General features: G+C 43.4%; 1 protein-coding gene and 2 pseudogenes across 1 annotated transcript; 2 read left to right on the top strand and 1 right to left on the bottom strand.

The window, feature by feature from the left end:
- Positions 1-35,111: 35,111 nt before the first annotated feature.
- Positions 35,112-48,415, bottom strand: LOC115315524 (annotated as a pseudogene).
- Positions 48,416-48,820: 405 nt separating this feature from the next.
- LOC121838175 lies at positions 48,821-51,125 on the top strand. The gene is made up of 3 exons (XM_042294262.1): positions 48,821-49,215; positions 50,506-51,053; positions 51,107-51,125. Exons 1-3 carry the CDS (start codon positions 48,856-48,858, stop codon positions 51,123-51,125), a joined length of 927 nt encoding a protein of 308 aa, XP_042150196.1. The 5' UTR covers positions 48,821-48,855.
- Positions 51,126-51,131: 6 nt separating this feature from the next.
- On the top strand, positions 51,132-51,854 carry LOC120847097 (annotated as a pseudogene).
- The last annotated feature ends 20,235 nt before the right edge of the window (positions 51,855-72,089 follow it).

Below are 72,089 nucleotides of genomic sequence, written 5' to 3'. Positions count from 1 at the left end.
ATGATACGTGTGTTTACGACATCCGGACTACCAACGACGTTCACAGAACGTCGAGAAACCTTTCCAAATTACGTTCCCTAGCCGTCGTGGGAAAACGTTGTGGTCCCCCCCCCCCCCCCCCAAAAAAAAAAAAAGTAGTAATTTTTCAATATTATTGCGAAGGCAAGTTGCTATCAAGCAAGTACGAAGAAAGTAACTAAAACACAGGTTTGGCACGAACTGTTTATTTGAGCATGTTCAGACACGATATGCAATACGGAGCGCCTCCAAGAGACGTCCCTAGATGTGCCAGCCTCAAACATATAAAATAACAAACAAATTCACGTAAATAAATGAACAAGAGACGATGTCACGGGGCGCGGAATGTTCCACCGCTTACCTCGTTCGGCTTCTGATTAATGCGCTGACGCGCGTGGTTTAGCCGTCCTATTGCGCGTAGCTGGTACTCTCACTGCGTGCGCGGGAATGGTTTCAGAAGGGGGATCCCTTCCGCTGGGCGTTCTTGATTGGGATCGACGGAGGCGTCTGAAGGATCTTGATCGGAGACTGGACTTGACGCGCCGTTATGTGCACTGCCACTTGTTTTCTGGGGGGCGTCATTCATATCCTCACAGGCACCTTGATCCGAGCAGTAGTACGATTCAACATGTGAAGCGTTATGGCCTTGAAAAAGATCCTCGAGGCGTGACTGAATACGACGGCGTTTTTGGCGATCACCGACTTCTTCATGGGGGCGACTTGAACGACTCATCCAATCGCAGCACTTATACTGTATGCAGACTCAAAAAAAAAAAAAAATCATGGCGACATAGCAGCCTGCTTCGTAGACCCGTAGACGTGACGGCCGGTGCTAGTGACTGGCTTTCGGAAAAAGCTGGGCCGGGTTCGAAGAACAGAACAATCGGTGAAATATTTTGAGAACGACTGAGAAAATACGCGCGCCTGGAACTTAGGCTTGTCAATTGTCCGTCGTCGCTATCTTCACCCACTTTTCTCTCTCGCCCTCTTCTTGCTGAGTTTCCCGACGCATCGCATGGGGCTCTATGGAGATGCCACTGGCCCCTCCTCTGCCTACCTTTCCCCCTCTCTCTCGCGCCGTGTTGACGCCGGCCCTGGTTTTTCTTTTTTTCTTTTCGTTTTTGTTTTTGTTGACATTTAGGTGCAGGCTGGACTTGAACGCTTCTTGGACCGTCATCTGGGCCATCTGGCATCATGTGTGCCAATCTACACAAACTGTTGACAGGATCTACCGGATTTCGTCATTGCCGGGCATTTTATTTTTTGAAGTAGTGTTCAAAAATGCGCAAGTGTGCAGTGAAATTGTGCTCCGATTTTGTGTGTGCCGGGGTGCAATTTTCGTTTGGGTACGTCATCAGTGCCAAAGAAAGCAAGATCTGTTTTGACAGTCACGTAACAAGACTGCGCACCGATCTACTGAAAGCGCTAATGTGCTGGAAGTTGGTGTTGGGGATGAACTGTGATGTTGATGCGAATTTTGTGGTTGCACGCAAGTGATCATAGGTAACAAAACACGAGGAGAAATTTCCGAACCTTAAAACAATCCCAGGTGGTCGCGGAGCAATATGAATGCTCCTAGGAAATGATGCATGCCTGAAATCACCTGGAGAGGGGCTAGTGTGGCGACGCTCCCGTGGCGCGTCCCAGGACCAACGCAAGACGACAACGCGAGTGCAAAAAACAAGAATGGCACAATTCGTTCCGGACGCCATGGGGTTCACTTCCATGGGCTTGACTTCGCAAATTAAAACCGTAATAGTACTTTGAACAAACCAAAAATATAACAAGCACATGTAAAAGGAATGATATTCCCAGCATGCCTTCATATTTTTTTTTTCCTTCAGTGTACATTGAGTTTTGTATATGCTCTGCCTAGTGTAATCCCATGCGCAATTAATATTATCTTGAAATGAATAAATTAATGCTTAAATAATTTTCTCAAACTCTCAAAAATTAAGTTTTGCTTGCGGCTCTTGAGCAGTGTCACTTTGAACACAGCTGTAATTAAGCTTTTAACAGTGAACGCGTACTATACGTGATTCTGCGGCTGGAGATGGAACTGTAAAAGCTAAAAAAACACCAAACAAAGGTTGTGGCATGACATCGCCAAGGCGTAAATGACAAGGCAAAAGTGAGACGTAATTTAGATATCTCGTCAACGTTGAACAAAACGTGAGTGGTCGACGTTGCCAGTACGTCCTGTATGACGTTTACGACAGTTAGGTCTGAACGCGACGTCGCTGGAACGTCACTGACGGGACATTAATGTAACGTCACTGTTGACTTTATTTTAACGTCGAAGAAACGTGAGTGTTCGACGCTGCTAAAACGTCTTGTCTTGGCGACAATGACGACGTAGAAGTTGAAACATGACGTCGCCAGCACGTCACGGACAGGACGATAATGGAACGTCATTTATGAACTTCACTTCAACGTCAAAGAAACGTGAGCGTTGGACGTTGCCTGAACGTCGTGCATCGACGTCGTGGGAACGTTGGCGACGTTTGAGTTGGAATACAACGTCGTCACAACGTCACTGATTGGACTCTAATGGAACGTTATATAAGGACGTCACCTCAACATCGAAAAAACGTGATCGAAGTCACGCGGGACGTCACGGACGTCAGGAACCTTTTCTCGACGTTTCCACGACGTTTTGTGCTGCCTGGGTCTTTACACTAAAGGACGCTTGACTTTTTTTTTTGTGCATAAATATTTTAGGAAAAGTAAGGTTTGTACGGTTTTTACTAATTTTTCACAATTTTTTATTGTTTATAGTTTATTTTCTTTGTAGATCAAATGGCAAATTCCAGTGGTCGTTATGAAGCGAGCAGGGATCAGTAGACCAGATCTGAGATGGATCACGCGATCCGACCGGATTCACCCCGCCGCCGGTTCCCCAAAAAACATGACCACTCCTACGGGATCGGCGGATGCTCTGTCGTCATTCACCTTTCCGGGAATCCCCTTCCCGCGGTCCCAGATCTCGAAGCACATGTTTTCGCAATCACGGCGCTAATAGCACGTGTTTAACGCACGACCCGAAAAGCCCATTTACCTCTTCATCGGAATATTCGTGAACGACATCTCAGTACGTCTCCATTTACGGCCTCCACTGCTGAGGTCCTGAAATGCAGTCGAATTCGTGCTGGTCATACAGGCAATCCTCGTCGCTGCTACTTGAGCCGCTATTGTCGAAGGAGCAGGTCGAGCAACTTCACGACGAACTGTCATCAAGCAGCAGCAGTAGGGCGGTACCTTGCGAGCGTTCATTACAAAATCTTTCGAGAGAAGATGCCCACCGGGAAAGGAAGTCACGTGTGCGCGCCGAGCGCTGGCCAGACTGACTTCCAGTCGAATCAGCCGAAAACGGCGGAGCGGCTTTTCTCGGATCCTGATCGAGATCTGGAGTGGAATCTGATCTAAAAGCGACAAGTGGAACACGTACATCTACACCCCAATTTCCCAGGGAAATGCGCGCGCTCCAGAAAAGTCAATCCCCGCGCGCTTCAAAACCTCCGATGTAGTTTGCCATATGTACTCCTCTGTCTCTCGCTTTTTTTCTTTTTCAAGGCATTTAGCCTCGATGCCTTCAAAGGAAGAGCGAGTCCTCTCAGTGAAGCGAAAGATCACCGTTTTGTTTTTTTGGAAGTTCTTCTTAACCCAAGAATCCTTAATTATGAATCCATACAGACCCCAAAAAGCAGACATGTATTCCATGCGGACATCGGAAGCAAACAGACAAACCATTTTATACCAGGGACTCAAACCGTAACCGTAACCGAAACCGAAAACCGTTTAGGAACGAAATTTTTTCTGTAACCGTAACCGGAACGAAACCGTTATTTGATATTTATAAAAACCGTAACCGGAACCGGAACCGTAAATTATTCACCGGTAACCGGTTTTAACCAATATTAACCGAAAAATAAACTATTAGTTTTTCTGAAGTATGACCTGGAGGAGGGATCTTAAATTGTTGTGGCCATTTGACAGAGTTACTGTCAGCGAGTGGTGCATCTGGTTACATATTTCCATTCAATCTGACTTTAGGATTAAGAATACTCAGATTGAATTAGTGGTCGAGCTTATAATTAAAAAAATTCTATATTTCTAAATCTGCCACACTCCTACATCGCTACATGTATTCAGTACGTGTCGCTTTCCGTGTGTTAACTAATAAGTTCGAATTCTCAGATGTCCATCCAACTCGGTTCTATCAAAACCACCGATGTTCCTGACATGCAGTAGCCAGTATAAAGAAACGAGGTAAATCGGCCATCATGCAGAGCTGGCGGAAAAGAAAACCTGGGCCCGTTTGCTCGAAGCGCTGACCGCGGCTAAAGTTAGCAGCAGTACCTGGGAGAGGGAGTTTGAAATCACGTGACTGGGGGCTGGGATGCCGGGAAGCATGGCGGCGCCCCGGTGCGTGAGCGCCGCTCGCTTTGTAACTAATATGTCGTTGTAGCTGCACTATCGGGCGCGTTAGTCAGCAACGAATGGTGCAGGAGGCTTTCGCTTTGCCTTACCTCGCTTAAATCGCAAAGCACGAGCAATGACTTCGCGGCATTTGTTGCATAGTCTTTCGATTCTGGCCTTTCTAAGCCTAAATGAACGCGATAAGTGTCGGCATGGCAACGTCTTTGGAAAGCGGATTGCCTTGACTAAATCGACCGGATATTAATAGTACACAAAAGAAGACCAGCGTCCCGCCCCGACAGACCTTTTTCTAAATTACCCAAGCATCGAGAAGAACGCTGGAAGTGTAATTCTATGGTCCGCGCTCGCTGTCCTTCCTCTTATAAAAGATTCGAAGTAAATAATCATTATAAGACTTGGACGAACGCGCGTGCAAGGCAAAATTTGTTTTAGACTTTTTCCTTTAGAACGATAGGCCCGTAGCTCACAAGTTTCGAGCAGCGCTGCAGGCGAGCAAAATAGAATATTTGGCTCGCGTTTCGAACATGCATCAATACACTTCCCCACTAGAGTTTTTTCTACTCAGTTCCATTCTAAGTTCCAGCGTAGCAGAGGCTACAAGAGCGAGCTGCGAGCTTTCCGCGTCCCTGCCAAGCACGCGCGCTCGTGGAGTGCGAGCATCGTTCAGGATGACGCGCTTTTCCGAATAGCTTCGGCTTCACTATCACGTAAAGTGAAATATACGTGCTCGCGGAAGCTGTGAAAGAAAGCAAATATGAAAGGAATGTTTAATGGAACGCTGCGGCCGCAAGCAGCATAATTCTGTTCTTTTTTTTTAACTTTTTTTAGTCGTTTTGTTACCGCACATCTACAGATGCTGACAGCGGCTTGTATTCGAACGTGGCACGTGCAAAATCGAACGTTACAGCGCCACACGGATGATGCAGCCAGTAAAACTTGGTCGCGTCTTGCGTAAGTCTTCCGGACGCGCTCGCGCCCCCTGCCCAGAGCAACGGGTATATTACTACTGCAATACGCCAGCACGCGCAATGCCTGCAACTACACTCGTAGCATGCACCTCGGTGCTTGGGAAATTTGTGTGGTATCAATACAAGGCCGATTGAGTCAAGGCAATCCACTTTCCAAAGACGTTTCCATGCATGCCGACAATTATCGTGTTCATTTAGGCTTAAGAATGGCCAGAATCGAAATACTATCTAAAAATGCGGCGAGGTCATTGCTCATGCTTTGCGATTTAAGTGAGGTAAGGCAAAGCGAAAGCCTCCTGCACCATTAGTTACTGACTAACGCGCGCGATATTGCAGCTACAACGACATATTAGTTCCGAAGCGAGCGGCGCTCACTTTGCGGGGCACCGCCATGTTTTCCCGCATCCCTACCGATCCCTGTCACATGATCTCAGAATCCCTCTTTTAGGTACTGCGGCTAACTTTAGCCGCGGTTAGCGCTTCGAGCAAACGGGCCCTAAAGCCCCTGTATCCTGGGAAAAGTGGCGCCTTCATTGTTGTGGAAACGCGCGAGACACGTTCAGCGCGACTTCTGGAAAGAACATGGCGTCTGAAATCTAGCTCAGTGCTGCGCTGTGCCGCCATGACCTTCCCAAGGGATGCACGTTGCACGTGCCTCGTGCATCGACGCACTTTGCCCTACTTTTGAAACATGAAGGGGCTTTAATGGGCCCTGCTGTTCATTAATAATATTTATGTTGTTCATTTAGTGTGAAACGTGTCGCGAGTGACGATTTTGAAACAACACAGAAAGAAAAAAAAAAGTCAGGGGTTTGACATTGGCGTTTTGTATTATATATACAATATATACATATATATATATATGCTCGGGCTGAGAGTGGTGGAAGGAGCGAGGAAACGTCAGAAGGGTGTCCGAGTTTTTTTCTTTTCCTTCCCGCGCCGGGACCCTTCTTCAAACCGAGTGGCACCCGCCGCCTAAAGCCCCTTCATGTTTCAAAAGTAGCGCAATGTTCGTCGATGCACAAAGCACGTGCAACGTGCAGCCCTTGGGAAGATCATGGCGGCACAGCGCAACACTTAGCTATTTCAGACGGCATGAATTTCCCAGAAGTAGCGCGTCGCACGTGCCTCGAGCATTTAACAACAATGAACGGCGCCACTTTTCCCAGGATAGAGGGGCTTTACCGTCGCCGGCACTGCCACGCCTCTCAGCTTCTCAACATGACAAAAAAAAAAGCCAAGGAGAAGGATGCCTCCTCGTCAAACGCGCCAACGCGCCACCCTCGTCCAACAGACATGGGATGCAATTTCTGCCTCCTTCGCCTGAACCTTGGGAGCTGCCCTGCTTCCAATCGTCGATGGCCTGACCAATCTCGCCCCACACGGCCAGCAGTCTCAACAGTCTCTCTGGCAAAACTGTGAACGCGAGCTATTCGAACGTCGGCACGGTGAGCTCGAACATCCACAGACGCGCCGAGAGATCGCTTCCAGCATCGCCGGAGGCCTCCCCCTGCCACCGCCGGAGGTATGGCTTCTACCAGAATCATTTCTACCAGAGCCACCAGCGCAATCCAACTACCTCTGATAGAGCCCCCACCACCCATGCCGGAGCGAGGGTCCGTCATGCCTACGACATTCTGAGCGACCTCGCCCACGACACCATAAGTTTTTCCACGAGAGATGTCCATGAGATCAGGCATCTCCCCCGCCATCGGTTCTACTGGGATGACATGCTCCCCAAACACCAGCACCTCATTTTCGATAGACTGGAACTCTTCCACGTCGTCGCGAGAGGGAACTGTAGGACGGCAGTCCTATCCCAGACGTCGAGGATTCGAGTCTGAGGTTTTCAGAGAGCTCCCCGACCAGCTACCCAACCAGCCTCGACGCGGACGCCACACGCCTCGTGCTCCCGCGCACACCAGCTACCGCCCAGACACCAAGTCGAAGAGGCCCCCCTAATCGTGAGTCCGGCAGCTACGCTGAGTCTTTGAAACCCACCAGTGCCGTCATCGACGGCACAGTCGTCTCCTCGACGCTCCTGTGCGTTTTTCCTGTCGAGGACATTCTCGCCCATGCTCTTTGCGAGGCTGGCGTCTCGGCCGACCGTGCCCGAGCTTGATCTTGGATCGAAGAAAACGACCCAATGGATTCCGACTCGACAACCACCGCCACCGAGCGAATCGTGGAGTGGCTCAGCAGGACCGACAGTCATTGAGCCCCACGTCGATGACGGCTCCTTCGACACGAACGATGGCAAGGAGGAAAACCACACCAACACAAAGGAACACACTACAGACAAACAAAGCGTCGTCGAAGGCTCTCAGTGGGACCTGGGTAGCACTGCCTACAAGTCAAAAGCGACGGGACCTACACCGCCAGTCCACTCGACCCAGCAGGCACCTGAAGTCGACTGGGCAGTGTTTAGTGAGGCAAGTAGTTTTCACGGGCCGCCCGACTACGGCGGACTTTCCATTCGCTGCACGAAGGCTTCTTGCCTCACGGCCCGCCCAGCCCAGCTCTCAATTTTATTACTTCATTCCACTTAGCAGTATTTTACTAGTGGATGGCTGTAGTTCTGTTCCTTCCTTCAGTGAAGCGAAGACTCGCCTGCATGTATGAGGTTGAAATCAACTGTAGCGACGAGAAAGTGCGAATGGTTCTTCCAGCATCAAGTGGGAACTTTCTTAGGGTAATTGTTTATATATGGTGCCAAACAACAGAGTAGCGGTGTTTATTTTAATTTTTATTACATAGAACGCAATGATCCCCGAGTACTAGAAGTAACATGTATGCTGGGGCATCAAACTAAATAATGTAAGTAGATGTAGTGAACAAGAGTTGGAGCTAGGAACGTGTGCAACTTCTCAACAATTAGAAGTATTAAGACGTTTCAAGGTTCTTTGTATTTCACGTTATTGGTTATCTGAGACTACTTTAAACAGTTTTTTCTAAAATGGCTGTCTAGCATTTCAATTAGACAAATTATTGGAAAAACCGAAATAAACCGGTTTTTATGAACGTGTAACCGGTAACCGAAACCGTAAAAATTAAAACCGTAAAAAACCGAAACGAAACCGTTATCAACAGGAAGCGGTAACCGTAACCGTAACCGAAACGTTATATTTTTCGGTTTGAGTCCCTGTTTTATACACACCTGAGGCCAAGGAAAAGTATGTGCGAGTTATTGTTATTCCCTTTTACTCTTCAAACGTGTGTGCACGCGTAATGCATATTTATATATAATCATGTTAATTGCCCATTGTCGGCATGAACGGCTAATACGTAGGAATTATTATATCTGTTATATATACCTCTTAGGCGAGACGAATCACTTGAAAAGGATATTCTGCACTTTTCAATGACCGATGAAAGAACGTATTCACTCTTGGTCTATAACAGCCAGACTTAGGACGTAATCCGTTACAAGTAACGGATTACTTGTAGTTCTTTATTTTTTCGATAAATTTAGTAATTGGCACATTACTTTTTCGCGGCAAAAATGTGGGATGCAATTTTGTTACAAATGTTGGTAACATATGACTTTAATTACTCGTTACTTTTTTTAAAATGATCATAATACAAAAAATGGAGCAATATGAGCAGGTAATTCAGCAGCATAAACATCGAGAAAACAAGAATAACTGAAAGGAAAACACAATTTCTTCCATGATCGGTCATTAGAACCTCTAGAAAAATGTGCAAGACATACAAATATGCGAAAAATTAAGTTAAAAAAGACAGCGCATGAAGCCAATAAATTTTTCAGTGCTGCATGTAATTATACCCCGTTCATACATAAGCTCACACTGTGTCAAATCTACAGGCACGAGACAGCAGCTTTGAGACGTTGAGTTCACGCTTGGAAGGCCCGTTTTAAAAGAGAGCTTTCGAAGCTGGTTACTTACCTCCGAAGAGGTAGACGCTGCTACTGAGCATGCGCACCGCTTGCTTTGTCTGCAGAATTAAAGATATTATTTCCGGTCGCCGTAAGCTAAAGGAATAGTAGGAGTGGTTGCACCTTTCGCTGCCTTGTTATCTCACAAGTGAACGGAGTGCACCTACTTCCTTTCACTCAAGCCGGGGTCACACTGCTCATCCACCATATAGAAGACAGCCTGCAAACACGAGTCACCGCAATACCTGTGGGTCGAATGCCGCGCCAATTCCTCTTCTTGAACGCATTGCCAAGTGGCATTCGAAGCACGGAGCTCGAGGTGACTCGCGTCCAAGTCTGTATGAAAACTGTCTCTTGAATGATGGATAATCAGTGTGACCCCGGCTTTAAATATATTATCTTATTTTTGCAAGGACTAGCATAATGCAGGCATATGCGAAATAGGAAGTAGTGTTGCAGAACAATAACAAAAAAACGTCTAAATTGTTCTATTCTTTTTTTTTAATGGTACGCGAAAAGTGACGCGGCAGTAATTTGTAACTTAATAAGTACAGTAATCCGTTACTTTTGAGCGGGGATAATTCGTAACTGGAAGCTATTTCATTTGATGCTCGGTAATTTGTAATTGTAATTTATTACTTTTTTTTAAGTAACGGGCGCAAGTCTGATCTTTTAGTAATTTAATTGTTCTATCTGAAGAGCATTGTCAGTTAAAATATGCAAACAAAATGGATTTGTGTATTACTCAGCAGTAATAAATCTTTTAAAGGCATTAAAGTTTGACATTGATTTCATAGGATTTTAACTGAAACAGTGACATCACAAGAAAAAGTTGCACTATTTATTTGATTATTCCTTACTGCTCATCCTCAAGACATAAATGCAGACCAAGATAACAATGACACACCAAAGCGTCACGCAGTGTCTTTAATGCCACTAATGATAGCAGATCCTGAAACTGTCGCCTGATAATTTTAGTTTGGATAAATAATGAATTATTGCAGACGCTTACCAAGGAAAAAACAAAACACAATAAATGAAACTGAGAGCGATAGATAATGTCCGCATCGCTCCGTGTGGGTACCAAATACTTAAGTAACCCTTAACACATCAGACTTCCTACATTTAGAAGTAGCATCATGACTTTGTCCCTCACTACATCATTCTCAAGCACCCTTATCTCTGAGGCAGGATCTAACTTAGTTGCTCTACTCCAGGTTCGTCCGGAAGAGATGTGGACACACCTCGGATGTTGATGAATATGACAGGCTCTCGGGAACTTGAGCTAATGGCGCAATTTCCGGAAACTGCGAGGAACGCCACCAGATGCCCGACTGCCTTCACCTATGTGTCACTATCTCCCCCCCCCCCCTCCCCGCCCCGCCCACACAACTTATTATATAAGGTGTAGGGTGTTGCCGTTACTTTTGCTTAGCTTTTTGCAGTAGGGGTTTCCCATTCGCCACAACCGTCGATAGGTTGCAGAGTATATGCAAGACAGTAGAGGAGCTTTCGATAACTCCTGCCCCCTTCACAATATCATATGTTTACTGTTTTCGGGGCATACAGACGTACCAGTTGTAGCAGAATGAACCGTCATTTTAGTACTTACGCTCCTTATAAGGAATAGGAACTAAGTGTGTTCAAACACACTTTCTGGCAGGTTTCAAGGCTGGTTTCATATATATAAGTTGCACTCGATAGCTGACTTTCTACTTCATTAGAAGGTAAAAAAATTTAATGAGGACGAGAGTCTGAAACATTTGGCTTCATGAAACAAGTCTTGATAATGCAGTGTTTGTATTTTTAGTAAAAAAAATATTATATTGTCGTCCGGATCAAATGCACCTCTACCGTAGAGACGCTAAAAATAATTGTCATTACATGTGAGGCTCTCTTGAAATGTTATTTTATACTCGCACCGGAACGGAAAGTAACAAAAAACAGCAAAAATGCGAGCACGAATTTTGTGTAATTATATTTACGATTCCCCCCGGTTTTTAATTTCAATATTTGTGAGCAAAAAATACCTGCTACACAGAAGTTAAATTTTATGTGTTAAAAATGCTTTTCAAAATTTTAACTTTTCACTCGTTTAAACATTTTGACGATAAGATTTATTAAACTGAATGCACGCTTTGCCGAGATATATTTGGAAGATTATATTTGTTTTATCTTTACTTTTGAAATAAATCTTTAGAATGAAATATTATTTCTAGGCTCAAGACGTGATGCATTGTTTTCTGCGCGCATCTTCTAAAATTCATTCGAAGGATTCTAGATGTCCTGGCTAAAGCACACCTTAAACAGAGCGAAAAGGGTGTAATATCAAATATAGAAAGTTCAGGAGTAGCCAGTCTTGTACACGTTACTAAAAAAAAGTCATCGATTAAAATTACTATTACTCTTGGCTAAAAGTATTCGATTAGATTACTTGATTACTCGACGGCAAAAGTAATTGGACATTACTTAAAGAAGTAATCGTTACTTTTCCGATTACTTTATTGTGGGAAGACACATCTTTAGCGCTCGTAGCAATGAACTACTTCCAACCTATGTTTCACATATTTCGTTTGAAGACGTTTAATGATTTGGGCGCTCCCCAGTGTGTGTGTGTGTGTGGGGGGGGGGGGGGGGGGGCGGGGGATGGGGGAACGGAGGGGGTTCTAGATGCTTAAGCAAGGGTTGTCGCTCAAAATTCGCTTCGCTCATTTTATTATTCACATGTGGATGAGCTCGCATGTTATACAAAAGAGCAGCAGCTCCAGGATTTGAAACGGATTATGTGTAGTATCCATTAGCGGAAGAGATCGCCCCGACCACTTCTTAACTCTAAACATTGCTTGTCACAAAGACCACGTAGGGGAAATGGGGATATATTTTAACTGCCATTGTTATATTTTGCATGCGCTTTAGGCATGCTTCGGTTCTGGTTCTCCTACGGGCTGCGAGTAGGTACCCTAAGCAGGATTTTTTTATTTTTTTATTTCTGTGTGTGTGTGCGTGAGGGGGTTAGTTTGAACGAAGGACTCACAAAGCTACATTCTGCTTCCTTAACCTTCGCCCTGAATGGCCTTTGTCACACACTGTGGCTTCCCTGGCGCTTCCCACTCCCAGTCCCAGCTCGAAAAAAAAGAAAAAACGGACATTCCACAGAAACTGTACAGAAAAGAGATTGACCTCGTTTCCTACAGCTCCGCAAAAATCTTTCTTTTTTCCGTTTGAAAAAGAAAGCAAATTTTATTTTTGTCATTTCATAAAAGAAAAGCGTGTGCCCGGGGGGGTCCCGTGGACAAATTGTAACGGTTACAAGTAATTTTATTACTCCAAAAAGTAATCAGATTACTCTTGTGATGACAGCCTAATAAACGTAATCAACTGATTACAAAATTACTTCAAAAAGTAATCGATTACAAGTAATTTGATTACTTGTAGTGCGTACGGTACAACTCTGGGAGTAGCACAGTGATTCGGGTACGCTAATAACCTGAAACGAAGGTACAGAGACCACGGAGCATTATCATGAAGACTTGAAACCTGCTGTAAAGCAACAATCCTGGGTTCCGTCGCAAGGCGTAGTTTCCATACGCTCGATCTAGAACCACATGACGAAGCATATATACAGCAAATTTGGAAAGCGTCACGTAGCTAAATCTAAATACCGGAGGTTCCTGGAGGCCAACCCTCAATATGCAGTAAGGGGAAAATAACTGATTATAAATGCATTAATTCAAACGTGATATGTGTTTTGGAGGGGGGCTTGAATGAGGGTTCTTGCGGGATTACCGAGTGGAAACTAGGGATCGTTTTCTCACAGAATAATTCCGAAGTGCGTTGAAGAAGGATAGCTAGTGAGCGAGTTCTGTTGAACTGGACTTGTGAGACGAACATGTCCTCGACTTGTGAGACGAACATGTGCTCTGTATTCGTCTCTCCGCAGAATTTTCAGTAGTCCTAATTAAACCAGGATTTCTCAACATTGCATTTCATTGAGGGACTAAATTTTGAATGTTTCCGGGTTTTTTTTATTTTTTTTTAAACAATATGAATAGAGGAGAAAATAAAAATTGTTTGAGGACAAGCAAGTTGAAAAATCCAGAGAATCATATTTGTTTAGTTCAGCTTTATTTTCTCAAAGGTAACCCAATTCAGCACTTTACATGACGGGGAAGGTAACGACAACATAAAGTACACAGCACTGGAAGTCAGAAGAAATGATAAATTAAAATAACTAAACCACACACTTCACTATAAGGTATTGTATAGGTGACGATATATATTTTTTCTTCAGTTTCACGGAAAATATACAGAAAATCGAGACTGAACTTTGAATGGATGGTCATGGCGCTTGGATATACAGGATAGGTCGTGGAGACGTAGTCTGCGAAACTCAGTTTCTAAATAGTAAACATCGAAAATTGTGCATATCTCGGTAGAAGTGTTTAATATCCGTGAAACTCAAGGTATACGGGTATTTAAAAGTGACGATAAGTTATACATTATTTTGAACAGATTAGAGCATGTTGAGAAGATATGCATGTTCGATGATGAGGACGCCATATGATATTAGCATGTTTTGGTTTCAACCTGGCAGATGTTTTTTATGCTGTTAGTTTTAAGATCTTTGACGAGAGAAAACACGGTGCTTAATATATATAGTCTAGGGATTATCATGCACTCGGCACGGTGTTATTGATGTTATCGTTTCTTGTGAGGTCATATGCAAATGCGTCTCCGAGTTACTGAGCCTAGATAATCAACTCTTTCCCTTAGCAAAAAGAGGCCGTACTTCAAACGAAGTTGAAATATATTTAGTACGAATATTCATTTTGTATTTATTCTGTATTATTTTGGCCGCATTCGAAATACGCGCGTAAGGTATTCAAAATACATTATAAATATGAATCAAAAAATATTTTAAATATACCAAAAAATATTATCCCTTCACACTCAAGATGTCATTTGTGCATTAAAAACCAGTTACACAATTTTTTTTTATTTTCCATTTTCTCAGCAGATGGTGTCCCTGCGGTATTTGAACGCACTACTAAATACATCTCACAAAGCTACATTAGAAACGAACACAAACACAAACACTATGACGCACTGAACAGCTCATTCACAGTCCCGTTCACTGCTCTAGAGCCTGTGGGTCGCCTGTCAATTCCCGATCAGGCCTAGTTCTACTCGCTCCGAGGAAGTCACACAAAGAGCGCTATCATAGAAACACTTTATAAATACTCAAATTGTGCCGTCGATGCTGTGGAAGGCCACGGTTGCCCTGGGGTCCGGGTCTTGCCTGGGCTCGTTCAGCACCGCCTCTTTCGTTCGTCACGGCCCTTCGAACTCTGTCCACGCGCACCTCCCACGAGCGTCCCTTTCTCCTCTTCCTCGCCGCTCACGGGGCCGTCCATCCACGTTCAGCGTGGCTCGTTGTCTCCCACAAGCCTTATATAGCCTACATATTGAAGGTAATCATTTTTTCAGTGACCACCTCTGCGCTTATTAATGTTCCAAGTATTCGATCTTCTCCTCGGGAGTCTGTCAAAGGGGAAACTGTGTTTTGAAGTTCGTGGACGATATCCCTTAATAAAAGGCATTGATACAACTAATCACAATTCGGCGAAGTCCTTAAAACAATATCCACACAAACGGCTCATAAAATACATGTTATTGCTTCTCTGCGTAGCACCACTCAGGACGAAGCGAATCAAGGCAGTATCTTCACTTTAAAATAATGTAAACGACTTTATTTTCGTGAGGACCTAATTCTCGCAAAGTTCGCGAATCGCCTACATTTCCGAGAAATAAGTCCCGTGAACAATTCCGGCAAAATGTAAAAACATTAAAATCTATAATGAGATCCCAGCGCGTCGCGAAAATTGGAATTTGCGAATTATTCCAAAACTCCAACTTTGACCTAAATCGCGAAATATTGAGCCCGCGAAAAAAAAAATATTTTACAGTAGTTGTTTTGCTTTTCCATTTCAGTAGTTGATTATTTGATATGGTAGTTAATATCACTATATTAAAGTCACTATTCGCATCACGTACAATGGTGAGTATACACGTTCAGTGAACTAACATTGTGCTAACAAAACCACGCCAAACGTATCTGTTCACAGCACCTGCTGAAGCTTTCCAGCATCAGCAAATGTTGTGGTTGTAGTTCCCGAACCCCGTTTGTGATTGGTGTGTAAGGAACTGATCAGGTGTGTTCTTGATAGAAAAAAGGAAACAATAACATAAACTGGGCTGATTTATCAGTGCGATGCTCCGCAATTCAGTTGACAAACTAATCAAATGTTGTATTTAGGCGCTTCAGTGTACTCCATATCTGCTTGAAGGGAACTTCAAGAAGGGGAGCTTTTCAATATTTTGGTAGTTTAAGTCAAACTACCAAAGTATTGCAGTCAAAGGGTACTTAGAGTATAACACAACAGTATTTACGATTTTCAGGTATTTTAAGAGTATTGTGCACGTATTTTTGATTGCTCCATTTTTCGGGGGTTGGAGTATATTTTGCATGAATTAAATAAATATTTCAAGAAATATATGTGAAAGGTATTCTGTGCCTATTAATTTCGTATTTACATATTTCAAAACGCATGAAGGGAACTTCAAATGCAGTTTCAATAAAGGTATTTTAAAATGATTTTCAGAAGTATATTTTAGTACTAAGTAAAAAAAAAAAGAAGTTTATATGTTCGGTCTATTTTTCGTGTACTTAAAATTATGAACTGTATTTCAAATACACTCAAATTAGAATGTGGTATATTTCAAACGTATTAGTTTTCGCTAAGGGTTCACATAAATACAATACCAAAGATAGAATGCTCGAAGTGCTGATGTCGTCGTAGAGACAGTTGCGCTACATTTTCTCCTTCCTCTGCGACCCATGTGATGTGAGTCAGGGGAGAGACAGGCAAGGTAGCGGAACTCGCCTTCCTGAGTTCGAGCCTTCGCCGCTCTGAGAAGGGGACCTCCGCGTGTGCAGAACTTTTTTTTTGAGAAAGGCCAAACTGAAAGCGAGTAGATGATCTGCCTAAAGGAACCGCTAATGTCTCGGTTTTAGATGACTGTTTAGGTAGCGAGAAGTACCACCTCTAATCTGGGATTCTTTGCGCGCACAATGCATTAGCTTTACAGGTAAATTTGCTAGTGAAATTTAAGCAGTAACGAGTAAAGCGCGCACCGTCTCTTCCTTTTTGCCGTGGTGATTAATTCATTAATGTAAATTATACAATTTTTTTTTGAAAATCTTTCTAAATAAATATTAAGGGCAGTAGGAGCAAAAGAAAGTTGACGGGAGGTAATCGTATAGCAGGACGTTATATTGTCGATAATGATCGAAAATGTTGAACTCGGTTTTATGAACTTTCCAATTACTTTTCAAACGTAGCATAACTCCATGAAAACCGTTTGCTAAGGCGCATATGCGATCTACCAACACAAACTTACTTATTTGCCTAAGATACGGCAATAATAAATTAATGTGTATCTTTAGTATAATTTTATATTTAAATTATGCGCTAGCGCGCGGTTTCTTAATAATTTATTGTACTTACACTAGGCATGAGCACCGCGTATGTGGGAAAAACATACTTGTGTGCGGCGAAGCGTCAACTCCTTCACAATGATGACAGCAGCCCCACCGTAATGGCGTAACTCTTGAGCGGGCAAACAGAATTCCTAGAGAATTTTCATAATAAAAAGAATGAGACGGTTTAAATTCGCAGTTTGTTCACAAATTGCATATTGAGTTTTGGCGCTTGAAGACAATATAAAAAGCCAGAAATCATCAGTCGTTTTCAACAATTTACAAGCTTCTGCAAGTGAAGATTTAAAAAAATAAATACATCGGTCAGTCATCCGTCACTTTATTACAATTTTTACGTCAATGTACTGATTTGTTGCAGCAAACTTTTTTCAGCGCTGTTGACATATTGACTTAAGCGTAGACACCATCTCATATTGTTTGTAGTGACGTTTGCTGAATCATGTCATGTGCTCTCAATCTCGCGAAAAGCTGCAGTGTGAAAGTTGCATGCTTTTTTATTGTAATGCGTTGTTCTTATTCGCAGAACAACGACAGAAAAATGCGTATCACCTAGCAAAAATGACGGATGATTTCCCTGCAGACGCAAATACTGCTCGAATAAGCAGGCTCAGTTTAGCGTATTTCGAAATAAATAGCGCGAAGGTCAAGAACAAACTGACGGTACGAGCGCTAACTCACAACTGTCGTTTTAATAATCACACAGAAGACGAGAAAGATGTAGCGTTTCTCTCTCGTCCTTCTTTTCGGTATGAAAATTCCCAAAATGATATCGTCTTGATGGAAGAGGAAGTTACGTTGAGGGAACTGAGAAATAACAATAAAGGAAGAGGGCGTTACGATAAAAAACTGGAAATTAGCAGAAAGAACGGAAGAAGTTGTCCACAGTCAACCAAAGAAACCACCTTAAGTAGGAAAGTTAAGGTAGTTAAGTTCTTTTTCAGTTAATGCCACTGATGGTGCACTGACACATAAGTTCTCCTTTTCTTTTATGACCATTGCCTCATATATGTGACCAACTGTTCGTAGCTGTAAAAGAATATATCGAAGAAAATGGTACAGTGCCCTTCCGAAACAAATCTGGCGTAAATCTTGAGTCATTCTTGGAGTTAGTGACATTCTACCTACCATCCACAGTCGTCTCATTCAACGGGAATACTTATCTGCAAAAGAAAGGAATTTGCATTGGATCACGTGTGGCACCAGTGTTATGCGACATCTTTTTATCCAAATGCGATCGGGCCATCGCCCAGCGGGTATCCAACAGCCAGGTGTCAAGAATATACAGATATGTGGACGATTATCTCGTGCTGCTAAAGAACAGACCTGATGTAAATAACGAGCAACAAATCAACAATATACGTTCAATCTTCACTGAAAACGCACAAGGACTCAACCTTACACACGAGCTACCGACTGGCGACAGCCTTCAATTTCTTGATCTACAGATGATATACCAACAAAACCACACGTGCTGGATGTACACGCCACGCTCAAGAAAACAATTACTCCAATATGAGTCCTCCCATGCAAAACTCATTAAAATGGCTATAATCAAAAAACTCTCTTAGCACAGCCCTTAAAAAGTGATGTGACCACACGGCAAGACAGATCTTTGAGACACAGATAAACCGACTCAAGACCTCTGGTTATCCAAGTACCACCTTGTACGATGCAGTAGAAAAAATGATCAACATCCACAGACAGAAAGAAAAAGCCAAGAACAAAGGACAACGCTCGGCTGTAATACCCTACATTCACCGGGTTTCACACAACATGAAAAAGGTGGCTGCCAGGTGTGACATCCCTGTCGTTTTTTCAGCACCAGACAAGCTAAAAAAGCTTTGTCCTGTGATAAATTCCCCCCAAGACCGCCGCAAAGAATGCGGCCAGAAGCACAAGCAAACATATATACCTTGCCAAAGCCAGGTTATATATGAAATACCTTTCACCTGTGGCAGAGTATATGTTGGTCAATCTGGCTGGTGTGTGAACACCAGGTTACGTGAACACGCTGCGTCACTCAAATCAACACCATCGGGGCATCTTGCAGTGCACGTAAGAGACTGTCACTGCAACCCGAAACTTACAGAGACAAGGATCCTTCGAAGGTACCGTGAGAAGACATCAAGGGAAATATATGAGGCAATGCCCATAAAAGAAAAGGAGAACTCATGTGTCAGTGCACCATCAGTGGCATTAACTGAAAAGAACTTAACTACCTTAACTTTCCTACTTAAGGTGGTTTCTTTGGTTCACGGTGGACAACTTCTTCCTTTCTTTCTGCTAATTTCCAGTTTTTTAACGTAACGCCCTCTTCCTTTATTGTTATTTCTCAGTTCCCTCACCGTAACTTCCTCTTCCATCAAGACGATTTCATTTCGGGAATTTTCATACCGAAAAGAAAGACGAGAGAGAAACGCTACCTCTTTCTCGTCTTCTGTGTGATTATTAAAGCGACAGTTGTGAGTTAGCGCTTGTACCGTCAGTTTGTTCTTGACCTTCGCGCTATTTATTTTGAAATATGCATATACAACTAGCCCACCTTAATATTTTAGTTCAGTTTAGCGCTGTGACACTACGCGACGATTTGACTTAGAGCTTATGTCCTTATGTTTGAGCAGACGAGTTTTTACGCTTAGCTTGGATTGCCGTGTACCCTCACCGGGGCTGTCAGAAAAGTCTGGTTTCTGCTACGAAGAGCAATTTTGCAGAGTGCGCCGTTCTTTCGCGTTTATTTATTGTACAAGTTTCACCGCTCTCCGAAAGTTTCAGAGCATTCAAAAGTTTCAAAATATATTGTGGCTCACATTCTAAAAAATATGAGGATTACAAGTTATAAATATAGTTTCGCGAAAACTTTGTCTTTCTTTGGAGTATAATGAAACCCCATGATGGGAGAAAATTTATTAGTTGGTGTCACAGGATATGTTTTTTAATTAAATTATTGTGTCACTATTTAAATATGGTAAGACAAAACGCCATACATTACAGTTTAGAAACTACAAACCTAAACACTAATAAAATGTCTTTTAAGTTTCTTGCAAACATGTACCTGCTACAAATTTTTCTTTATCAGGCATGACGCTCTTTTGGTAGTTATGTTGATTAAGTTGATCCTCTCTTATTAAACCTCCTTCACTAAGTTCTTAAAAATTTAGACACCTAACTTTGCTACCTAGTTATGTCTAAATTTAGAGCACTTTTAATTTTGGGGAGCTCATAAATAGAAATACCAAGCTGGATGGAATTTGCTGCAAAGCATTTCCCGCCTGAAGTAATCATCTCAAAAGCAAAGAAACCGTTGGTGTGCTTATAGTAACTGACAAGGTGAGAAGAGCAGCGCGTTTCTTTCAAACGCCAGACCTCCAGCACGCGCTCCTTGCCTTCCGCCGTGCTTTGACTGGGCAATCATGCTCGAGGCTTACGAGATATCAAGGCGTTCTCAAAGGCAGGTAGCCTGTCCTGAAGGCGAGACAGCTGAAACTCGTCCCTGCCGTTCTAATTCTGTCAGTGACTATAGTGGTAAACAGGGGCCGTGGTCACATTATGTTGAAACGCAGAATCTATATTTGAAAACAGCAAATGACTGGTAATACAAGGTACACTACTTTCAAATATCGTATATTCTAAATATGCTTGTATCAGTATATTATGATAAAAAAACAATGTCTGAGTATAAAAAATACCTTTAGTCAGATCAGCTATATCTGATAATTATCCCACTTGGGTGCTCTGTATGACAATCCGGCGTTTTATACGCCCCCTATAAGGTTATATAATCTAAAAAAAAACATTTCCAGCCTGCGCTGAGCGATGCACGAAATGCGGAGCCGAACTCTTCAAGAACGCGCTGTATGGAGGCCGAAACCTCCACCTATCTGACGACTTTTAATGAGTGCCACCTTTCCCCTCGCCTTCCAAAAGTTCCGAAGTCTCTTCCGGCCTTGCGTCGGTAAGAGAGGAATTGGGTAGAAATAAAGCGAGATAGAAAGGAATCTAAATTGGAGAACAGTGAGCGTGACCACTAGAGTACATTTCCATACCTGATGGCACCGAGGGGTTTCGTTAGAGGATTCATTCCAGACCAAGAGTCAATGGTGCCGAGAAGCAAAGGATTTTCACGTACTGATGACGTCATTCGCTTAACTTGTTTGTTGTTATTTACGTGCTCGGATTTAATTTTTATAGACATTTAGGTTAAAATGAAAGGTCGGGCACGTCCGGCAATTACATTTGAGTAATTTGTTATGTTATTTTTACCGGACATATTCAGGAGCTCTTCACTTCTACAATAGTAGGTTTCATTTTATTTAGAAAAAAATAAAAATGAAATTTGAAGGAAGAAATATAAAACAATGATTAAAAGCTATTGTCTACTTGCTAAAGATTATCGATTTAAAAAACAAATTGCGTTATATTATCCTAGAGCGTCTGGATCCAAACACGACAAACTTTTGGAGTTAATCTATCAACGATAAGTGTACATCATGTCCTCGGCCTCAGTAAAATAAGAGTTTGATATTGACGCAAAATAGGGCATATAAAACTCGCTTTATGGTAGCAATTACCTTTTTGAGGGGAATGTAAATACATGTAAGCCTTTTTTTGGGCCATTAAAAACAAATGACATTTCAAACCATCCGTTTTGGCCACAAAGGATTGCCATTGCCTTATAGCAGACTGAACACGCTTACGCCTTTAGTTTACAAGGGGCATCAGGTGCGTGTAGAATGCACGTCGAAACGGCACCTTAACGAGAACGAAAGGGACAGGGCTAATCATAACTGAATGTAAAATTAAGGCTGCGAATTTACTATCGTGTCAGTTACCCCTCTAAGTGCAGCCTGCGCTTCGCCCCATGAGGAAAGTAATCGCGAAGGTGCGAATCGATGTCGTAGTCAATTAGGAGCTCTCTTTCTGAAATGGCACTATATATCTTCTGGAATCGTCCCTCTTTACGTTGCATTTTTATGGTAACGACTGTTAACATTAAATCTGCAAACGCCACTGATTGTTCCTTGTTTCTTTTTGGCTTGCGTAACCTTTTGCTATGGTCTCACCGAGTCACCTAGAAAAACTAAACCAATTTGAGAAGGTGACTTGATTCTTCTGTCAAATGAAACAAAATATATATACAGAAAAAAATCACGAGAAATACAAGGCTCTTCACGTGCCTTGTTTGGCTTCGTAGGCTGTCAACAACAAAAAAACAATAAATTGCTCACGCAAAAGCTCAGAAATTCAAGAGGTAAAGTAAAAATATTCCTTACAATTTTCAAGAAAAAACTCTCATCCAGTTGCCTTCTGAGGATATACAATATTGATCATTTCCAAAGCCGAAGCCCCACGAACCGCAATAACTTCGGTTCTCAGCATGGCGGATCCTTAGATACTAAACCCACGCTTTTTTCGTTTTTATGTTTTTTATTTCTTCACGAAGGACACAATTATAAAAGAAAAACAACAAACTCATTTCTACTTATGACGTAACTTAAATTAAGGTTTGTGATACTTCTTGGTTTATGTGCTGATGTGTATTAGAAGAAGAATTGCTCCTAAATTGTTTTTGTTCTTTCAACAAAAACATTTTACCGTCGAACCTCAAGAGAGTTTGGTGAATTAAATCCAAATGGCCGGGACACGAAAGAAAATATAGATATAGTTGATATTGAGTGTATTAGCTCTCTGAAACATCATAAATGAAGGCCATGCTCAGGCAAGTCGGCTGGAAATGTATCAGGCGGATAATGCTTGCGTTTAGTATGAAAAAACAAAAAAAGATAACAAATTTTTAAAACAAGAACGTGGGTGGCGTTGTTTCGTCAGCTTTTTCAAATAACCAGTTCATATCCGGTTTTTCAAGTAAAATGCATTAGTCTTAGGCGAGTGGAAATTTACATAAATACAAATCCTCGCGTGACGATGGATCAAATTGAAGGAAGAGTAAGCTCGCACTAAATGTTGTGATACGTGATAATACTTCAGAGGGAACGCAAAAGAAAGGGCATACTTAACGTAGCTCCGCATGTATTCTGTAGGCGGACACTCGTGTTATTTCGCGTGTTTTCTTTTTTTTTGACATGTCAATGTCTCCAGAAAAAAATATAGAATTTAGGTCGGTCCTATAATAAGCGCGATATTGTTTGTATATTCCGAAATAAGCTCACTGAATCCCGGCAGATAATACAATACTAAGTAAAACTTTTGAAATTCAATAACTCATCTCAGGTAAACAAACGGATAAATTCAATTAGATATTACTTCAGGATTAGAACAAAACGTATCTTGTTCAAGGGGTCCCTACATAATTTAAACTAGATAGGCCGCCACAATAAAACAATATCCTAATTAAGACATAATTATTCCCCTACATGCTTTCACAAACAAAATATTAAAAAAACTGAAGTGAAAATAAAGACCAAGATGCCCGATATTTGTGACGCGAGACAGGGTTGACGAAAGCATATATCACTATTGCGTCAGATCGCTATTCACCGTAACTTCAGCCTTAAGGCGAAAGCCATCCTTTTAAAACATGGTGAAAAGCTTGCGCCTCCCCCCACCCCACGGGAAATGGACGGAGAACAAATGGGCTTGGGTCATCTGTACTTTCAAGCACACGTACGGCGTTGATGGTGCTCGTTCTCTTGGGCTCTATATAAAGCAACACTGATCTCGGCTTAGGACCGAAAAAATGTTCAGCGCTCGCAGTATCGCCTGGACAGTTGATAGGGGACGGACCCTAACGGGGAAGTGTTGCAATCCCATTTTCGTTCGCGAAAGTTGGGCTTTTGAAACCAATATGTTGCAACATTTTCTAGCGTGAGTTTGTGTGTCGCAGGTATTTTGTGTCTTAGACCGTGCTTAGCAGAGTGAAAAGTGGTTGGGACGAGGATGATTCGTCACATGTTGATTTGTTAGAGGCCGACTGGCAACAAGATGATATGTTCACAGGAGAACGTTCTTCATTGGGTGACTTGTATAACAGACAGTTGGTCACATTGGAAGTGCAGGGAACCATAACAATAATCTACAAACCGTAATTTTCTGTAATTATGGTTGTTTCCTGACAACTGCGGAACTTAAATTTAAAAAAAAAACAGATGTTTTAAATTCATGTAGTGCAGGAACGTGTGCATATTTGTCCGAGTTGCTGTAACATAAACAAATCATTAAAATATTGTCAATGCTAAATGTATAAAAGTTTTCGGCACCCACCTGTATTCTAGACGACTCCTCAGTATACTGATTTCGATTGAGTTCCCCGCGAGGGGACGGTTGCTCGGACGTGCAATAATCCGAATCGTAGCCGAATCAGTTATAATGTCTGCACTGCATAGAGATAGTTTGCGGCAAAACCAATAATCTATGCCTTATTTCCAATATTGCATGTTTACGAAAGCCCACCATCGCGATCACCTCAATCCGTGGGAATGAAGTACGACTTCGAGAACAGTTCTCCGTTCGCTGTAGCATTCCCCGTTCGGGATTAAACCTGGAGTTCCACCGTTTGTTTTAATTTCTTCGCTTCCTATCACCCATGCTGAAATTGTCTGGTTGGCCCATATAGATTAAAACATGTGCTCTAGGGGACGAAGTATTGTGCGACTGCTTGCCCGCTGTGACGAATCACCTTCTGGCCAATGTTCTGCTATGATGAACGGGCCTGTTACCAGAGTCCCAGGGACGAATCGCCATGTGACGAATGAACCGTATCCCAAATTCGTTGGAGCTTGAGTCATGCTCAAAGACATACGACAGAGATTGTTGTTTTTTTGGAACGTATGTTGAACAACACTATTCACGATTCCATGTGAAACTGAACCTTCACGCTCAGTTTTCAAAGGTTCAGTTTCTGCACTATGGACGCTATCAGTTATCGTGAGGGTTGTAAGATCGACGAACTACTACCCTGTCTCACCGTAAAGCTCTCTTTTACTCTTCTATTTTATATTCATATTGAACAGATTTTATAAGCGTGTGTATATCAGATCCATGACAGCAGAACGCAGGTAAGTTGGGCTGGTTGGGAGCACACAGCGCGACGCAGGAGATAACCGTTCTATTTTTGCCTCTTAGAATTGAAGGGATGACATAGTTGCCGCCTCGAAGAAAGTAAGCCTGCAGAGAGATCAAGACAGTATGAAACAGGGGAATTCGCATTCTTATCGGAGCTAAACAATTGATATTCTTCACGTTTGTCGTCGTCGTTGAAAGGGAGCGCGCTTGATAAGATCTAGAAGTCGGCTAAGGCACACGGAAACAACGGCGGGAGCGGAATCTGGGAATGCGTTCGGGGAAGCTATAGTGGGTGCGGCCGCCGTCCCTTGCTGCTATGCACGTATATAAATATCCACCGTTACATCTCGAGGGAAGGAAGCGTGAGCTTGCGTTCTCCGAGATCTTGTTTTTGTTTAAACCCAGAGCCATGTACAGAGAAAGTTTCGTCAATGGGAGGCGCTGGCAGGGCCAGGGTGTGCGCCAGTCTCGGAAAGAGAGCTTGATATGATCTTTTGACCAACCAGAAGGCTAAATGTATCCGCTAGCGCTAATGGAGAGAGACAATTTTAATCATAGGTATATGGTTTAATAGGCGCGTAAGAAATAAATGTAGTAACCCTTCATGGTTGAAAATAGAGTGCACGTGATGCTTCGATTATGATCACGCAGAAAGATGTAAGAAACAAATGTGCCGCTCGAACTCTGTTTTTTTCGGACAGAGCGTGACCACTCGGGCGGCGGATGCCCCGCCTGCTGCGCCTGGCGTACGGATTATGTCGATCGTTCCGCTAATCGTGCTCTTCCACCATGCTTTTGAATGACCGTGAGTTAAACATCACGTGCACCATATTTTTAGTCACCGAGAGTAACTCCGACACGCGTATTAATGTCAAATCTCGTGACCACCGCCAGGGTATTATTTCCGGCTTCTGGTTGGCCCCATTCGAATTTGTGAGGACGCACTGGAACACGTCCAGCACGCCTTTTGTTAATGGTGCCTCCTCATTTGTCTACTATACTTTCCAATGAATTGCCAAAGCCTCTACATATACGGCTCTGTTTATGTCGACGTAGTATCTCTAATTTTAGTCACTGGCAAAAAGAGAACGCCAGGTCATGTCTTTCCAACGCTTGGCCTCCAGCTCGCTAAGAATACCTTCCACTCTTCTTTGGCTGCTTGAACACGCTAAAGATGCAGGAGACAACGAAGCGTTGTCAATGATAGGAAGCTGGCGCTGGAGGCGGGACAACTGGAACCCCTCCCTGCCATCAAAACTTCATCAGCTTGCCCACGCCCTGCGCAGACACTTTTTTTGTTTACGTAAAGTGCTGGATAACACGTAGAGTTTAATATTATTGAGTACCCCCCCCCCCCCTTTTTAATGATGCTTGTAAGGAACATGCAAAGTCGAGTTCGCATTCTGAACAGCGTTGGCCCGTTTGTTATTGTGATAATTTTCTAAACGTATAATTGACATTTCTTTAATACTGTGCTCGCATGAGAGACTGCATATTCTCTTTCTCTGTTTACGCTTTGAATTTAACAGCGCCGATTAATTTTGATGAGGAAAAAAAGTAATGCCAACAATTCAGTCATGCTTAGTGGTGTATGACAGCGCTTTGACGTAGCGTTTTCTTATAAACAAAAATAGAATGTCGTAACGGTAAAAAAAGAAAAAACAACTACATCTTTTTATGCACATTTGGCCGGTTATAAAATTTAAGTCGAATACATTAAAATCCCGGGACTAATGTGGTCATCAGCTGAGTTTAGCAAGTAAATTTATTCCACCGTACATAAATGCCCTAAGAGTGCAAGAACAAAAATTGAAAGAACTGTATGTACATATTAAATAGAAAAACAAAACATACCACCATCGTGCTACCGAGGCAGAGGTCCAGCACAGTGATAGTATAAAATATTCAAAGGATTAAAAATTGTGGCGCAGTGCTTTTTATTTATGCAAAAATTGAACGAGGCTTTCAATATACAAAGAAGCGTAAAATAAAGGTAATTAAATGCCGAAAAAACGGCCGTTATTGATCACCAACCCCAACAATATTGGAGCGCGTAATTAATTCAAGGCTGCTTTGTGGTGATTATGCAACTAGGTGCAGATTTATTCAACTAAATTGCAATCCTGAACGCATCAAAGAAGATGCCACTCAACCCCCCCCCCCCCCCTTTTCTTGAAGAAAACCAAATAATGCTGAGCCTAATTGCAGAATCATTACACTTTAATGGCTCTAGAGCCTGACACAGGTTGCGTGTGCTGTCTCAGCAACGTGATTACTTTATTATTTCATTTGAATCGCAGAAAATACATTATTACATTGTAAATATTTGCGGCTTCAAATCTTCCTAAGCAATAAGGTGCATCGCTAAACAAATGTGATATTCTTACCTTGAGATTGTATACAAAACAGTAACTAATTCATACAGCGCTTCTCTGGATTGTTCCTCAACAGTTTCTGAAGCCGTTCCTAAGAAATTCTTATTTTACGGTAATTTAGCGGGGAGTCACGCAGATTAGATAATAATAGTAAGTAATAATAAAAGCTTTTAATAATAAATTTAATAAATAAGAATAATAAACGTAGATATATGTCGTGGGCCTACATCATGAAGATTATCAGAAAACATAACAAAGATTCCGAAAACTTTCTCTCATTCCCCTAGAGTCTTTTGTTTTCTGCTCCCCTCTTTGCTGCTCTCAAATTCTGGTTTACGAGTAACAGATTCGATACAATTAAACATGTTTAATCGCTCAACACATACTAAGCGCTCTTGTGGAATTCACCGTGAAATATGTCATGATTCTGACCTGTCTGCACTTCAGTCTGATATTAACTCTGTCTCCCGTTAGTGTGAAATATGGCTAATGAAATGAAACACTAGTAAAAGTAAACAGATGAGACTGTCCCGCAAACCTAACAGCAGTCCCTGTTACCCCCTAGATGGCAACCTTTTGGAGCAAAACGCAACGTACAAGTACCTTGGTGTTAACTAAACAAATATCCTTTCATAGAAACCCCATATTTTGTATGTTACTACCTGCGCTAACTGCATGTTGGGCTACTTAAGACGCAACTTTTCATTGGCACCTATTTCACTAAAATTGACCCTCTACAAAACATTACTCAGGCCTAAATTAGTACATGCATCCTCCATCTGGAATTCCGGTCATGATACACTAATCACTGCTTTGGAATTCATTGAGAATAGGTCATCTCGTTTCATTCTTTTCAAGTACCGTCGTACTGCTAGTGTCGCTTCCATAAAAAAAAGTTTATGTTTACCACTTCTCTCCTTCCGACGTAAAATTTCACGCCTATGTCTATTTCATAAAATGTATTTTGATAATCCTTTCCTACGCAATCAGATGATTACTCCCCCTTTTCACATCTAATCCCGTCTTGAACATCAGCATGGAGTTCCAAGTTCGTTTACCAAACATTTCAATCTTCTTTTTTACCCAGCACAGCCGAGGAATGGAGCCACCTTTTCGGTTTGATTGCTACTATTACTGATACTAACCTGTTTAAAAAATTCCAACACTAATTTAGCGGTGACCCATGACCTGTTTTTTTTTTGTTTGTTGTATATATAATATTGTTGACTTGTTACTATATTACTATTTTTGTTTTATGTATGTGCTCTCCCCCTCTGTAATGACTTCGGGCCCTGAGGATACTTTAAATAAACCACAAGCTGTAGTGAAATTATTTGAGACCTCCGGAACTAATTTTTATTTTGTTTTTTAGATAAAAATGCTTTGATTTTTAAACATTTTTCCATGAATGTTTAATAAGTAAAATTTGCTCGTCGTCTTAAAATAATATATCTTTAATGTTATTCGAGAGATTCAGGTGGAAGGCACATCAGGAGAGTAAACCGCTCGTCATAAAATACGTCGAAGAGGAACTTTATTAAAGTGAGAGAATGAAGAAACCTAACGACGCGTATAGAGTGGCATCCAGGTCGTTAGCACTTCTGGTAACGGAAACGTGAAAGACCAGAAAGATAGAACCTTTATCTTCTTCCGATCATTAAGCAGATAAGGTTGACAAATTACAGCCCCGCGCTAAATGAACACTCACAGCTAGCCTAAAAGGTCGGGTAGACCTTCGCTAGAAGCGATATCATTCTTCATGTTCATGGGTTTTCAAACATTCCTTTTCTTTTTTGGTATTCGATAATGAATAGCTGTTTTAAAGGAACTTCTCCACACAACGTTCATTTTATTTTATTTATTTTGTTGCGCTATTCTCGAGTTTCGCTAAGCTTTTTTTTGTAAGGTCCAAGGAAAATATTCTCTTTTGCGCGTCGTAGAATGCTAAGGAGGTTTTGTGGCCTGCTCTCTTCAGAGCGTTCGGCCCACTCGTCAGCAAGACCGACCCTTTTGAATAAAGCGGCACGCTCTTCCTATCCGAAGGACGGAGGCTATCAATAGTGTAAACCGGTTTTTAAACATTTTCTCAACAATGATTTTTTTTTTTTTTTTGGGGGGGGGGGGGGGGTGTGGGAAGGGGGTAGCACACTGTAAGCACGTTTTATGCTGCCCGCATGAGTGCAAAAGTAATTACGGAGAAAAGAGACGTTAGACACTTATGATATGTTTTTTTTTTCACTTTATTTGTTTTTTACTTGCGGAGAGTGAACATAATTGATTCTTATTCAGAATAGCTCTGTTTGCAAAGAGCACAACATATTTAACAGAAGCAGGCGATTGATAGTTTGTTTGACAGCATCAGTTGTTCGATCACTTTCCCTGCAAAATCCGGCGGCGTCCGTACGCAAAAGCACACATGATTCCGGGGTACACGCTGCCTTATTGTCACCGTGCTATCACTTTCTCCCCATCGCAGTCAACCCTCGTACACCCACATCATCCATGGTACCTACCGCCACCTGTCTACCTCTTACTCCCCCAACCCCTCCCCCCCCCCCCCCCCTCCCCGCCCCACCCTGCCGCCGCCCACACAGCAGCCGCTTCGAAACCGCCGCCGCTGCCGGCGCTTAGGTGTTCTGGAAGGTTTCCCTGCGCGTCTACAAAATACTCTCTCAAATAATGTGTAGGACTTCATATGTTCGCATTTTAGAGCCACAGTATTCCCCCTGATCGCGGTTGACAACTTTAAAGGAGAAGGCTCCAAGGCCGCGTCTTTTAGCGACGACAGCTTCAATCTCACACTCGTCACTGACGTACGTCAACCCACCACCAGGAACGGACGTGAATCAATCTCGTCTTTGCAAGCGGGGTGAGCATTTGAGACTGCAGAAACATTCTGGCTTATTACACCGGTCCGAATACCGTCATATCGCGATTGCCAAAAAATGCAGTATTACAAAAGAAAAACCCAATATTTCGGTCGAAGAAAGGAATGAACCGAAACAACGTTCGAAAAGTGCTTTTCAACCAGAAAGCAGTGCTCCGTGTCATTTTCCGCCAGAAGAGCGGAAAATGACAGCTTTTATAAGGTGAGCTCAGTAAGAGCACACCTTATAAAAGCTGTCGTCAAAAGCAAGGCATCTTCTAATGCACGTCTCCAACAGGCGTTCTACTAAAAGTAATGCTCATAAAACGTGTGTGTGTGTGTGTATCTTTTTTTTTTCCTTTTGGTTTGTAACAATGAGGTATGAACCAATACTCACTTTGTTGTGTCGCAGCCCTTCTGGGTTGAATAAAGATTATTATTATTGCGAAAGCCTCAACTGCTTCAAGGAGTGAAGCCGGTGATGCCGGCGAAAACAGCAACTTTATGCCCATTGGCTGGGCGTTGTCTGTAGCAACGAAACGACACCTAAATTCCCTTTGGCTGGAAAAGTATTTCCCATGGAGGTTACTATAAACAAAACAAATTAATGTATTTGAGACGAAAATTTTTGTACATTTAGGTCTGGGTGGAAATCGAATCCGGGCCTCCGGGGTGCGAGACGAGCACCGTTCTCCCTCGCCACGGCGGCTCCGCGGTTACGGCATGCCTAAAACTGTACTTATGCGCTCGTCGTGATTTTGCATTTTCACACGGGATCAGTCTTAAGTGTCTCTGCCGAATTTTTATTACCATATGTCTCAAAGAGCATCATTTTACAGCGGGACAGCTGATGTTCTCAATCACAACATCCTTTGTGTGGCTGTGTACAATTATTTTGTTCAATGCATCTTTCGATATCTGAGGAGCACCTACAGAACACAAAAAAGAAAGCCATTCAATGTAAGGAAAAATATTGTACACGACTTATTTTTCGTGGGCTCGATATTTTGCGATTTCGGTCAAAGCTGAAGTTTTGGAATAATAAGGGGTCCAAATTAAGATATCAATATAGATTGCAATGCGTTTACATTTTACCGAAATTGTTCGCGGGACCAATTTTTCGCGAATTGTGGGCGATGTACGAAATTCGCGAAAATTAGGTCAGTAGAGTAAATTTTTGCGCTATTTTGTTTTGGAACTTGGAATACATTTTAGCGTTCAAAACACAAGGACACAAAGACGCACTGTGGTGTCTGATTCTCGTCTTTGTATCTATGTGTTTTGAGGGCTAAAATGTACTCCAAGAAAATGAGGTCCTCGCCAAAGTTAAGTCGTTTGCACTAGTTTAAAAGCACGCGCAACAAAAAGCTTCACGATAACGACATTCAAATTTTTGGTCTACTTGCGGAAAAATAATTGTCATCCTCGTTGGAGCGCTTCCCTGTGGTCATGTCTTCTCCATCCCAGTTGAATTCGATGCAATGCTTGCGAACTTGTTCTGGCCCAGCTAATATTTCAAATTTTAGCTTTGAGAACACGAACTTTTACAAAGTAAACTCTCTGTAAAATAGAGATAGCGACTGCACTGGTTCTTAGATACATCAGAAAGCTATCTTGAAAGCACCTTTTTTTTGGACGGGGAGGAGGGGGAGAAGGTAAGGGAAGAGGGAAGGGAGGGGGGGGGGGGGGGGGCGGGAACGTCTCTTTTTGAAGCCGTTTTCCGGTTTGGGGGTTCTATAACTTGGAGCGCGAATGAGAGTAAACACATTTATTTATCACCAAACCAGGTCTTCGAAACAATTTTGCTTATAAAGTTAAATGAGAATTCTGGTTGGATAATTTTCAATAGTAAAAGCCATGTCGTGAAATTAAAACAAATGGGGCATAACAGAAACACAAGGATTAAAATCAGATATTGTCGAAACTATTTTCTTCTCGGGTTCCCAACGTACAGTGTGAACCAACTTGCTCCGGTAATTACTATGCTTTGATGAATAACGTCGATTACTAAAAATGTTTGTCCTTTGTTGCTTGGTGCATAAAATCCCAAGCTACCAAATTCCGAGTCCCGAGCCAATAGTTCTCACAGCGTGCAGCTACAACCGCACATCTAGATCCACCCCGAACACGCATCCCTCCCGTTTTTTTTTCTTATGCTAAGTACCCAAGAAGCAAAATACGACTGCAAATTGCAGTGCAAAACTAAGACCCAGCCCTTTTGTGTCACCCGAGCTATATTGGTACCCTCCACAGTCTTTCTACTTGCGTCGGCGCGGTTTTGCACTTGTTATGGTTGAAGGTAATTTGAGGTCCGCCTCTTCAATCCTGCTTGGAGAGCCCTTTTCCTTCACTCATTCACTAAACAAAAATGTCTGCTGCTGACAGTTTCATAAGTCGCTCTCACTTCTTCTCATCTACATTTTCGTTTCTTCAGAGTTTCGCCGCGTAGAAAGTGCAGTCATTAACCCTTGTGAATATGCAATGCCTTGCCTGCATGAGGGGCACCTAAATCTTCTCAAGTTTGTCTCCTTCAAAAACTGCGTTTTCCTTTCAATGTCTACGACTTCCCTACGGAAGTCTGTTTCATCATTTGTAGTCAGAAATAGGGTAAATCCTAAGTGACATCACTCAGTCGAGTGTTCGTAACGTGTCTAAAAGCCGAATTACCCTTTTTCTTCTGTCAATTCCTTACCTATAGTCTTTTATATCTAAACAAAGATAGCCTTATATATCTAAACATGATAGCCTGGGGGAATACTTATATTAAGTAACCTCACGCAGGAATATCAGGCACGAATGAAGAGTTTGTCAAGCAGTACGTGGCAGTCGGGCATAAGTAGATACCACAAAATCTGACGAAGATAAGCATTCATCTAATGATATCATGCATAGTGATTGATGCAACAAGACACGTCCCGAAAAAAAAAAAAGATTAGATAACAGCCATTTGTTTAATGCGCAGGATTTATAAGAGGTTCGAATACTTGGAAGGATGAAACACCGAGGACGGGGACAGAAACACGACTTCTTGAAGAACTCCTTTTCCCGTCCCCGTACTCGATGTTTTACCATTTGAAATATTTGTATCTATTCACCAACACGCTCGTTTTTAATTATGGTAAGATGTTTACTCGCAACCAAGTGGATGAACTAATGCTCGGGGGGCTTGAACTCCAGTCTACACTGCAACAAAATTTATGAGCAATGAACTTAAATATTTTATTAAAATTTTTCTATGATTGTTTTTTATACAGCAGCATTGCTTGTTTCCTATAAAGGCTACACACCGCTGACTAAATGCCTATGAACCTGATAGCGGGTAACTAAGAATTAAATATTCTGCAATTTATATCAAACACAGGGGATTTTTTGCCTTGTTTATTTGTATTTATACTTGTATAGCTGCTTATGAGATGGAGTTTTCTTAACAACTCTATATATGCCTGGTTCGACAATGGCGAAAAATCTTGATATGGGTCCCGGAATTGATTTAGATTTTTCTCCAGCGACGAGTCGATTACGCCACCCGGCTCCAAACTCAACTTTTGCGCCCGCCAAATATCTATCGCGAACCCGCAAATGCAAACGCGCCATAAGACCGGGCCCGGACGATATTAAAAGCAAATTGGCTAATCAAATAGCGCAAAAAGCGCAACGTCATGGCATGATTTTTGCGCTTGATAGCACGAGCCGGTGGAGGAGCGCAACAAAAAGACGGTGAATACCGCCTGATCTTCTGTGCCGCACGAAGCACGCCATGAAGTTGCGACTTTTCCGCTGTTTGATTTGTCCTTCAGCTCAAAACATTGGCGGAGCTCGCAAAACAACTCGCTGACACTTATCATGCGCCATTATCAGGGCCTTGCTTTTGTTTTCACAGCGGCAGCGCGACCGGCTAGTGGGCATGCTTCATTCGCTCAAGCCACGTTGAAGAGCGCTACAAAACAAGGCGCCTGAGCACGCAGTCATGTGTGCTTCTTTTTTTAGGGGCGAAGCTTCTTAGGGCATAGCCTTGTCCGTCCGGCGTCCTTGCTCACATCGATCTTGCTGGTGCTCGAGCTCGTGAGCTCACGTGCTCACGCGCTCACGTGCTCACGTGCTCACGGAGAGCAAAGAAAAAATGAAAAAACAATGCTGGCGCAGTCGGCAGGATTGGAACCTGTGCGGGGAGGCCCTAATGGATTTCTAGTCTATCGCCTTAACCACTCGGCCACGACTGCGGGACGAGAAGCTTCCATAGAAGCCCACATGTCGAAAAAGTGGCGATCCATGGGGCTGCTTTAGCGCCATCTATGAGTCGTGCGGATACCCCTTACAAAAATCTGTAGTTAAATTCTTTTGAATTTCTGTTGAAAAATTTCTGGAATCCTATTGAATTTCTTTTTAAACTCTTTTTAATTTTTTCAGAGTTTATTTTGACGTCTTATTGAATTCCTAGTTAAAATTGGCCACTTAAATTTTTTAGAATTCCTTCTTACATAAATTTTGTTGAATTCCTTTTGACTGAACTTCTGTTGAATTATTTCAACAGAATTTCTGTTGAATTCCTTTTGACTGAACTTCTGTTGAATTATTTCAACAGAATTTCTGTTGAATTCTTTTTGACGGAATTTCTGTTGAATTCCTTTTGACGGAATTTCTGTTGAATTCTTTTTGACAGAACTTCTGTTGAATTCTTTTTGACGGAACTTCTGTTGAAATATTTTAACAAAATTTCTGTTGAATTCTTTTTTAACGTAATTTTTGTTTCGTTCGCAGTATAAACTTATTTTTAATTATTTTATAAATTTTCAAAAAATTCTTAAAAGTATTTTTAGAACTTTTTTTGACATATATTTTGATAATCTGAAACAAACTATTTTAGTTGCAAATTAATTAGGCTTTAGACAGTTGAAAAGCTAGCTGTGCTAGCTAAAGCCATCTTGCTTTGTGCAGCATTGGGGTTGCTAAGGCACTAAACAGTAAATGAAATGATCCAAATGACTTTATTTCACACACTTTCACACGCCCCGCGCCAGCATTGAGGAGAGGCTGTTTGTGAGTGCAGTCAATTGCACATCAAATTCCATGCAGGTGTACCCTGAAAAGAAAGGAATATGCATTACTTAAGACATAACATCAGCTTCATTAGCAGCTTTCAATCTACTTTGCAGTCAAACAAACTGACGGTGACCGATGAACAAATGAGCGCTTGGAACAAGCAGGCGCAATTCTTACCATCTGGCTATAGGTGAAAAAGCCTCGGTTAAATATTGTCCAACCGTTCAACTACAGTCGATACCAATGAGCAAAATCGAACCCCAGATGAGTTTTGACATGCGGAGATAACAGCATCAATGCACAAGATGTGTCTGCTGCCCCTTGAAGAACACAAAGGCAGACTACTAGAGTGAACAATCCATACAGAACTGAAAGAACAAAGAGGAAATAGGGTGCAGTCCGAGGAGAGAAATGCTAAGATAGAGTATACGGCGACCAAGCCGTCTGCTTCTCGCAGAGAGGGTACAGGAGATGTCAACAGTGACGTCACGCCGCCGCGCTGATATGAGGATGCTAACCTGGGGAAACATAGCTCTGTTGTCTGCTGGCAGTAGTAGTGGCTGCCCTGCCTTGGCTGTCCAAGATCCACCTATTCTGTATGAACTAGGACTCGCCCTTAGTAAAATGGGAGAGGAAATAGCTCCAAGGTTACTTTGGTCCAACCAAAGGGGATTGCCCTTTACACGCCCTCGCAGGGGGTTCCAAGATGGGTCTTCGGCACAGCTGTGTCAACAACACCCAAAGTGGGGCAGGCTACGGCAGCTCTCTCCCTCGGTGTGGGTAAGCTGTCCCTATGATTTCATCTGCATATTAGCTTCGTGAATCCCATCACATTAAATGAGTTGTGCAAAGAGAAGCAGCAAACGGCGGAGAACTGAAGGTGTGGTGGCTGGAAACAACATGGCAGTGTGAATATTGCAGCTTGTGTTGCAGGTCGAAGCGAGGCCTACACTCAGTCGCCTCTTGTTCAATCATGTTTCTCTATCCGGCTAAGGGACACTCGAAAAAACAGTTAGCCTACTCAATGTGTACATGCAGTGCAAACGTATGAAGAAGCAGCGACAGAGCAGTAGGAGCATTGATCTGCACAGAAAAGTGGCACCGATCAAAGGGTCGAATTGTTTCCAGCCGCCATATCTCCAGTCCCCAGTCTTTTACTGCTTCTCTTTAAGCAACTCATTTGACGTGTGGGGATTCCCGGAGTAATATGCAGCTAAAAACAAAGGAGTGACAACTTACCCGTGCTTAACTTAACCTTTGAGCTATTTCTTCTGTTTGATGAAGGGCGAGTCCTGGTTCATACAGAATTGGTGGACCTCTGACAGCCAAGGCAGAGCAGCCACTGCTACGACCAGCAGACAACAGAGCGATGTTAACCCATGTTAGCATCCTCATATCAGGTGTGGCGTCGTGATGTCACTCCTTGACACCTCTACCCTCTCCGCATAAGCAGACGACTTCCTCACCGTATAGAGATACAGCTCCTCTACTAATGACAAGCATTTGTAGTAGCGTCCCCTGTGCCAGGGGCTGAAGCTTTGCCGCATCGTACTGGTGCGCCCTGAGTAGTCACTGGCAGTGCGGAAATGTCAGAATCAGTTCAATGAGCTCAGAAATTTGACATACTATTCAAGTTCAATCCCCAATTTCACTGTCAGAAGTTAATAGCACCAGTAGAGAGCACTAGCAGGCATTATGAGGTTGCTTCCTCATAGCTGAAGTCATGCTGTGTTGCACAAGATTAAAAGACATGAAGTAACCATTGATATATACATACCATATTTATTTGAACATACAGGGTGAATCAAGGAGATGCCAGGCTCTTATAATCGACCGCAAAATTCGGTTCCTTAACCTATCGGGCTACGACTTTGTTCGGCATTGCCCACAGATGGTGCATTTTTTTTGTGTGAAATTTGCAAAGAGCGAACTTATCTGAGGAAAGAGTAAAGAAAGAAAAAGGCTTAGCTCCTATGGAAACGCAGCGACGCCACCGGTCTTCAAACAACACGGCACTGTTTCGCACGGGAGACAAGAGATGGCACAAGCGGTCGCGACGCCAACTGCCGCCAACGAACGAGCATACGACGCCGAGAGCCGGCGTCTTTAGGAGACAAGGAACTGCAGTTCCTTGTTGTTAACGCGCCTGTTTTTGTGACTGTCGCCGCCTGCGGAACGGGCGCCGCTTTTGAGTCGAAAAGATTGTCTGCTAAAGACGACAGCTCTCGGCGCCGTATGCTCGTTTGTTGCGCCATCTCTTGGCTCCCGTGTAAAACGGCGCCGTGTTGTTTGAAGACCGGTGGCGTTCCTGCGTTTCCAAAGGAGCTAAGCCTTTTTCTTTCTTTACTTTTTCCTCAGGTAAGTTCGTTCTTTGCAAATTTTACAAAAAAAATGCACCATCTGTGGGCAATGCTGCACAAAGTTGTAGCATGATAGGTTAATAAACCGAATTTTGCGGTCGATTTAAAGGGCCTGGCGTCTCCTTAAATCACCCTGTAGGTAGACTTTCTTTTTCCGGGAAATGCTACCCAAAAATATGGGTAGACTTATAATCAAGATCCAGAGCGGCTCGACTAGGTGCCTTGGGAGTGTCAATGCGATGCAGAGTAGTGCCACCTCTCCGCTAGGAAGAGAGGTCACATACAAAACTATCTGCTGCCGCACCGTTTCATTCATTTGTTTTGCTTCCTTCTTCGGCAGCTGGCGCTATTTCTCAGCGGCGTTTTGCATTTGCTGTCGAGTTACGACGACGCTGGACTGGATGAGTTAGACTGTAGACATTGAGCTTCGCGTGATACTGTTTGCTGAGGGTTTGACAACAGTAAGAAGCTGATTAGAGCATGGCAGAACCAGTGGGACGCCATTTTACCTATTGCGAACCCCGACCCAAACACACCAGCGAACCATTGAAGGAAGAGTAATTTTCTGAATGTTCCGATTATGATGGAGCTTATGGCACAGAGTATTGAGATTTAGCCGAGCATGCGGCTAATAATGGTGTGCTGTGTTCAATGTTTCCTCTGCTCTTCTCTTAAAAGTTTGTTTGTTATTTGCTATTCTTGTCAAATTCAATTTTTAGGAGCTTGCCCTTTATTCATACTGGACTTATTTTCGAGTAAATACGGTACATATACTAGCAGGTTAGCGGACAATCCTCACAAAATAAAAATTCACGACAAGATGGAAACAGAACATACCTAGTATGGCCTTTACGATGGTCGGGTCCAGGGCTTCTTTTGCATCAATGTCCTTGTGCGCATTACTTCAACGCCCATGGAGGGACTTTTCCTTCCATGAGTCATTTGGAAAAAGTACCTTTACAAGGCTTCGAGCGAATTTACAGCCAGAAGACTTGGCGGCCTTGCGGAGCACTTGTAGCGTCGACGACTCCACCAGTACACCACATCCAATGTCGGTCTGGTGAAGAAGAGAGAAAGGAAATTATTAAAGTAACACATCAGCCTAGGATGACAAAGGTGCGCAAGCTTTTCACGCACATGACCCATAAAAATTTCTGAATGCCATCCGACATACTTTATAGTGTCAACAAATGTCGACGCTTCATTCGTCTATTTCATTTCGGACACTGTCTTGCGTGTTTTCTACTATATTCATTTTTTGGAAAACGGGTAAGGTCAGCAGAACAGACTCCACTGACCCGCATAAATAAACTACACACTGCAGAAAGCTGAAAGCCTGTGTGAATCTCACGCTAGTGCTGGTGATAGATTGCGAAAGGTTAAAGCAGCACACTACCTGGAACAAGTTAAAAAAAAGAGACAAGGCTTTCAGTTACATTTGAATATTTGGAAACTAGCAGAAGGGCACTGTGGGCTTTGCCCTTTACGACATTAGAAAATAAGATATATTAGAGTACAAACAATCTTTAAGAAAATAGGTTATTAGAGTCTATGATTAATACTAGATCGTCGAAAGACAATATGCCTATATTAAGTCCTCTAGTTTTCACAACTTATTGAATCGATCACACGATTCCTTTGGAAGCTTCTTAAAATTATTCTAAATTAACCATGTTGAGTTACAAAAGCCAGCCATTGCGAACCGTAATGTGCAAACATGGCTTGTATCTGTCGCAAATTCTCTATTTTGTAACCTACCGCAAAAGTCACGCTGGACTCTGCGACTATACTCAGTGTCATGAAGCGTCAAGATTTTCCGGACCTTTATTCATGCACTCAAAACGCGGTTTTCTTTTTGTGAACAAGCTAGTGATATAAGCTTCTTCCCAACCCCACACGTTACCTGTGGAATTGGCCAGTAAAATGCGCAGTAGTGCAAGCAAATTTAAGCTAGCGCAAGAGCGACGCAGCATAACACGGAGCGGAGATATTTGCTACACAGCCACCGTTTGTTTTGACGGACGCGCGTATAGTTCAATCGCCTCACCAATAGGTTGTAACTTGGGACCCTTTCTGTTGTAGCCTTTACTGTATTAGTTCTACAAACAGGAAAGGAGCATTGGCCAGGAAACGAGCGTAGCTTCCGCTGCATAAATGGCAGGCTTTCGACACCACCATGTAAGACAGAAGTGTGTTGTGTGTAAGCCACATATAAGCACAATTGCACCGGCTCCAATTGCAGGGGAATTTTTGTTCGGTGGAGCCCTTTACATCAACAAGACAACTATGAAGATGGAACAAACAGGATATCCTGGCATGAAGAATGTAGCAATGCAGTAATTAACACTCATACTGCAAAGTTACGAGAGACTAAAGCTTACCATGGCTGCCGGTACTAGAGCTGCTGCAGCTGCCTGACCAGCTTGCCGCACCTGGTCGGCTTCTTGTGCCCGTAGCATGCGATGAAGCCGCTTTACCATCCCCGTGGCATCTGAAATGATATCAGACATGACTGGAATAGGACATTCTTTAGTTCATAAATCCTAGACATAATGCACCAATCTTATGGGCCGTGGTGCAGGATTTTGTTACGCGGGTAATGTTTGCAAGAAACACATTTTTTTCACTTCCATGTCACCTTTATGATGCCTTCATGTGCAGCAGACTTTGCATGTCTATCCGCATCACATTGTGAATACACTGCAAGACTGTGGAAGTAATATGTATACAGTGTGCAAGTGTACCAAAATGTGTCCTCTGGCACACATAAGAATGTCATGAGCACAGAAAAAAAAAAATAAACGTCAATCAGCAAGCAACATAAAGGATGTGCAGGGAGCCCCCGTGATGAAGAGCCAGAAAAGATTTGCTTGCCGTCATTAATAGAGACGGTAGGGAGTGCAAGGGGGTAACTAACAGCATTTCAGCACATTGGGTGTAACGCACAAGGTGCAGAAAGAGCTAACCCGTATACAATGTGTGGTATCCTTTACTCCTGGGATTGTGAAGCTCTCAAAACCTAATAAAGATCTAAGAAGAATAAGGTACTCAGAGCACAACTTGTTAAAGTATATGTTATCCTCATTTGTTAAAGTGCAATTATTATCACCACTGCATCTTATTTTAAAGAAACAGTAGCAACACTTCAATTACACGAGACCGTGCAATTGAATTTTCCCAGAGGACTACATTCCAAAGCATTCCCTAGAGCTAAAATTTGAGCTCTCTGTACAGCTAACCCAATACACCAACAAAGCAAAAAGAAAAAAAAAAGCATAAAAGCCCTAGACAGCCAGTGGTCTAGGGCTGGCCAGAAGGTGACAGACGTGTTGATCGTTTTCAGGAGTATTTTACAGTGAGTAAGTACCCCATAGCCTATCGTTAGTGAAAGGGGAATTTCCACATCCTCCACCTTCCTGGTTTTGTCATGCTCCAGACACTAGGCCTAGAAAAGAAGGCCAAGCCGGGCCTTGGTTGTCCTACAGCCAAGGAAAGCGAACGAGTGAGATCTTGGTCATGCAACCACTCAAAATGAACTTTGATGTGCACAAAGAGCACATTCAAAGCGGTGACGAATGCCCGCGTAAAGTAATTGGTCAATGTTGTTTATACAGCGTAAGTTTAGTCTGCCTGGGTTTGGCAACATTGTTGAACACTGTAAATGAGCAATTTAGCCAGTGCGGTACAACTGCTAGCCTAGGGTCTTTAACATGCATCACGCAGTACTGATTACACGAACGCGTGCCGGTACGATGCTCATCCAGATCCAAACAGGCAGGAGTGGGGATCGAACCCAGGATCCCTGGGTTCTGCATCACGAGCTTTTGCTCCACATGCTCCAAACTGAGATGCACTAGCCCTCTCAGCCACTGTTCCCCTGAATGCCTGTGGAGAGCGCATACAACTCGGATGAAGGACAAATCTAATGTCATCAGAAGCACTTCATGTTCAGTTGCAAAGCTTCTACTCTGTAGCTGAGCCAGACAATTTGCGGCATGATTCACGCACAGGTAGTCAATCACTAAAAAAATTCAAGCATACGAAAAAATTACTTTTTTTCGTATGCTTGATTTTTTTGAGTGACTGGTATGTGAATCATGTTTTACCAACTAGCTTAACCTGCAGTATTAACTAATTTATGTTTGTGTAGGCGTTGTAGAAACTAATTTGTGGTGCGCACCGTCAGGGCAATGTGAGCCCTAAAAGCGGTTGGCTAAGCACTGAGTGTGACTAGGCTCTGCCAGGCTCCACCAGATAGCCACATGAGACACTTCCGCAGATAGCCACACGAGACACTTTCGTTACTTTGAGGCTCGTCAAAGGCTCATTCCATAAATTCTGCGGCTCGTGCAACAACTGAGCACGAAGCTCTAGTGACGTTAGAGGGCTCCTATCGCTCGCCGCTCGCACCAGGCCACCATATTGCAGTCACTGAATCCAGTGCCAAGAGAAGGATCTGAAGCGGACCTAGGGATTTTAGTGCCCCGAGAACTTTCAGTGGCTATAATTAGATAAAAGAAAATAAAAATGAAAGACAGTTATGCTTCTCTGTAATGCGAAATTAGAGCGAGCTTTTGGGGTCTTTTGATTTTGCAATATACCATGGCAAAGGATTCGAGAGAGAAATATATATGTTTACAAATATAGACCACTCTTTTTGAGGGTGGACAAGAGAGGAGGTTGAGGGTACGGTGGGGGCGTTATTTGGTGGCGGTAGTGATGCCAACACCGACACCGCTATATGCAAGAATGGGCACCTAGGAGCTGTGCTATAAAAAATTAAGGAACTGGGTGTTTGGTGCAGAGATAGTGCGTATCAGTCGTAGTATGCTACAGTGCTCCCTACGTTTGCTCAGCTGGATTAGCACAGACGTAGTGAGCACCAAAGATGCTGTGTGTGGCCCGTTGTCTGCTACTGGAGCTTACTGCACCTGTGCTAAGGTCCCCTCAACCCAGCAAGCATAATGGCATGCAATGCCTTGTGTCAGTGTTCCCCTTCCCCTCAACAGTGGACAGCACTGTACAGAGCGGCCGACTTTTGGAGGGAATACACGACAGCATGGCTGACACTCCACGCCATGATGGTTGCTGAGGCGAGGGGCAGTCTGGTGCAGGCACAACAAGCTCCAGTAGCAGGCAACAGGCCGCACGCAGCGCCCCTGGCACTCACTGCGTCTGCGCTGAGCAGCTGTGGGGTCTGGCAGCCGGCGCTGCACGGAGTGCTGGCCACACGCTGGCTACTTGTTTGCATGTTCCTCTAACAGAGGTTCGTACTATACATACCAATCACTGCTTCAAGCTCTCGGACAGCAAGCTGAAGTCTCTCGTTTTCCACCCGGAGGGCAGCATTTTCCTCCTCGAGGGTTGCGTTTCCCTTCTTGAGGGCAGCGTTGTCTGCCTGGAGCTCCTCCATCTGCACAGTGGCGACGATGCTATTTCTTTGGATTTGCATACCTTATTCTAAAACTACCTGCCATGGTGCCTGAATACCATTTCTGACTGGTGTGTTTACTGTCCTACATTGCCTGCGCATCAAGTGGTCCCGAAGTTGCAACAAATCATGTCACGAAAGACTGCAGGACATTTAGTTGGACATTTCGGCCGTGGCGGTTGGTTTAAGAGATGCTGGTGAGAAAGCGAGCAGACGCCATTATTGCTGCTGCTGCAGTATCTCAACTTGTGAGTGCTGTGGGGTCCACTGACTGCAGAGATAGCTACAGTAGAACAAGCACCTACCAGCACCACCTCTGCTACTGCAACACCGCCAGGATTGCGGCTGGCTACTAATGCGCCATTGATAATGTCATTAAGAGGAAAACAGGAGACCACAAATAAGAATGTGGAAAACACACCAGTTGGAGACGTGCTCAGAAGCAATATTGACACCAAAAGCTGCACTAATGAAGGATTACTCAGATGCAAATAAACAGTGTAAATGGCAGTAAAGGTTTACGAGGATGGTCGCCAACTGCTTACAGGGAATTCAGATATTTTCTAAAACCACCCTGTCGCAACTTCTTATTTAGTTGCACAACATAAGAAAGCAGGGCAATGCCCCAATAGAATGGAACTCACAGGCGTCCGCTGGGACGATGCAGTGTCGGCCTGGTCAGCAAGCCGAGTCCTCTTTTTTTCAAGAGAACTGTGCTGCCCTACGGGGTAAAAAGGATGACAGAAATATCTTGCACCAATTTGGCATGTAAAATGATTACTGCAAGCGACTTTGTTTTCATGGGCTCAATTTTTGGTGAATCTGGCAAACTGCCGGATCCAGGAATATTTATTGAGCACAAAATTCCACAAATGAGAATGATATGCAATGTATTGGTATCTAAAGGGCGACATATTCCCATCTCCCATTTGTTGCAATATTGCTCAAGTCATGAAATTGGCAAAAAGTAGGTCCTCACGAAACTTTAGTCGTTTAGAGTATGTATACACAAAGACATGTCAGTGACCAAAATGCGAACAGTCTCCTGTTTTCAGCACAATTTTATGCTTACTGTAAAGGAGTTGCCTGCACTGCTACAAATGTCTTCCTTTTGTCATTATCCCCAGTTAATAAAGTGGCGGGAAATGGTTCCACCACGAAGCGAGCTTTCACATATCTACTACACATGCTCTACAGGGAACCAACCCCATCCTTGAGGGGCTAGGACATCCCAGTGCGCTGTTGGTTCAATATTGGGCAGTTTGACAAATGGTGAATTTATACTTTGTACCAACACCCGAAGGCAGAAATTTAATCGGCCATCCTGTAGATTCCACTTTAAAAAGCTGGGAGTGCAGATAAAAGCTCCGCTTCCACACCGATTGCAAAACGGGTCGGTTCCAATAGCCCAGCTCCCAAAGCACAACCACGCTTGACTCGCTGCATGCGACAGTTTTACTACTCCAGTTGTCATTCTGCTGCTAGAGCTTGTATGGCCGGTGACTGTAGTCATGGCTAAAAGAAATAGGAACGTACAGAGTGCCTGCTGTCTGGAACCTCCAGGACCTTCTAGCAGCATTTCTAGCAGCTTCAGCAAGACAATCGGTGCTTTGTGCCATGTTATGAACCCCGCCTCTGGTTTAATCTGGGCAATGCTACATTTACCTCCTTGGTAGATGGTGAGACTCCATAATTTTTGTTCATCATAAACAAAAGCAACCATGTTTCTAATGATTGTGTGGGAAAAGAAGCACAAAATACTATTGTAATTCGCAGTACAATGTGCCCTATGCTAGCATGTGGTCGCTGTATTAAGATCTGACTGCATAACTGAAGATAGTGTTATTTTGATTCGTACCATGCAAGCTGCAGTACCAGCGGATTAATACATGATGATGCCCCTTTCTAGATGGAATTAGGATGAAGTCAATCGAGTGACCTGGCAAAATTTAACAATAAAATTTGCAGCTCTAACAGCAGCAGATGTCGCTTCAAACAAACAACAAACTTGTCGCTTCAAACTAACAATGGCCTCCAATATGAGGGTGGACAAGCTAGCTTCTTTTATATCTATTACAAGCTTGTACAAGTCACGACAACATAAATAAAGGCCATGAGTTTCTTTTCTCTGCGCATGCGCACTTTCTCGCCTTCATTCCCATTGGCGCGACTCACGCTCAGGTAATGGCAATCAAAGATTGTAGCCTGTTCACCCTCATATTAAAATAGACTGTAAAGGTAGAACCTTCGGTAGTTCAGTTGCAGCTCCCTTGTCCCTATTTATTTTTACCATGACTGTATCTCTACTTGTTCAAGTTTTACGCGTAGGCTTTTAACAACTATACATGGCTTGCACGTGACGTCAATCCACCCCTCCTTTCTGGTGGTGAAATGTGCCTCGTTAGCGCAGAGGAAGCTATGCTCTCATGCACCCTCCCTCCCTTCCCTTCCCTTCCCTTCCCCCCCCCCCCCCCCCTGAGTACCCCAAGGCCCTCCTTTCTGATGGCAAGATTAACACGGTAGAGGCTATGCTCTCACGAGCCCTTTTCCTCATTGTGTCTGGCCAACTGATGTACATGCAAGCCATGTATAGAAAGGACTGACAGTCAAAATTTAAAAGAATCAAAACATCACAACAAAAAGGTAAAACATATATCATGACTAAACAAAAGACAAAGGATAGCTCACTTTGTAAAACAAAAGTTTTCCTTCGTCCGTTTTTTTATATTTCCCCATCTCAGGGTCTACAAGGTGTCGATTCATTACCAGCTCGTCTGCAACCTATCAATGCTAACCAAGATTAAGTTTAAAACCTATATACCCTTATGAAGCAGAGTCACTGATCTCTATGACAATTGCTGGATTGTGCTTCCCGCTCCCGCGAGTGAAGCCACCGAACGGCCATCTTGCTCGTAGACAAATTGTGTTGCACAAGCTGGCGGCAGCGTGCTGAAGACACGTCTACTTGTTCATCATGTTTCGCCGAAGAAGGTTTTTAAGACCCTGCGTATGCATTGAGACTTGCCGTTGAGAACATGTGAAAAATTTTACGAAAGCGCAGTGCCGCAGGAAAACGGCAGAACTTGAAAGCATGTTCCACCGGCTTTGCGGCAAGATCAAAACTTCCTTGGCACGCCGAAACACTGCATCTCTGTGCCTTCACACGCTTGGATACCAATCAAGAATCAGTGCCGTGGCAAAGTTCTGAAAATGCGTCGCACGTAAATGTCTTTGTATCATATATCAGCCGTAGAGTTCTTGATCGTCCAGCTGTTCCGGCAATTTGTTATCAATAAAGGGGGGAAAACAATCTGTATGGCTGCTCTTATGCACTATTAACCATGGCTATGTTCCAAATCTACTCTAATGGATCACATGGCGGCACAAATAGAGCAATGCTGTGGAGCAAGAATGGTTTTCGATGGCAAAAGTACAAGACGACGAGACTGAAAATCTTTGAGGCTAGGTAATCGGTTAACCAATCACATTTAGGTGAGCCGTGCTCAAAGTTGATGTCCCAAGCAATTGTTGATAATGAGCCCCAGACCACTGATCAGTGATGAGGAGCTGTGTGCGCGGTATTCTGTAAACCGCCTAACGACTTAAAAAAAGACGTACCATACCCCCCCCCCTCCCCCCCTTTTCCGTCGCCACTGGACACTGGATCAAGCTCATTTCTCGACCGCGAGTGCCGTAAGCTAGAAATACAGTTGCCAGAGTAAAGTAAAACGCTGCTTCCAAGGCACACACAGCTCCACGCACATTGAACTCCCAAAACACATCCACACGGCGTCGATTCTTGATTGGTATCCAAGCGAGCGAAGGCACAGAGACGCAGCACTTCTGCGTGCAAAGGAAGCTTTGATGATGCTGCGAGACCGGCAAAACTTGCTTTCGACGAGTTGAGCCTTTTTCCTGCGGCACTGCACTTTCGTAAATATTTCCACGTGTCCTCAACTGCAAGTCTCAACGCTTACACAGGGCCTTAAAAAGTTCTTCGGCGAATGACGACGAACGAGCAGAAAACGTGTCTTTAGCACGCTCCCGCCAGCCTCTGCAACGCTAGCAAAACCGCAATTTGCCTATGAGCAAGATGGTGGTCCGGTAGCTTCACTCGCGCTGCAGCGACCAAGTGGGGCAGAGGCGTATATGCAGAGAGTTTGGCCATTCGTTGAGAAGTGTAAAAGACAAAACGAGGAGGTGCCATTGGCCGAAAGAGGGCTGGGCGTGTTCCAGGACGTCTTCACAAAGTCGATTGTGGCCAACCAGAAGTCAGAAAAAAACCCTGGCGGTGGTAGCAAGAAACTAACTTAATAAGTGCATCGGAGTAACTCTTGGCGACGAAAATATGGCGCATGAGGTGTTTCAATTACGGTCTTCGAAAATTATGGTGGAAGAGCGTGACTAGCGGAACGATCGACATAATCCGTACGTCAGGCGCCGAGGGCCGGGAATCTGCCATCCGGACTGTCACACTGTCTGAGCAAAACAGAGTTGAGCGGCACATTCATTTCTTACATCTTTCTGAATGATCATGATCGAAACATCACGTGCACCCTATTTTCAACCATGAAGAGTTACTAAATTTCATTCTTACGCGCTTATTAAAACTATATACGAACCTTTGATTAAACAGTTTCTCGCTAGCCAGCCAGGGGATTCTTTTAGGCTTCTGGTTGGCCAAGAGAGCATGTCAAGCCCACTTTCTACGTCTGGCACACGCCCTGACTCCCCGCGCCTCCCATTGACGAAACTCTCTATACAGGGCTCTGAAGCGGGGAAGCGCGATCCAGCAATTGTCATAGAGATCACTGGGCAGCATGCACAAAGGGCTTATACCAAGTCATCCAGATTAGGGTACAGAAACACCACATGACTTTGTAGAAGCAAGGTCAGCGGAGCCCAGAATAGCCACGCACCGAAACCTGCGGCGCCAGAAAGACAGCGTACCTAAACGTCCGGTTCCCGTCACTTGTATGATTTGAAAGCAGGAAATGACAACGCGACCTTGGAGAAATGTTATTGATGGCGAGGGACAACCCTTGTCGAACTTTCTTGCCGCGGACTTCGAAACCAAGGTTCTCCGAGCAATGGTGTTCGTGTCATTCAACACCGGCGACAGATAATTCAGTTTTGGGATAAAATAACATTAGGCGGTGCACAAAATATTAGAGACATTAGCGACGTCAGAGGAAAACCACGTGCATGTTCATTCACTTACCTGCTTCAATCAACATCGCCTCTGCAGGCGGCTCTTCCGCGCTCCATCTCACCAAGACAACAGAACCCCGCAGGTCCTTGATGGCGCTGGGCTCCGCCATCAGACGTAGCCCTAGCTCTGTGTCCACAAGGACACGTGTAGGGTACACATCCCATTTCTCCTCCGACAGCCATCGGACTAAAATATGTGACATGTTCTCTCCAAGCCTGCACGCCTGCACTACGAGACTACGAACAACGTGTTGACTTGAAAACAGAACACATTGTTGCCAGCAGAGGCATAGACATTCGCTGTTTTACACGATGGGGAATTACATTTACATAAATGTTTCGGTTTATTAAAATAAGTTTTACATTATTAAGCATGAAAGAATTGTAAGTAATTAAATATGTCGAACTATAAAGTTTACCAATTATTGTGCAAGCCAGTGAGTAGGTAGTTTATATCCAATCCAGTCCCTGACCGCTATTGCGTGCGCTTCGATCCGGTTCGGTCGGTTTAGTGGTTGACGGCGGTTTGGTGTTCGTGTGGGATACCGCTCGATAATCGGGTTTGATCGTTTTGACTATAGCGTAGTGGCGTAGTGTTGGTACATCACTGTCATATCCCTATCTTCTGTTTTTGATCGTGGACGCCTCTGTATGAGGTTGAGCGCAGCATGGGGAAAAGACGGCCGTATAAGCAGTACCTGTGGGACCCTTCTTCCGAAGTGCCGACCCGCACGAAGCATCGACTTCGAAAAGAAGCAGAAAAAAGAAAACGGGAAGCGCTTGTGCTCACATCCAGTGACAGCGAACTCTCCGACTCGGAGCTGAGTCCTGGCATTCCACAAGTGGACAGTCCCGGGAGCGCATCGATGACCGTTCTGGACGAAGAAAATGCAAGTGTAGCCTCAACGTCTGGTCAAAGAAGCGTAGCAAATGAACGTTTCACGGAAGATCCGGTGTCGGAGTCGCCCTCGTCCGAAGGCGAAGACGACCCCCCGAGTTCAGAAGAGGCAGGGGCCAAAAGGGAAACGGTAATATACCTCGCTTTTCACATTGAGTAGAGCTGTACGCATTACGTCGTGCACCCCGGCTGGAAAGTGCTATACGGACTACCCGAAACTCGTATAACAAGAATGGTTACAACAAACTATCGACGCGGTGGCGTGGCTTAGTGGTAAGGCGTCTGTTTTGTAAGCAGCGGTGCCCTATTCGATGGGGTTCGAACCCCTGTGTAAACTTCCTCTTTTTTGTTTTTCTTTTCTTCTAGGACGTTTATGTTTGTTAAGCAATTGGCAATATTTACGACATTTCTTTTTTACAATTAACACTGAAAAAAAAAAAAGGAAACGTTGAGGAAATTTTGCTGAATTAAATGGTATGGGACTCCCTTTCGGGAGGTACGATCGGGGACAGTGGGGCTCGGGTTGCTGGCTGAACGCCGCGCAGTGTCGTGTATGGGGGGAAGGGGCATGTGGGTTAATAGTTTTGTAATTAGCAGCCGCACACTCGCCGCAAAGCGGCGTGAACACAGGCAGGGGGCTGGCGTAACACGTCTCCCGTTGATACACGCGCCGCCTGGAAAGAGTGACCCAAATGGCGTGAGCTCTTCGCGTAGTGAGTATAACCATTTCTGGTCGAGGTGCACTATGTAGTGCGTATAGCTTTACTCTTTTCACGTTGGGTAATGCTATACGAACTATGTCGTGCAGCCTTAACTCTGTGTACAGAAATCTTGATGTGAAATGTAGCCATGCTTCAGGTCTCAAACCATAACATGAGGGGCAAAACCTGGAATTTGGATTTAAAAATGCAGGAAATGTAGGCGGGACACTACAATCCCTACAACACTACTCATAAGGCTATATCTCGAATGGACGGCCGTATTTTTGGAAAAAGAGGTCGCGATTGAGCGAGGCCGATAAACTGCGTGACATCAAGATATCTCGTTTCCTCCTCTCTTCGCTTCGCCCCCTCAAGGCGGCGAGGCGAAGAAGACGCGAGGCCGTTCCGTCTCCTTCTCGTAGAAACAAGACGTAAACATATCTGTCAAGTGCACCTCCTTTTTTCTTAAAAAATACAGTCATCCATTTGAGATATCGCTGAATGAGTGATGTTTTGGTGTTTGTAGCATCCTGTTGCACGCTTTTGCCGCCGTGTTTTGTGGAATTCAGATTTCAGTTCAGCATCCCTTTAACTCGAAATGAACAACACTACAGTGTTCTTGGTCCTGCAAAGAACTTGCTTTTGTTTTCAGCCCTAAACTCAGAAGTACACAATTTTTGTAGATTGATGTCTTTCTAATTCATCTACACAATTCACAGGATGAACCACTGTATCAAGGGGCCAAGCTGACGAGAGCGGAAAGCCTGATAATGGTGATGAGCCACAGCCTGCGGTACGACTCTTCGAAGGAATCAACCGAGAGCCTTCTGAAGCTTGTGGACTCCCATCTTCCGGAGGGAACAGTTTTTCCCAGGTCGAAGTTTTTATTTTTTAAGCATTTTGCTGGGGACGAAGCCAGTAAGGCAATGTATTTATACTGCCCCCAATGCGTATGTAATCTGGGGAAAGTGACTGCATCTCTCTTAGAAGTATCCTGCTCAGTCTGTAGTACTGTTTATAGAGCAGATGATCTTGTGTCGAAGGGTGCTTATTTTGTTTTTTTGGACCTTAAGTCCCAGGTTCGGGACATTTTGTTGAGTGGGAGCCTGAGCACTCCAGGAACGTTGGAGTATGATGTGCAGGACATCACACAAAGCTCTGCCTACCACAGCCTTCCGCTGAAAGAGGGGGATCTCAGCGTAACGTGGAATACCGATGGTGTTCCGCTTTTCGAGTCTTCGAATTACAGCATTTGGCCTTTGCTTCTGCAAGTGAATGTGCTGCCATTTCACGAACGCGTGCAGAACCTGCTGCTAGCAGGTTTGTGGTTTGGCCCTAAAAAGCCAGACATGAACTGTTTTTTGGAGCCATTTGTGGAGGTTATGAATGAACTGTCTTCTGTGGGTGTTCCTTGGACTGATGCTTCTGGCACACAAAAAGTATCTAGAGTGTTTCCAGGGCCATGTACAGTAGATACTGTTGCACGCTGTATGCTCATGAACATGACTCAGTTTAATGGGGCTTTTGGGTGCGGCTGGTGTGAGGCCGAAGGAGAGGTCGTGGAGAAAGGTCGAGGCCATGTAAGAGTGTACCCTGCGGTCGTTGGCACAACACGGTCTCATGAGTCGTTTCTCCATCATTCTGAGAAGGCGGAGAAGCAAGGTGCACCAAGCCATGGTGTTAAGGGTGCAAGCATTCTTTTCGGATTGGCATTTTTCAACTTTGCCTCAGCTTTCGTTGTTGATTACATGCACGCTGTGTGCTCCGGGTTCGTGAGATCCACGGCCTTTATGTGGTTCAAAGGTCGGAGTGGGCAGCACTACCACCTGGGTAGTTTCATGTCTGAAATAGACATGAAACTAAAAGCGCTGCAGCCAATCTGGGAGATCTCCCGACTTCCCAGATCTCTGAAGGACATGAAGTTCTGGAAGTCGTCGGAATGGCGCAGCTGGATGCTTTTTTATTCTCCTGTGGTCCTGAAGGGGTTCCTCCCGAAAAAGTACTTCGACAACTGGCTGAAGTTTGTGCGTATCATGCACTTCTTGTTGAGTCGCTCAGTTCCACTTGACAGCCTTCCACAGGTGAAAAGATCAATGACCGCATTCCTCAAAGAGTTCGAGGAACTCTATGGCCAAGTCAACATGACTTACAACACGCACTTACTCCTCCACTTGATAGATAGTGTGAGACTGTGGGGACCCCTCTGGGGGTACTCCGCATATCCCTTTGAGTCAATGAATGGGAAACTTGTACGACTTGTAAATGGGACAAGATATGTTCAATGTCAGATTATTGATAAGTTTTCAATAATTCGAAGTCTTCCGAAACTGTGGGCAGTCGCCTCCAACCGCAGTGCTGATGACCAGATCGCGGTACTGCTCAGGTCACTGATGAAAGGCTACAACTTGAGGAAGCATGTGGTAAAGAATGGTGCCGTAATCTTCCAAGGAAAGGGTCAACCCGAAGGAGACAAAGTCCTTTTCAAGAAGGTTAGAATTGGTGCCTTCACGTACTGTGTCAAAGCACTGGACAAGTCCCGTAGGAAGAATTCCTACGTGTTTGTAGGGGGCATATTCGGGCAGCTAGTTGCCATTGTTGCTTGGTGCAAGCGGGGGCACACGTCATGTAGCTGTGTCAAAAATGTGACCCTGCGTTTAGAACAACTGAAAGTAAAGGACTTTGTTCTCAGCTCTTTTGGAGCTCTTTCTCTAGTACAGTTTGTTGAAGTGCAACACACTAATGCAATAATCGAAAAGGACGCTGCATCTGTTCAGAAGTGCATAGTTCTTTGCAATTCTTCTCGCACCTGTCTATGCGTTGTGAATGATACCTATGTGCTTGAGTCTGTCTGAAAGCTTGCAGTGAGGAAGGAGCATAAAAACAAAAGCCTCGAGGTGCACCTAAGTACTTCTTATGAGTTGTGAATGCGAAAGCACGTATGCCGCTCTTCGTTCCCTTCTTTGGTCTCCGGCGTACAGCGCGCTGACCTTGGGCGTGGAGCGGTGGAGCCGCTGCCTCGCGGACATAAGATTTAATGAAAGAAAGAATTTAATGTGCCGTTTTCGCGCTTCAAACTGAAGACGTCGGCTCTTTCCATGAGGCAGTTAATGCTTTTGCATTAAAACTTCCCTTTTAGTGCTCCTTCCTTCAGGTGTGATCTCATTGCCGATGCACCTGTCCTGTTCTTAAAGGGATACTACAACGAAATTTCGGCGCTCATTTTTTGGTCTATATGTGCTCAAAGGAGCAGCATCACATCGAACACACCAATATCTTGTTAAAAAAGTCACGAAAAGGAATTTTAAAACGAATTAAACGATTAGCAAAGAGCACCTGGTGGATGTCGCTAACGCCTCGCTTGTAATGCCCGTCTAGGAACCTTGACAGCTATTGACGGAGGTTGTCTCGCCTCCGGCCACGACGAGAGAAGTGGGGCAGCAGGAACTCCCCTCTCCCCGGGAATGCTTTTTGTATGTCGCAGAAGTCGCTATTGTCCCCCTACAAGATTACAGAAGATTAACCCGTCACTCAAAATTCATACAAAAGCAGCCGCTTCGGTGGCTGGAACGACTAGGCCATCCTCTCGACGTCAGCCTAGCCGTAGCTTTGCTCGTCTTGGGACGACCTACGTCACGATTGCGTTGGATGTCACGTGGTCTTCGCTGGGCCTTCTCCGAGCGCTTGCCAGAGTGGGCCGTTTATATCAAAAATACAGCCACCAGGCTCAAAATACAAACGTGCGAATGTCATTTACGGATATTGTGGATCATATTCAACCTATTTTTAAACACGACGAGAATATTTCAAATTTCGTTGAAGTATCCCTTTAAAGGGGCCATTACATGAAAATTAGTTAAGTCGGGTGACTCTTGATATGAAACCCTGATAGGTTGCTCAATATACATACCAACTTTCAGAATTTTTAGAGCTTTACTATTTCAAGAAATTAATTTTTTAATGTTACTCATTTGCATTTGGAGACCAGGCAACATTGTCACAATTCTGACGTATCTGGCCCACAGCAGCCGCATTATGGCGCCCATGAACCACCTGGTTCATGGTTCATGGGTGCCATGGTTCGTGCAGCGTAGTTGCACCGGTTAAATCCTCTCTAATTCCAGGCTTTCGTCTGTTGCTTTGGCTAGTAAATGCTGCAGTGTAACTTCTTTTCACCACATAGGCGAGCAAAGCAAAGCAAGTTAGGACGCAGTGTATACCTCTCAGCGAAGCATTGTACGGCGACACTGTTTTGGGCTATTAATGATAAATATGGCAAGTGAATCGCGGTTGCGACTCTAGGCCTTTTATGTCAGCAGCTGCAGGATGCGAGTGCAACACTTTGAGCAATTCGGCTCTGTGTGCATGCTCGTGAGTGAAAGCATAGTTAAAAAAACATGTTCAAGCATGTTGCTCGTCGCAGTAGGGAAACGGTCAGCCTTGCCGAGTCAGTCTCACTCGAGCCTGCCGTCCCGTCGGCACCTTGATGCTTGCTTTTTTTCTGCTTTCCCGACGCTCCGTTTTTTATTTGTTTCTGGCACAAGTTCTCCACATTAAACTATTGAGCTATCAGTTCTTTAGTGATCTTTGCCGAATCTTCGCCTGCCCTTTGTGACAAAATTACCTCCTCCCCTTTACAAATTAACAATTTTGCTTGCCGCTCTTGGGCAGTGTGAGTATGGCCATCCCTGATCTTCTATGACCAACTGACCCGGGCTCTACCTAGGCAGCTATGGTATTGATTATCCATGGCCCTGGAAACACTTACTAGCTTTGTGCCCTCTTTTTTTTTGACCACTCAGTCGAACTTCCCACAGAGTCATTGTTTTGTTGTTGCGCATGAATATAGCCATTAGTGTTCTTTTGTTTCTTTTTGTTCTGGTTCTTTCCCTTCTCACGATGGTGCCACATGCAATGTCGGTCTTTCTGGATTCGTAGTCACCTCAAGAACCATATAAAAAAAGTGGCTCCTTGCCATTACCTATTTTTTTTCTTTTACATAGTGACCGTATGGTTATATGCATTTACAATGAGTTAGGATTTAGATTGTATCAAAATGGAACACATTTTCAATGAAAAAAAAAAACTTTTTTTTCTCTGACACCCATACCTTGTAAAAACTACTTTGTGCAGCTTATGCACTTTGTGTGAAATGATATTTTCTTGAGGCAGTGATGAGAGTATGCACCTATTTCCAATCTGGGTTTTGGGTAGGCTAATCTCGTCTTAAGTCGTGTGGAAGTGTGAGTAGGCCACCAACCATCTCGGTAAACTGGAGATGTTCATATGTCGGTTTACAACCATTGGTTTATAGTATTTGCTACGAAGAGAGCCAACGTGACTTTTATTGGATAGTATGAATGCACAGGAGTGTTGGATTGAGAGTATATTTGTGTATCATGTTTATAAATGATTCCAAAGAGCATTCATTTTCTGTCTTGCCACAAGTCACAATGCATGTTGTGGCTTAGATATTTACACCATTTTCCTTCTTTTGAGAGATTGTTAGATGGCATTAGGAAGCTTACAGTGCAAATTGACATGTGACAGTTCTGCTGTTTTATAGACTAACTTGTATCTGGCATCATGTCAAGGCAGGTGCACGGACTGTTGGAGCATGTACAGGATCTTTCACTCTTTAAAAAACAAGTTCTTGCACAAGTGCAGTGCCCACAGCTCCTCTGGGCAAATGCATACGTGTTTATAAACAATGATTTGGTGTATATAGAGGAATGTTTTATTATTATTGGATTGCATGGTGACTATCAAGAGACAGCTCCTGCATAGAAACACTAATTCATCTTCACATAAAGGTTGACAAGTTTCTTGTGGCTGCCAAGCGTGATTGATTTTGTTACTTAAAAGATGGAGTGTCCATTGCAATATTGTTCTGTCGTTTCTCCATGTGCATGCAACTAGTAAAGCAATTTTCATACTATGTTGTATTTTGTGTTTCACCATAGAGTAATGCGGCATTATCCTGAGCAAGCTTTGCCCTGTGAATAAAGGATCACTATTTGTTCTTCTTGACTTTTGTTGCATTGTATCATGGTACATTTTTTTAATAGTACCTGTTGATAAAACCGAGAAGTTAGGTTTTATATTTCATAGTTTTGTATAACTGTGCACACACAGAATAGAGTTTGTAGGAAGGTTAATTAAAGCCGCTGCGAAATTTCACTTCTGCTAATTACAGTAAGTATAAATCATTGGCACTTTTATATACATATATTCCCACATACACACTGAAGACAAATCTAGGAACAAAACGTGTACACCTCTATGCAGATTGTGTCACCAGTGTTCCATTTCAAACTCCGAATAGCATGCAGAGTGTGTGATGCTTTCTGAATTCTCACGAAACTACTCTAGTATGTCATCAATCTATATAATTCTGGCACATGCATATATTCAAGCCGCACAGGATGAAACATAGCTGTGAGATGCATTTGCAAGTATTCGTCCCGACTTAACGCTAGGCACAGCAAACTTTTATGTTATGTCGGACGTAACTTTAATATTATTTTTGTTATGTCTGACGTAACAAAAATGCACTGCCATAAAAATAAGAATTTTACTATGTACAGATGTCAAGTTGAAGCCATTTTTCAACATATGTTAAGAGGGTTGTGCTTGCGGAATGTTTTATTAAATAGAAACAGGAAAGGGAATGAAAAAGGTCATTTGCCTTTGTCTGATTCTAAAAAAAAAAAAATCCTAGATTAAACGAAAAAGTGCAAAACAACTTACTATCATTTTTAGACCTCTTACAAATATGCCAACAGAGAAAAACCTATAGAAAATGTATTTTCCCTTTCAATATTTTCAAAAAATGTGACCTGTTATTCTTCAAAAATTTCTCCCCAATAAAAAAATGTCCTCAATATTTTTTAATAGAATAGTAAAAGATTAAATTTTTTTTTCTCTTATAAAATAAAAAATAATCTTGATAATTTTTTAAAACTTTTTTGAAAATAACTTTCAAAAAGCAATTACAACTTTTTAATTTTTTTTAAATTGTTCTACAAAAAAATGACATTATTTTTTCCTTTTGAATTTTTTTGAAAAATAACCTACAGAAAAACGTCATTACAACTTCTTTTAATTTTTTTTATAAATAAGTCTACAAAAAAATTTCATTATATTTTCCTTTTGAATTTTTTTAGAAAATAACCTATAGAAAAACGTCATTACAACTTCTTTTAATTTTTTTTATAAATAAGTCTACAAAAAAATTTCATTATATTTTCCTTTTGAATTTTTTTAGAAAATAACCTATAGAAAAACGTCATTACAATTTATTTTTAATTTTTGTATAAATAAGTCTACAAAAAAATTTCATTATATTTTCCTTTTGAATTTTTTTAGAAAATAACCTATAGAAAAACGTCATTAGGATTTCTTTTTAATTTTTGTATAAATAAGTCTACAAAAAAAGTCGTTATTTTTTCTTTTGAAAGTTTTTTGACAATAATCAAAAGAAAGTGCGTTTATAAAGAAAGTCAATAGGATCCCGAAAAGTCAATAAGAAGTCTAAAGAAATTAAAAAGAATGTTGAGACCTGTTTTTGTAAGGGACTTCTGGCGGAACAAAAAATAAACAGAAAATGACGACACTTCCTAAAAAAAAAAAAGCAAAAAGCGTGGCGTCATATGTACGTGCGGTTTGGCGCGAAAATTAAAGAAAAAGAATTCCAGAGACTACAGGTAAAATGAACGACATATACACCAAAAAGTCTCAAACATAGCTCTGTGTTTGAGCTTTGTTTGATACTTTTTAGTGTGTATGTCGTTCTTTTTACCTGTAGTCTGGGGTTTCTCTTGGGAGTAATACTCTATACTGGATCGTTTACATCCTTATTTGCCCTTGCTCTTATATTTTGTTTGAATTTTTTTTCTCTGCAGCCGACTTTGTTAGCCGACCTGCTATGAGAGTAGTTTTATTTCGTCTCACACCCTCGTGTCTTTGCACTGTGGTTAATCTCGAGCCACAGTGTTTTGCTCTTTGTTCCTTTAGGATTCCTCGGAAATATGTGGGAAACCTTATAGCGAACGATGTAATTTCACAAAAAAAAAAGAATCAAATTGTTGTAGTGTGTTGCGTATGAAATACACTACAGTAACTCTAATGCAAGTCCAACGTCACATGAATACTCGCGTTTTATTTGGTTTATTCACTTACAACCATTCAATCAGATTACTCACTAGAATCATAGAATTACTATTCACAAATTCGGAAAGTGTAATGGTGGAATAAAACTAGTAGATTGGTACATAAGGCACATTATAACATAATAAGACAATGTACAATCGGCGGGATGCTGTGAGGACATTTACAGCTTGCGGGCAGCCACTTGTAACTCAGAGGTTTCACAGTGTTCCGAGAACTCTGGTCGCCACAGTGATACACAGAAAAAAAACTACACTTGTCTATGCAGTCCTTGGGCATTGTACCATAATGCTTTAGATATTTTAACTTGCATCTGCTGGTGCTGATGCACTGCAACGCAACGATTGTTTGGGGCACGTCAAGGAAGCCAAGTGGAGTAAACCATCTTGGCGCACTGTGATACGCTGCACTTCATAAGTCAGTATTGCTTCACATCTTTAAGCGCGATATATGTGAATAAGTTAGAAGACCACATTAATCATCAAGAAACCGAAGAAAATGAAAGGCACGAATAGAACATGCCTACACTGCTTTAAAAAGTGCTCTGGGTGGTCTCACGTAGGTAGCCTGTGCACTTGCTGCCTAGCTTTACACTTTGCTGCTGTATCCATCTCCGGCCAAACCGGCTATCATTGCTCATTCTAAGCTGTGGTTCAACGAGTGCAGCGACAGCAGGAGACACAGGAACGCGGACACTCTCAACGACTTCGGCAACTGCCATCATCTGACGTCGTAGTTGCAGCCTTCTTTTTATTCTCTTGTTACGCTCTTGAAGCTGTCGCACCTTGGTTCTCAGGGCGTTCACCTTCTTCTTGTCGATGCTGCGGCTTTGGCCGGGTGCTGCAATTTGACAAATGAGCCAGATCAGATCTCCAATAAAAACTTGCATTGGCCACAACTTGATTAAATGTGTAATCTATTCACACTCAAAAATACTCCTCAATGATTTCAAGTGTCTTTAAACAAGAACAGCAAGTATGACAAACTACACACATGCAATTCAATTTAAGGAAAGCAGCAGTACACCTTTATGTTGGACTAGGCGCTTGATGTTTGCCAGAGACCTAATAGTCGAAAAATACACGGGCACGGGGGCACAGAAACATGCAAGTCAGAATAGGCATCCAAACTGTGAAATCCATTTTTTAAAGCTTGACCATACCTTACTTATGCCGATGGCACTGCCACAGTGAAACGCTCGCACAAAAACAGGCAATTAATGTTTGGCAGATAGGATGGGACCATGAGAGGATCAACCTCACACAGATATGACCAGGGCAGCTTTTCGATAGCTATAAAAAACACTGTCTTACGCGAGTTTTTGCGGGAAGACTTATGATTCAGTGAAACCGGTTGAGCTGTTTTGATTTTATGGTGTTAACACCTGCGTGTGGAACATTTGTTTTTGTATTTTTGTGTGCTTGGCAATGATGGTATACCGTGAAACAAAAAAAAAATTGGTGAACTCTGAACAAAGTTCGATTTGTAGCTGCCAGCTACCTGGTCGTGTGTTATGTGACCCCTTGCGCCATCAGCTCTCAGGATAAAGTTTAGTATCCGCTGGTGTTTTTCGAGCCTTGGTTTTTTTTATTTTTGCGGTCTGACCTCTTTTAATTTCACCGAAAAAAACTGCAAAAGAAAAAAAAAATTGCATCATAGAAAGCACTCACACTCGTGAGAAGGCCCAGCAGCATAGCCAGAGAGAGAGTCTTTAGGTCACGGTGAAGAAACCAGAATCTCCATGTCAGCCGCGTCCCCGCTGGACTCTTCAGCAGGAGCAGCACCTTGACGTAAAGCGTAGCTGTGATCAACTGAAAAAAAAAAATAAGGAAATGTTTTTTTACAAGAACTGTAATTAAGAAATCAAGTTCAACAAAGCGGAAAGTTGGGCGAGTTTGTCGTTCATCTTAACTGGCACAAACAGTGCCTCTATGCGTAATTTTACAGCGCCTGTCTGTATACTCCTTGTTTCTTGTCCTCCGTCTACTTGCGCCGTTTCTACCAGTTAAAAAAGCAAGCTCACAAAAAAATGGGAATAAAAGGATAGCACAAACAATATTCGGCCACCATTTATTATGGGCCCCTAGTGGACTGTTACCTAACAAGCTGCACGAGTATGTGTAGTCAAATGAAGCCGCAGAAATCCGCTCTGCAAATTCAATGTGAGCTTAGCGAAGGACAATAGGTTGAAGACCTCCCTTATTTTCCCATTTGAACGCATAAAAAGGAAATTCACCTCCGTTCCATGACAGGTTTATTTCAGAAGACTGGTGGTCAGGGTGGCCACAGGAACTAAACGAGACTGAGCGGCCGGAGTACATGCAGCTCGATAAGGCTGGCGAACTCCTCTCTGCAATTGTAGCGTGAAGTTAGTCATGTAACAGTAGCTGAGTTACTTCGTATGTGTCTATTCTAACACACGACAAGAAAAATCACCTTGTTCCCACGAAAGTTTCATTTCGGAAGATTGGTCGTCAGGGTGACCACCGAAGCTCTGTGGGTGTGAACTGCCGAAGTATGTGTAGCTTGGTTGAGGGTGGCGAACTCACCTCTTCAAATATATGGTGAACTCGCCTATTTTAACACAAAATGTAAATCACTTTCTTTCATAGGCAGCTTTATCTCGCGAGACCGGGTGTCGGCATGGCGAAAGATGCTCTGTGGGCCGATACTGACGTTGATTATGTCACCTCAAATAAAACATGTCATTATAAACGAGCCTAAAATGAACTTCTATCAGTACCTCTGACCATGTTTTACCAGCTTTTTCCAGCTAATCTCACCTACTTCTATTGCGAAATGCTCAGGTCATGAAGACCATGAGGTAATGCAGTGGTGTCGGCGGTTGGTACCACTTAATGTTAGTTACAATGAATAAACTCACAATTCACAGCTGCTGAACCGGGAGAGATTTTGCCGGAAATATTGCCATGTGTTGTCTCTGCAAATAATATAAAAATGTTATGAGCCCACAGTAGCAATATTTCAGCCCCATGTGGTAACTATTTTTCTAAGAAGGGGTAACCATGCTTAGTCACAAAGTGCACGGAAAGTTTATTGGTCTGCTTACCTTTTGCTGGAAGCACACGTGGCAACGCATTGTGACAGAAGTGTTCAGGCCGCAGGAAAGCTGACTCCTCAAAATGTAAGGAGCAAACTACCCTGTCTCGTAGCTGCCATGGAGTCTTCCCCTGTAGACTTCGGTTGTTGCAGAACCGAACCGAGGCTTCGCACCTGCAGATAAGGCATGGTGCTGTGAGGGTGCCGTGAATACCTACGAAAAGAAAATGTAGTCAAAATGTCCACAAATCAAAGCAAATCAGAGCGAGGACATTACCAAATGCATGACATCAACGATCTGCGTACATCGTGAAGAGTAAAAACACGAGTCTTACGCACAGATGCCCGTAGCCCTACTATATATCTGTGTTGTACCACTGATAACCACACCGATGATCACGACACTAGGCTCCCCAGAGCTAGGCCGGTACAGGTAAATTTGAATATCGAGGGCAATTTTATAATGACGGCGCACAACGCTGCGAAGTCAACATTCCTAGTATAACATATTACGCCTTCAGGTTTAGTTTCTTGTGCACATCCAGAAAGCCCTAATAGTTTTAGTTAAAGTTAACAAGAGTTAAGAGAAGACTGAACAAGGGGGCATGACATCACAAAGCAGGCATGTTACTGGGAGTAGCTAAGTCTCACCTTCAAGAGTCGAGGGGAAACCGGTGCAGCGAAATGCCAGCCGTGTGGGTGTCACATTCACAAACTTCCACGGAGCACCGTTTCTTTGCGTATCGCGCTGTGCTCATCATCGCACGTTGAGCCCCTTGGACGCAGTAGTGTCCAAGGTCCAAGCGCACGACTCCCAAGTTCCCGTGCAAGTAACTGGGCTAATCACGCCCGAGCAAGCAGCAAAAGTTCCCAAACGGTGTTAAATGCCGCTAAACAATTAAAAGCAAAGAGCACGTGGAGGCCCAAACACAAGCAAGCAGACGGACGTCAGCAGCCTGTCTTTCCGCGCGCCACGAGGTCAATAAAGAACTGCAAATATCGCTATTGTCAGCCGGCCTTTTTGTTTTGCTAGTGGCGTACCGAGGACGCTAATAAGAAGTATGCATATTATTAGCAAAAACAGGCAGTTTTGAATTTTATATCCCGCCAAATATGATTTATAATATCTAATAATTATATTTAGCTTGTTTAAAAATACAAACTATTATACTTCTAGTCGCAAACTAATTAATTTTAATAATGTTTGTCCCCACCTCCCTTAGTCGCGCTTCAATCGTATCCTTCACATGGCCCTCCAGGCAGATGTCGCTGGCGATTTGTTTTGAACCGCTTTTTGGCCGAAGCTTCACTACCTTGTAGAGGGCGCTGAGATGTGGTAGTAACTCAAGAGATAAAAATGTCATGGATGAAACGTTGCATGTAGCCGCTCAATGTCTATACAGCAGAGGGCGCTGCGGTCAAATGCGTATATCATCGCGTTAAACGTTGCATGCATTGGCTCAACGTTTATAGACGAGAGGGCGCTGCAGTCAAATGCTCAAATGCGTATATAACCACGTTCCATACCACACATTCTTTTTCCGAAATGAATGAAAACGAAGGAAGGGCTCGGCATGCTGCGGCTCAGCGTCTACGCAGACAAGCACCACCAGAGCTTCGCCCCAATCAACATCATTCACCACGTGGGGATGCGGTAACTTTTTTCTCGTAAGTCATGGTCTTTTTTCGAGGCTTTGAAAAACGAATTGGGATAAAGGTTTTTTTTTATAAAAAAAACAAACAAACACTGATTTGGATGTTTCTTACTACGATCTACAACTTTATCGTTCGAACTGTCGCCCTAAATAGAAATCTTAGGATGTTAAATATTTCATCTTAAATAATTATTTTTTGAGCAAAATACAAAAAGTAGATTGACTTGTTTCAAACAATCAACAAACTATATATTTTGTTTCGTTTTTTCTAAATGCACCAAATTTGTTTTAAACTTTTGCCCAAGTTACTTAGAACACCCTTTATACAGACATTGGTGACCAAGCAAAGACGCGCTTATTCCAGTCACTAGCGAAGCTAAAACCCCTGTTTTGGTATGTACGGCTTTTTAACTTTCCGCGTCAGCCGTGCGTCGGGTGGGAGGTAATTTTAACTCTTCATTTCTGTAAATAAGCTTTAATGGTCTTTGTATACAAACTTTTAAAAATATAAGTTTTTCGCATAAAAAAACTGATTTAACGTATTGAGGGACTTTCTTAAGCGTACGACAGGAGGCAGCTGACATTGAGTCTCAGTGCAATTAATGTAACTAATTAAGATGAAAAGAGTATTTTCCTTGACATCAATGCAATAGGTTTAGTTTATTAGACAGTCTTAACATTCCGACATTGGTTTTAGAATTAAATTGTTTTAAGGCGCACGTGTGTATTAAAAAAGTAAACTTCCCAATTCATTACATCTGACCCAAAATATGATGAGCTTTGGCATGTCAGTTCCATAAAGGAAATTTAATAAAATAATTCGAGAGCTAGAAACAATTTTTCGGCTTCGGTTGAAACAAATCGGCATTGGTCTAAATAGTGTTACTGGGCAAACACAAATGGGGGGGGGGGGGGGGGGGGAGAGCACAAGACCAAATTTCTAACGAAACTGTGTTTACGTGAAAAGATTTTAGCGTTAAATACACATTTGTGTAAAAGGACCGAAATTTTCGATAACCTAATCTGGAACCCAAAACGCACCATGCCAGTTGTCACTTTTGCCTAACATCTACAAAGCAAGAAAAAAATGACACACGATACAAGGTATATACATGAAATAGGAGAGGAGAGAAAAGGGCTGCGCGTCTACATTTTCCGCTGTAAAGCGTTGATTTGTGTTAACACTGGAGTGCCCTGGCCAATCGTCCTTGTGGTCTCTCAAAACCTCACAGATGCGTTTTTAATCAATATAAACGAGAGGGATCGTGTATTAATTATATATTTTTTTTTCTCCGTTAATTACGCAAAAGGCAGAATAAATCAAGATGCATCGTATCCATATTTGTTGCGGCGGTGGCATATTCTTTGTTGAACACATAGTCAAATACTATATGAAAGTAAATGTTGTTGTTTTTTTCCGCCGCAGAACTTTTTATTTAAAATGTAAATATTTTGAATTTTGAAAAAAAAAAGATAAACATGAAAAATGTGTGATTGCCGAGTTAGCGTTCTAATGTTGTGCCATCCCAATCTATTAAGAGGCCCACCGCACAGCCTTGTACAAATTACAAATGATACATATATTCACAGAAAGAATAGAGTGAGTAAAAACATTTTACGCACTTTGACAGACAGACGCTCGTGTAAGAATGATGCATTAAAAACAAAAACACATTTTGAACGAATGCCTTACTCCAGCGAAAGGATATTATCAGGTCTTGGCAACGCCTCCACAACTAGAATGCAGTGGCGAGAGAAAAAAAGGTTATCGATCAATCACAACTGTCTTGTTTGATGGAGCTGCAAAAACAATGGACTCGTAACAAACGAAGACGAATCACCATATATCTTAACACTGCTCCAATTATAAGCCGGGTGATGGTTAAAACGTGGCATACTTGATGGCGCCTCAACAGCAACGAAAATTTGTTGTCATGAAGGAGCTGGCGAGACAAATCTAATAACACACAGTAGACAGGAAGTACCGCCCTTCGGTACCGTCAACAATAATGGCTTCACATTTCCCTAAACACTTTCCTGACGTTTCTACAAGACAAAATGTACGTCACTTGTAGTTGCCAGAGGGCAACGTGGAAACAAGGGGGAAAGACGGTAAAAAAAAGACAGTCGCGCATTTGTTTCATTCAATATCTGCCTGAGTGTGGGGGTTCCAGCTGCTTTTCTCGCTCGGCATTTTTCGGGTTATTGGCAAAACGTCGATTTTTAGAGTGATAACGTAAATACATCCTTAAAAACACCTAAAATTGTGAAAACAAATGTGTGAGTAAGCACGTAAAATTGTCCTTTGTGTAGATGCAGCTCTACACGCTCTGAAATTACGGAGTGTTCAAAGAGTTCATAAAATATATTTAGATGTCTACTTCCACTTAGAGTTTGATTTAATGCGGCTACATGGACCTCACGATAAAGGTCACATAATTTAAATAACTCTTTTTTTTTTAATGTGCAAGATGGACGTGATTTCTTATTGTCATGTATCCGAGAGTTAGTTTCTGAATAAATTGGAACTTTTAGATAGCATCTGAACCGTGAGCAGCAAGAAATTTCAAATACAGAAGTTTTACTCGAAGCGGTTTTCGGTCGGAATATTTTTTATGTTCGCTTAAAATTACATCGACCTCGCTTGTCCCTCAAATCCTCTACAGATATTTATTCGAATATATTCAGCGATGTGATCGCGCGAACTTTGAAATTTAGTATTACTGGCGAGAAATACCGACTTATTTCTTATCAACTAAAATTAAGGTCTTCAGAATTTTTGGGGGGATTTAGGAAATTGTTTAAGTAAACTTATATATAATACAAAAAAAAATGTGTTACGAGTGCATAGTTCAAAAATAATAATGCTTGGCATGTGGAAAAAAATTATTCAAGTATTGACTATTTGTTGTTATGCGACATACTAACGACTTTTCTTAAAGGGAAGCTCAGAGGTCCTTGAATTCAAACAAACAGTAACAGTTTTCATGTAGACCCCTTAAACATGATGCGTGTAAAGTTTTACTTCAATATTGTGGAGGTCGTAATAGGCCATTAAAATGTCGACGTCAACCCGCCCATTGCGTCGCGCGGACGGTAGGAAGCCGAGAGAGGCGAAAGAGACACTAGCAAAAGTGACGTCGGAAGCGGGGTCAGAGGACACTGACTCGCCACTAAAATGCCGTCGATGACGTCACGACGCCATGGCCAGATAACAGGCGGCAGAAGGGATCTCCGCAACCCCTGGCGGCAATCGCAGCACGTTTTTTTACCAAATAAATGCGGTTTAAGTTTACTTTTCCCCAAGTTAAGTGCGATAACTGAATTCACGGAACAAAAAGCGATAAAACCACTTCTAACTCAGATATATATATATACATATATATATATATATCTTTTTTTTTTTTTTTTTTTGAAAGTTATTCAGCTTTTTTTTAAGGGAGGTACGAGTTGAAAAGTCAAGTTTATTTCGGGAATCATCGACTTTATTATTGTGCTTGTCTTATTATCTTCGGCGGTTCTATTTTCATGAATGAGAGAATGGAAACAAAATTTGGAAATAAATTAGGAAGAAACCGTGTGTGAAAGCTCGTCGTCGCTCAAAACATTGCAAGTTTACGCGGATATTGCCTATCATCGAGGGGCTGTCACTCGGTACAGCGGAGTTCCACGTTTCCCCGATTTTATTTGCGATAGACAGCACTTAAAAAAGAGCGATTTTCGCCTTCGGAGTTATCGCAGCAAGCACAAGTTTTAAGAAATGCGACGCAAAAGCAAGCAGTCGACGCCAGCGGAGGAAGTTTACCGCGTTGAATTTAAGCTTAACCACGGTAGCGGTGACTGTTTTCACGCGATCGATGCTTCGTTCACGTTCGTCAGCACTTCGAAAAATAAGGTCGGGTTCCTCGAAAACGTTTACAGAACAAGCGGTTTTGGCTCTGCGAGTTGAACGATGTGCGACATCGGCACGCTGACTATACTTCTCAGCAACGCGATCTGCCTCGCTTCTCACTAATGCGGCTGGGAAACACAAGAGTTTCATCGTTCCTCAAACTACAAAAAAAGTGCTTTCAGTGTCGTTGTGTTTTTGTTTCCATTAGCAGATGACGCGTCAGATGGATAAATAAGCGAGAAGCAAATCTACGACCGTGGGAGCTTGCACGAGTTTCGACGTTCATCCACTTGAAAGCCGTAAACTTCCGCGCTTAAGAGCGATTCTCAGCCTGCTAACACCACTGTACCACAAGATATTTACTAAGAAGAATCTTTATACCACTGCCGCAAAAGCTGCCAGACGAAACCTCGTGAAGACCGCAATGCTGACGTGGGAGGAGAAGCTATTGTAACGATGTTTGATGGCAGGTGGCGTAAGAGGGGCCAGGAAAATCAAAACATGCAAGTGGCTCTGGATAATTCTTGGACACACTATTCATGGTGTGTCCAGTGTCCATTCATTCATGGACACTGCATCCATACTGAGACATTCGCGATATCCGATGAGTTTATATGAGACAATCTGGGGCATTTCCACTAGGCCACGCTCAACATAGTGAATATAAGCTCCTATTTTTCATTATGCTGACAAGGAAGTGTTAATATACTGATAAAACAATTTCCGTTTCGAAAGTTTTGTTCCTTTGAATAGGTCAGCGTACTTACCCTTTTAGCGCCTCGAAATTCACGTAAACCTTTGTCAATCATAGGACATTTTTTAGCTCAGATAATGAAAACCTAACTTGAAAAGAACAAAATTCGAGAAGAAAAATAGTAGCTAAAATTGTAGCGGGGCTGCATACGTAAAACTATCTGCAGAAAACAAGCAGGCGTTGAACAACAAATTTTCTGCAATTAAATCGAAATGTATGCCTGGTGTGTCTTTTTCTTCCAACGCCAATTAACAAAACAGGCATGGTATACCTTAAATACATTGTCACGATGCGTATGCCTCCTACTCTGTCCAAGTAGAGCTGGTTTGTTGCCCAACAACGGTGACCACACCCTCGTGACTAAATTATTAGTAGCTACGTGGAGTGATACCGCTAATGGCATCATTTTTTCTTGTCTGCCCTAACGTAATAAGTGGAAAAGAGCCACATAATTTGTCCACGTCGAGTTACGGCTGCCATGGCATACACTTTAATCAGAGTCGCGTTATATTTCAACAGGAGCACTTACTGCAAAGAGTTCATCCCAATCTGGATGTTTCGCTTATTCATGTTATTTTAGAGTTAAATTCTTTTTTTTGTGGGTTTTCGTGTTCTTGTTTTCTAAAGCCAACCTACAAAATGGTCACTAACACGTTAAGGAATTCAAACTGAGTGCGTATTATGCTCAAGCTTCTTGCCTTGTGATTTGTTTTTGGGCGGTAATGTTAAATGTATGTTTAGTCGGCCTGAAGTTAGTCGGCCTCAATGGACGACTTGTCTCTCAGCTGTAGATATAAAATTTAGCCAGTCAGTACAGCTGCCAGCCTGGGGCCTTTAACGTGCACCACGCAGTAGTGACACGCACTAGACATTCTTATCGGCCTAATTCGGAATTCCATTGTCTGTGGAGTAATAATAAGAGGCTCGAAGCTAGCCACTTTTATATTCCATCCGTAAAAATAAAACTAGCCTTACAAACTTGACAAATACCTTAGTTTAGAAGTAGAACTATAAAGACAACTGCACGGCAACGACTGGAGGGGATGGATCCAGTCGTCGTTCAAGCGTGATATTGGTAACGAGGTTTTCCAATTTATTTGACTGAGTGTGAACCGCGAATACCTAGATAACATGCAGTATGAGCAAGACTCGTCTGCGGAAAGCGTCGCGCGACTTAAGGAATGTGCAACGTGATTGAATTGGATTCGTTCTCTCACCCGATTTGCTTTCCTAGAAGTCATTGTCTTTTCATTATCTGTAATTCTCTGAGATCCTCGGCGACTTTGTAGCATTCAAATTAGGTAGTTTTTGTAGATGGGCTTTGGCACTTTATGATGCTGCTTGAAACAAGGGCAGGGCCATTGCACACGCTCACTGGTAGCATAGTTATTGTTCTTGTTTTGGCTCCATAAAGTAGTCATCGCGAGTTAACCGATAATCTGCGAAGTAGGTGTCATCTCTTCTCCATTTTTCCGGCAAGGTAAAAAGAGCTGAGCGCACGCTACTCTTACAGTCCGCTTCCTAAGGACGCTTTTCAGTTAAGAATGATGTCCTGCCTCTTCGGGAAGCTTCAGCTGAGTTAGAAGACTCAAACCCCAAAGCAAGCATGAGAGCAAAACGACGAGAACCACCGGGCCAAGCATGTGCCGGGGGAGTCACTAAATACCAGGCTTGATCAAATGAGAAGTAAGATGAGCCAAATATTTTGGCGACTCTAGTAGACTCAGAAATATGCAAAATATATATGATCTAGACGACAGAACAGCACACGACAAAACAGCACGGTCAGTACAGCACGCGTCAAAAGAGCACAGCGTCAAAATAGCACGGCGACAAAACAGCACTCGTCAAAAGAGCGCAGCGTCAAAACGGCACGCCGACAAAAGAGCACGGCGTCCAAACAGCACAGCGACAATACAGCATGCTTATAGCAAATTTGAGCGCGCTCTTCACCTTTCTCTGCGTGAATAATTTGTAATCTATTTGACCCTTTTATTTATTGTCTCTAGGTTACAAAATAATGTATTGCTTATTTCAGTGCGTACCAAGCTCCGCAACCCGGAGACTCCGACCACTTATTTGGTTCAAAAATGCGATAATTTTCTTGATCTGTCAGTGTTGAGCGTTAAAAGGGCTGTAATAGGTAACGTTTTGTGAAAATAAAACAGAAATGTAAATGGAAAAGGGTTCGAAATTGCATGGCATTATTTAACAGCAAGTGGAGAAAGAATAAAAAAAGTGAAAGCCGCTTACAACTCCCTGTAACGCCGAATTGGAGCGCAGCTCTTGAGGAGGAGGAGGGAAGGGCGCTGGGGGGGGGGGGGGGTTAGACTAACCAGGGGGGGGGTTACGTGACCTTGGGGGGTTACGTGACCTTGGGGGGTCACCTGACCCCCAATACCGATGATGTCATCACTGACGTCACTGATGACGTCATTAGTGACGTCACTGATGACTTCACCAGTGATGATGACGATGACGATGCGGATGTCGGTGACGTCATCAGTGACGTCGCTGACGACGTCATCAGTGATGATGACGATGACGATGCGAATGCCGGTGACGACATCAATGACGTCACTGATTTCGTCATCAGTGATGATGACGATGACAATGCGGATGTCGGTAACGTCACCGGCATCCACATCGTCATCGTCATCATCGCCGATGACGTCACAGGCATCCACATCGTCATCGTCATCATCACTGATGACGTCACCGGCATCCACATCGTCATCGTCATCATCACTGATGACGTCACCAGCATCCACATCGTCATCGTCATTATCACTTATGACGTCACCGGCATCCGCATCGTCATCGTCATCACTGATGATGACGATGACGATGTGGATGCCGGTGACGTCATCAGTGTCGATGACGTCATCGGGGGGTCACGCGACATCGGCGGGGGTCACGTGACCTCGGGGGGTCACGTGACCTCGAGGAGGGGGTCACGTGACCTCAGGGGAGTCACGTGACCTCAGGGGAGTCACGTGACCTAGAGGAGGGGGTCACGTGACCTCAGGGGAGTCACGTGACCTCGAGGAGGGGGTCACGTGACCTCAGGGGAGTCACGTGACTTCGGGGGGTCACGTGACCTCGGGGGGGGGGTCACGTGCCTCCCCACGAAGTCACGTGACCCCGGTGGGGGGCTCGCGCGGTGCATTATGGGATATTTCACATGATGCACCGCGCGGTTACGCCGACGGCGACGGCGACGGCGACGGCGACGGCGACACCGCTCAAGCCGGAAACACCCCCCTAAGAGCTGCGCTCTAAAATGAAAGCCGCTTACCACTCCCTGTAACGCCGAATTAGAGCGCAGCTCTTGAGGAGGAGGAGGGAAGGGCACTGGGGGGGGGGGGTTCAACTAACAAGGGGGGGTCACGTGACCTTGGGGGTCACGTGACCCCCAAATAACGATGATGTCATCACTGACGTCACTGATGACGTCATCAGTGACGATGACGATGCGGATACCGATGACGTCATTAGTGACGTCACTGATGACTTCACCAGTGATGATGACGATGACGATGCGAATGTCGGCTACGTCATCAGTGACGTCACTGATGACGTAATCAGTGATGATGACGATGACGATGCGGATGCCGGTGACGACATCAGTGACGTCACTGATGACGTCATCAGTGATGATGTCGATGACGATGCGGATATCGGTAACGTCATCAGTGATGATTACGATGACGATGCGGATGCCGGTGACGTCATCAGTGATGATGACGATGACGATGTGGATGCCGGTGACGACATCAGTGATGATGACGATGACGATGCGGATGCCAGTGACGTCATCAGTGATGATGACGATGACGATGCGGATGCCGGTGACGTCATCAGTGATGATGACGATGACGATGTGGATGCCGGTGACGTCATCAGTGATGATGACGATGACGATGCGGATGCCGGTGACGTCATCAGTGATGATGACAATGACGATGTGGATGCCGGTGACGTCATCAGTGATGATGACGATGCGGATGCCGGTGACGTCATCAGTGATGATGACGATTACGATGTGGATGCCGGTGACGTCATCAGTGATGATGACGGTGACGATGCGAATGCCGGTGACGTCATCAGTGATGATGACGATGACGATGCGGATACCCGTGACGACATCAGTGACGTCACTGATGACGTTGTAGCGTCAGTCATCGTCATCATCAGTGATGATGACGATGACGATGCGGATGTCGGTAACGTCATCAGTGATGATGACGATGACGATGCGGATGTCGGTAATGTCATCAGTGATGATGACGATGACGATGCGGATGCCGGTGACGTCATCAATGATGATGACGATGACGATGTGGATGCCGGTGACGTCATCAATGATGATGACGATGACGATGCAGATGCCGGTGACGTCATCAGTGATGATGACGATGACGATGCCGATGCCGGTGACGACATCAGTGACGTCACTGATGACGTCATCAGTGATGATGACGATGCGGATGTCGGTAACGTCATCAGTGATGATGACGATGACGATGCGGATGCCGGTGACGTCATCAGTGATGATGACGATGACGATGTGGATGCCGGTGACGTCCTCAGTGATGATGACGATGACGATGTGGATGCCGGTGACGTCATCAGTGACGATGACGTCATCGGGGGTCACGCGACATCGGCGGGGGTCACGTGACCCCTCCCCGAGGTCACGTGACCTCAAGGAGGGGGTCACGTGACCTCAGGGGAGTCACGTGACCTCAGGGGAGTCACGTGACCTCGGGGGGT

Source organism: Ixodes scapularis, unplaced genomic scaffold, assembly GCF_016920785.2.
Source record: "Ixodes scapularis isolate PalLabHiFi unplaced genomic scaffold, ASM1692078v2 PGA_scaffold5__190_contigs__length_132052651, whole genome shotgun sequence".
Classification (NCBI taxonomy): domain Eukaryota; kingdom Metazoa; phylum Arthropoda; class Arachnida; order Ixodida; family Ixodidae; genus Ixodes; species Ixodes scapularis.
Note: the sequence above shows the minus strand (reverse complement) of the source record. Positions and strands in the feature narration are given on the sequence as shown.

Bases quoted from the DNA above. Each gene is read 5' to 3' on its own strand.
- LOC121838175 (XM_042294262.1), top strand. From the start codon at position 48,856: ATGGGGAAAAGACGGCCGTATAAGCAGTACCTGTGGGACCCTTCTTCC. The intron at 49,216-50,505 runs GTAATATACCTC...CACAATTCACAG, and splicing joins CAGGGGCCAAAAGGGAAACG to GATGAACCACTGTATCAAGG.